A 72,089-nucleotide genomic window follows, 5' to 3' on the forward strand; every position below is an offset into this window, starting at 1 on the left:
AAATTCATTTACAGTCTCATTTGTTGAACAAGGTTAAGATTCCATTTCTTGAAGGAAGAATCTTGAATGTTGTAGGTGCACCAGTTTACAGACAATATATATATATATATATATATATAGTTAGTATTTGTATTGGTGTGAGAATTATAGCTTGACTTGAATGCAGGCAAAAATGGGCTTGAGGAGGTTACAGTTGGTGTTGTGGCAGTATTTGATGGTCATGGAGGTAATGAAGCGAGTGAGGTGGCTTCTAAACTTCTGTTGGATTACTTTTACATGCATGCTGTATTCATCTCGTACAAGCTAACGATGCATTACAAGGGAGTTTTACCTGTAACTGATGATGAAATAACGCATTTGAAAATATTAAAAGAAGCACTGTTGAGGGCAATCCATGACATTGATCTCAAATTTTCTCAGGCAAGTAGAACCTAATCACTTCTTAGTTCTTTGTGCTCTTTAAGCTGGTTTTCTTCATATATTCATCTATGTTCCATTTTGTACTTTCAGGAAGCTTTTCAAAAGAAGCTTCTCTCAGGATCCACAGCCACTGTAGCTCTTCTTGTTGATAGGCAGATTTTAATTGCCAATGTCGGTGACTCAAAGGCCCTTTTATGCACAGAGAAGATTGAATCTGGTCAGCAAACTTGTTCTCTGATATATATATATATGTATATATTTTTTTGCTCATGATATTAATTCTTTAATCAGATGCATCCAAAAGATAACTGACTGTAATTTAAGGTTTAGGTGAGTTGAGTCTAGTTGTATCCATTAGATATGTGCTAAAATAACAAAGAACACTTGTCTCTTAGTTCTTCTACTGAAGTATGACTTCGCTCAGCAGTTGTTCGCATATTAGACAATATGAAATCCACTACCAAATTTCCTTTATTGTTAACCTAATAGCTGGTTGTTTGCACGTGTCGATGACAGTGGCAGGTAATTTGACAACCAGTCCTTCAGCTACTGAACTGACAGAGGATCATCATCCAGATAGAGATGATGAAAGAGCTCGAATCGAAGCAGCTGGTGGTTACGTTGCTGTGTGGGGTGTGCCTCGAGTAAATGGTGTGCTCGCTATGTCTCGATCCATTGGTGATGTGTATCTAAAGAGGTGAGATTTCTAATCTTGAATGATAACCTTTTTTCTTTTCTTTCTTTTCTTCTACTTCTATTTTTTTTTTTTTTTTTCTTAGCAATCTTAAATTATGGCTGAATTTTCTCTTCTGTCTTTTTAGTTTTTTTGTTACTTGACTCCACTTTTTATAACAGTCAGAATCGGTATGAGCAATACACACACACACACAAAAGGTGAAAAAGAAGTCCCAATCTCTACCATGTCCAGAATTCGTTGTCAATTATTGATCTGTTTTCATGTTACATTTTCACCGATTATCATATTCATATATACTCGCAATTATTTAAGATGCAGCTTCTCCTTTCATTCTTTTGTGGTCAGATTTGGTGTTATACCTGTGCCTGAAGTGACCGGTTGGCAACCTCTAAATGCTGATAGTAGATTTTTGGTGGTGTCAACTGATGGTACTTTTGAGAGCTTGACAGCGCAAGATGTGTGTGATATTATGTATGATTCAGGTTCTTGCTCGGCCTCATCCTCATTGGCAGAATGCATAGTGAATACAGCATTTGAGAAAGGTAGCATGGATAATTTGTCAGTTATTGTAGTTCCGCTATGATTGGTTTTTCTGTGAACTTGTAAGAAAGAAACGTGATAATTAGATAGTTGGCTTTAGCAAAATTGTAGTCATATTCTTTGACGGTCATTATTTTATACTTGTTTTGTAGCATAGGCTCCATGTTCCTCCATTTACTTAAAGGTCTGTCCTAGCGAAAGAAGAACAGAAACCAAAGCAACAAAGGCAACCTCAGCTATATTTTAGTACAGCTTAGCAAATTATAGGACTTAACATCGCCAGATGTGCCCCAACCATTTGAGATTGCTCTGTCCTAATTTGAACACATATATACAGGACATGCACAACCACATTCAGGACCATATGCATTTCATGCTAATCTGAGAAAAAAGAAACACAAAATAATATATTTCCAATGGATGGTGTCCGGATTCCTCCTTGGTGATGATGACGAGTGTTGTACTCTTTCCCAGCATATGGTCCTGCTGACTAAAATTTATGATACCTACCCATAGAAGTAGACTTGTGAAAATTTTGAAACTGATGCTGGTAGAATGGATTTAAGGAAAGTGAAATAAGTATGGTACTATGCTGGGCTTTTTTTTTTTTTTTTTTTTTTTTTTAGTAGTTATAACTTTTGAGGAAGTGAGCAGAAAGTGAGCAGGAAGTGAGGAAGTTAACTATGCCACTGCGGCAGAGCTTAATTAGGGGTGGCAAGCAATGCTCAAGTACAGTTGGGGTTCCTTGTAGTTTTAACAACTCTTGCCAACAAGTGGTGATTAATGAAAATTGGATCACGATCCCTGAATATGGAACGGGGAATCCCGTGAAGCTTCATCATGGGTAGAAAATGTGCCTACTTTTTAAATCGATTGTGATGGTGGAGGCCCATCTATAAAGTTAACTGATAGGGTTGTAAATACATAGCAAGTCCTCGTGTAGTGGGTTGTCAGGATTAATCTAATTATTTATGCATGTATTGCTTATGGCTTATCTCAGTCTTAGATCTCCCACCCCAAGAGAGTACTTAATGAGTGTGAACATGATGGAGGAGAAGATTGACTATAGAGTGGATTTATTTTATGCATGTGTGTTTTAATTTTTCTGTTAGCATTATGTATTTCTTTTTCAATTAGGATTTTTTTTTCTTCTTTTCTTTGTTAAATTAGGAGGTACCTAGCCTATATAAAGTCATATAGTCTTTGTTATTTTTCAATCAAGTTTTGAAGTATCAATTAAAATTTAAGTTTTTCATAGTTATTTCTTTGTTTGCTTATTTGGGGCAATTATGGGTTTTCTATTCCCTATTTGTTATTTTCTCTTTTCTTAAATTCCCTTTTCCATCTTCAATTAATAGTTTCTACTACTATTATACGCTGTTAAAACAATCTTAGTTCTACTCAGCGTTAATTGATATTAGAGCTTAAATGTCTTCTTGGGGTGAATTTTTCATCAGCTTTCACGGCTGGTGGTCGTGGTCAGCGTGGACAGGTTTCGAATGAGGAAGTCCCTTACCATAAACACGATGTACAAGACGTGACGATTGAAGACTTGCAGAGGCAGGTTGCAAAGTTAACCCATCGTCTAGTGGTGCAAAACTTGGAAAGGGGTTGCGAGTTGGATGATTACGATTCAGATTTCAGCTTTGAGAACCCGTATCATAGTCCTGTTCTAGGTCGGGAACACCGATATGAAGACTTAGGCTTCAAAGTTGAGCTTCCAGAATTTTCTTGCACTCTACAAGCCAGAGGCTTCATTGATTGGCTACACGAAGTAGAACGAAACTTTGATTATAAGGAGGTTCCAGATCGCATGAAGGTGAAGCTTGTCGCCATCAAGCTAAAGGGTCATGCATTCGCTTGGTGGGAGCAATTGAAGCGATTACGGGATAGACGAGGCAAGCCAAAGATTTGTGTGATTAGGAGAAAATGGAGAAGAAGATGAAGGGGCACTTTTTACCCTTCGGATACACGCAAACATTGTTTCAACGGCTTCATATGCTAAGATAAGGTGCGGAATCTGTTGATGATTACGCTGAAGAGTTCTACCAATTGGTTGCTTGAAACGACTTGTCAGAGATCAAGGAGCAATTGGTGGTGCGATACTTGGGCTGTTTACGGCAGTACCTACAAGACGTCCTTAGTCTCCACTCCTTCTGGACGATTTCTAAAGCCTACCACCAACGTGCCTTGACTGTAGAAAAGCAGCAAACCAGAAGCAATACCAGATCTACACCAAGAGGAGATCAGAATACACGAGGAGTCCGTCCTTAAGAACCTCGTCATAATCCTCAACCTATGCAAGGCCAGAGTTCCAACTCCAACATCTACTGTTTCAGATGTGGGGAGTCCGGTCATCGAGTGACAAATTGTTGAAAGCCTACAAGCAAAACAGGTAAGAATTTCTTAATTGAAGATGAAATAGTAGAAGAATTAAACATCAGAGATCTTGTTTTTGATGATGGCAATGACGAAGAGATTTTCTATGCAGATGGGCGCGAGACTCTTATTGTCAGAAAAAGCTTGCTTGCTCTAAAAGATGACTCCGAAGAAGATTGGTTAAGAACCAATATTTTTCATACCACATGCACAATCGCGGAACAGGTTTGCAAGGTTATTATTGACAGTGGTAGTTGCAAGAATGTGGTGTCAGAGGATGCAGTTAAGAAGCTTCAGTTGAAGATTGATCGCCATCCAAAAGTCTTGGTTGAAAAAGGAATGTGAGGTAATAGTAGATAAGAGGTGTCTGATTTCTTTTTCAATTTGAAAGAAATATTTTAATATTGCATGGTGCGATGTAATATCTATGGATGCATGTCATTTATTACTAGGCAAGCCTTGGCAGTATGATCAGGCGTTGTCCATGATGGGCGGCGAAATAACTATACTTTGAGCATCAAGGGAAAAAAACGTGGTGTTAGCACCTCGACGAGGAGTCATCCTTATACCAGTAATTGAGAAGGGCGTTAATCACCTGTCAATGTCTCAGTTCCTGGAAGAAATAAAAGAAGAGGGCATTGTGTACGCATTGATGACATGTGAAAAGGTTTCCAGAGTAGATAATGATGTGTCAATGGAGTTACAAGAGGTGTTGACTGAGTTTGCTGAATCGACTTTGTGTTGGGGTCAAGCTTGCCGAATCAACCGGCTTATCGCCTCAGTCTGAAGGAATCTAAAGAGTTGCAACACCAAGTGATAAAATTGCTAAAAAGATGTTACATTCGAGAGAGCATGAGCCCATGTGCAGTTCCCGCTCTCTTAGTTTTGAAGAAGGATGGATCGTAGCACATGTGTCAATAGCAGAGCCATCAATCAAATCATGGTGAAGTATAGATTCCTGATTCCTTGTTTAGACGACATGCTAGATAAGTTAGCAGTTTCTAAGGTTTTTTCCAAAATTGACCTTACAAGTGGGTATCACCAGATCAGAATAAGGCCTGGAGAAAAGTGGAAAACGGCATTCAAAACGCATCATGGGTTGTATGAGTAGATCGTCATGCCTTTTAGGCTATCCAATGCACTTAGCACGTTCATGCGGTTCATGCATCAAGTGTTGCGGCCTTACATGGGGAAGTTCGTTATTGTGTACTTTGACTATATCCTCATTTATAGCCCCTCGCATGAGACACACCTAAAACATCTCAGAGAGGTTTTTGAGACACTACAAAAAGAGTGTTTATATGTCAATCGGAAAAAGTGTTCATTTCTTACTACTAACGTTACTTTTCTTGGTTTTCTTGTGTATACTGATGGTATTCATGCATTCTAAAGTGACAACAATTCTAGAGTGGCCAACACCAAGAGTATACATGATGTCTGGAGTTTCCAAAGATTGGTGTCATTCTACCGACAGTTCATCTGAAATTTTAGTGCATTGATTGCACCAATTACAGAGTGCTTAAAGGGTCAGAACTTCCAATGGACTGAAGAAGCCGATACAAGTTTTCAACTGGTGAAGTAGAAAATGACAGAAGCACCTGTTCTCACACTCCTAGACTTCGAGAAGATTTTCGAAGTCAACTGTGATGCATCTGGTGTTGGTGTTGACAGTTTCCTAAGCAAAGAGAGACGCCAGATCGCTTTTTTCAGTGAGAAGTTGTCAAGGTCAAAGAAAAACTATTCCACCTATGATTTGGAGTTCTACGCCATTGTGCAGTCTTTGAAACACTGTCGTCACTACCTGGTGCAAAAATAGTTCATCCTTATCACTAATCATGAGGCCCTCAAGTATATCAATGGCCAACAGAAGCTCAACCGCAGACATGCCAAATGGGTTGCCTACCTTCAAGAATTCACTTTTTCCTTACGACACCAATCTGGGACCTTGAATAAAGTTGCTGATGTGGTGATGACTTGAGTAGGCGGGCTGCACTTCTTACTACTATTTACCAAAGTTGTGGGTTTTAACACTTTCCAAGAGTTGTGTACGGCAAATCCTTCATTCGGGAAGATATTTGCTGAGTTGTCTGTAAGTACGCACAGTGATTATGTTATTCTTAATTGTTATCTGTTCCGTGGTTTACAACTATGCATTTCATATAGTTCATTGAGGAAACAAATAATACGAGAGTTGCATGGAGAAGGTCACTTTGGGAGAGAGAAAACTTTGACCTTGGTCTCATCATACTATTATTGGCCCAAGTTAACTAGTGATGTGGCACGTTACGTGGAACGATATTTTATTTGCCAAAGGTCCAAGAGAGCCCTCACAAACAAAATGACCCATTTTGTAGCTTGTCGAAAGATGATGGATGCAACCTGAATTGCTCACCTATATTTTTAGGATATTGTTCGCATGCATGGGGTTCCAAGATCTATTACATCGAACCGAGATACAAAATTCATCCGCCATTTTTGGAAGATTTTGTGGAAAATGATGGGGACTAAGCTTGATATCAGTAGTGCCTAACACCCCCAAACAGATGGTCAGACTGAGGTGGTGAGTCAGAGCTTGGGAAATCTTTTAAGAAGTTTAGCAGGAAATAAGCCGAAGCAATACATGCAGAGTTTGCTTACAATCGGTCCAAGAACAGAACGACTCAGCTGAACCCTTTTGAGATCGTGTATGGGTAGAATCCGTCAAGAGTGCTTGACTTGGCACCCATTCCTGTATTAGTAGATTGAGTATTAAGGCTGATGAGATGGTAGACTATCTCTGAGGAGTTCATGACCAGGTAAAGAAAGTGATAGAAGATAGCAATGCCACTTACAAAGCACTCTGACAGACATAGACACAAGGTAACTTTTACATGATCGTTTCCCCGTCAGTGAGTATAACAAGCTGCGAGAGAGAAAGATTGGGCCTTGTGAGATTTTACAAAAGATAATTCATACCGGCTACATCTTCCAAGTCATTTAAAGTCCTCTAATGTGTTCAACATAAAACACTTGACTCCATGTTTGGTTAATGCTGACAGATACGATTTGAACTCGAGGACGAGTTCTTTCCGACCCGGGGAGACTAATTGCAGGAGAAGATTGACTTTAGGGTGAATTTATTTTATTCATGTGTGTTTTAGTTTTCCTTTTCAAATAAGGATCGAGTTTTCCTTTTCCATTAGGATTGTGTATTTCTTTTCCAATTAGGATTTGTTTTCATTTTTCTTGTTAAATTAGAAGACACCTAGCCTATATAAAAGCATATAGTCTTTGTTATTTTTCAATCAAGTTTTGGAATATCAATTAAAATTGAAGTCTTTCAGAATTATTTTTCTGTTTGCTTATTTGAGGCAATCAGAAGTTTTATCTTCCCTATTTGTTATTTTCTCTTTTCTTGAATTCAATTTTCTATCTTCAATTAATAATTTCTGCTACTATCATCGCTATCAGAACAATTTTAATTCCTTGGTTCTTGTTTCCATCAAAATTATAGTTAAGTTTTATAACTTTTATTGAAAATTTATACAAAAAATTCTTCTTATTAATGTGTCATGCAACATTCACGAAGCGGGCGGTGAATGAAACACACTCCCAAATGAAATCAGTATGGTTTTCAGTTTCAGTTTAAAAGCTTATCGCCCAACCCTTAAAATGCGCCTCCACCCAACATCTCAACTGTCTTTCCCAACGACCCTATGTTCCATTTGTTTGGTGGGTTTGGATGGGTTAATGAGTTCGGACACTGGTTTTTCCACTCTCGATTCAGATCCTGAGACAGCAGAAATTGAACATGGAATGAGATGTGTATGGTCAAACGGCGTGAGTTTGAGTTAAAAAGTCCTACATTAAATCTGGGCCATTCAATATTTTATCAGCAAATATGCTGTAGTGAAGCTTCACATACTCTAATATGAATTTAGAGCTCTTTGCTCTTGGGTTGCCCCATTCTCTAATTCTACACCTATATTTGTATCGCATTGTAGGAAACGAAACTCTAGTTGTTTATCCTGAGAAATAAACAACTAGAGTTCCAAAGTGTATCGAACCTGTAGTATTGGAATGTAAAAAGTACATGAAAACTAGCTCAATTACCCATGACCCATAACAAGCCAGACTAGTAGAAAACTTGTATGTTACACCAACATATCCAAAGTTAGACATAACCAATGGAGGAGCAGTATACACGAGCTTGTGTGCTACACCGACATATAGAAAGTTATACATAAGTAATGCATAGAAAGTGACCCTTGAGGTAACTCAATCGGCTGAGGACCATGCTTCATGAAGCGGACGTCACTAGTTCAAATCTCTTTTCTGCCGTTCGGATTAAAAAAGTTACTAAGAAAAAATGTAACTCAGAGAGAGCGAGTGGTCAAATTTCATATATGCACGACATGGATGGAGCCATTTTTTGACAAGGTCTGGTTAGTAATATACATGGGTTAAAAAACAATTACATACATTATAAATTATCATTAAACTATAAAATCTATACATGCATAAAATGTATTAGCTGGTACTACCATGTAGATCTTTGATCAAGCGCTTCGGTTTGGGGCTGAAATTCACAGTATTTTTCAGAAGAGAAGCAAACGAAAAATCAAGATTTTTCAATACTTCCCTATGTATTGAGTCTTTTGATCAGTTAATTTTCCAAAAGGGTTCTGCAAAGTTTCCCAGTTCTGACTTTAAAATTTCTTTTCCATGCAATGAGAAGAGGAAGCTGACCGCTGGAATAAAAAAATTTAAGAAACTAGTCTAATTGGTGGTAGTAGATCTCCTGTATGTTGGCCCCTCTTATATGTTGGCCAAGGTTGGAATCCTCTGACTATTCTAGTGTTTTGGCAAGAGACAGTTCAAGTGCACGGATTTTTACCTGTACATTAACACAATGTAATCCTCATACTTAGCTGTCCTTACATCATTTCTTCTCATTATCCAAAAAAACAATAAAAATTTATATGTTTAATCAGCATAAGACAATAGGGAAGAATGGTACCTTGTCGAGAAAACAAAGAACCAGAAAAACTAGTGACCTTCCCGAAAATCATGCTTTAGGAGGAGGTTGGAAATAAGGGTGCCTTAAAGCTTCATCAACACTCAATCGATCCTCCTGGAATTCAAATTCATTTGAAACCCGCATCACATTTGGCTATGTTTCAAATTTACAAGGACATAGCATGTTTTAATCAACATAAATAATCAGATACAATGTTTTCTAGTAATTTACACGCAATATGTAATTCCCTCGTTATGTACCATGGCCCAAGGAGTTGGTGTAAAAGTCATACACCTAGACACTCTTGTCCCTCATAAAATGGAGTGTGTGTATATATATATATATAGAGAGAGAGAGAGAGAGAGAGAGAGAGAAACAACAATATTAGGTAACTCCTATGTGTAAATTCATAACAAAAATTGGCATTGCTGAGTTTTTTTTTCTGTAATATGATACATATGCAATTGTGGATGACGGAACAAATGGCATGCTCGAGTCCAAGGGGTCACCTGCACTTGGTGCAAGACATATTTCTTTTTAATTGATCATAAATTTCGAAAAAAAAAATACTCTTAAGCAGAACTCAGGTTCTACATTAACATTCTTATAAACTAAATTTTGATGACCAAGATACCAAACTTAGTTCGTACTACACTTTTCTGCATGAACTAATCGTTTTCAAGAAAAATACTTTCCTGGCAAAATCCAACAGTTAAATACCCATTCCAAATTTCATTCCAATTAAATGAACAGTAGCTGCCAATATATTTTGCGGAAATAAAGATGTACTAAAAAATTTAAAATAACGACCAAAAAATGAAGTCTTATTCTATTGATTTTATGATATTGTCAACAATCAAGGAAAACAAATCTGCCTCGCAACATTCAATACTACAATTGCACTGAAAACTTACTGGGTCCCAGAGTAACAGATGGCGCACTAAACGCAAAGCCCAAATATTTGGAAACCTGCAGACATTGTGAATATATATATATATACAATGAGCAAAACATTTGCAATAAGAACTATACAAATAATGCGATAACATCTATACTAATATCAACAAAATGCATAACAGCATAGACAAACCCTAGTTTAAGAGGATCTCTACTCTTTATTTGACGGGAGAAAAATTCTTCAGAGCATTTCCAGGAGGCTGGTGAAACTCCAACCTGAATCCAAACAGATGAAATTTTGTTACCAGATGCAGAGACTAGATTATACACACAGAGTATATGCTTCGAGTTGGGAAAACTTTTTAAGCACCATCTTTAGTATAAAGTACAGCATTCCTTGAAGTTATGACAAATTCAAAAGTTCAATATCTGGAAACCAACACAACCAGCAGAGGTCAATGCCAAACTCTCACCTAAAAGGATACTACATTGGCATCTGTTTGGACTATTATACTTCAAGCAAACCACTCAAATCATAAAATATCCTAAAGATATATTTCACGCACTTTTTTATGCCCACAACTCTGGATGTGAGTAGTCACTCTTATACATAAAATGGCACAGATGCCAATTCTAGTTCTAGAAAGGAACCAAAAGCAAGCAGAATTAGCTTAAAAGTGGTAAAACACAATCAGAAATCTCACACCCCCTCAAATGATCAAAGAATCAGCAAAGAAGAGAGGAATTGACTAATAGATATCAATGGCACTTCTAATCAACAAAGACTCCAAGCAAAACCAGTATAGAACAAGGAGCCTCAGCTTCCTCAAGTATCAGACAACTTAAAGACACAAAGTTACAGCAGCCAATGTATAACCGATATGTAACGTCATAGAACAACTTCAGTTATTTCCTGTAAAATGCCATTACTCCTGAGAAAAAGAAAAAGAAAAATCCTTTAACAGAAAATTAATATATCACTATATTCCCTCAATTTACATATCAAGGAAGTTGTTGGGGAAGGGTTATATGATATTTTCCTTTAATTCTTTCCAATATTGACTATAAACCAACTCGGAATGCTACCAAATGTTTGATATCCAATTTTATGCAGAATTATTAGACAGATTCTGTTAGAATTAATTAACTTCTTTATCCTATTATATGTAGTGGTATATTTATTTACCCTTCCAATTGTTCTAAACATGACTTATCCATGCTTAAATTTCTAAATTACATTATATAAGCAGATGCGAGTTCACATCAACAACATCAAGTTGTGCCAGGGACTATAGATACCATAATCTAGCTTGAGACCCAAAACTATGGTTACATCCACGAACTAAAGCATTAAAAATAGAATTAAGAACTAAGCATGTTACTCAACTATGCTGTTCTTAAAATAAAATCCATGTCTACAAAGTCTATCACCCATAAAGTGGAAAGTGAGCAAAAAATGAAGGAAAATAATGAAACAGTATATCTTCACACTAACAAACACAGGGAAACACTTAGCAATAAAAGATAATATTTTGTGCCGCTTGACACAAACCCACGGTAACAAGTAATAGAAGATGGTACACTTACTTGGTCCATCGATTGATGGTGTTTTGAGGAACTCCCAGAGATTAAGATACACAATTCCATCAATGATCTAAGTCTGTCATCATAAAAATAGCTTCATTATCAACCTCAGGAACTACCCAAAAGAACGCATCCAAATCATTCATTCTCCTCAGACAGTATAATTTTTCTCTCAATTAGAAACAATTCAAGGCCTAAGTTTCACTTTATAGAATATGATATTACTCTAGACCTAGTGATTTATTCATATTTAGATGCTCAGAAAAAGAAAGAAACGGAAAGAAAAAAATCCATATCTCCAAATAATGACATGCTTTTAAATTAATTTTAAATTTCCGTAATCAAATTTGCCACATCTAACATATTAGATCAGATAAACCTTTATCACACAATAAAGATAAAGCTCAAGCTTAAGTTATTTTTTCCTGATAAGCGTCTCAAGACTTTGTGTAGCTTTAGGTCTCTACTATGTTATTGATAGACATAGTTAATGTACAATCCTACTAAAGTGTTAGTTTATTGACTACATTCTGTTGACAAAATCACTACTATATTAGGGTGTTGCTATAACAAGGATGCCATAATTATTCAGACTCTTCAGAATATTCAAAGATTATTTCTCCAATATGGAAATGGCCTAATATGACAAGTTCAGTGTCACAAATATCAAGAAAGACAATTTTCGGAAGTCTAGGAAGATTCTGACGTGCTTATAGCTCAGCAAAGGCCGTTTCCATTGTGACCATCTGGACGCCCACCAGTGTTTGAAGAAGTGTCCGAATACCTCAATAGACACCAACCACAGGGAACTCATATTTGCACACATGTCTGGACAACAAACTGAAGGTTGCGAACAGTGACGACAGTATGCAACTGTCTGGACTCTAAGGCTATGCCGTCCGGACGCGATGACTAAAGATTAATGAAGAAACGCGTGAGACCGCGTGAAAAGAAGTCGGTTGCTACTTGTCATCCAGACGCCCACTGTCTTAGTCCGGACGCCGCCCAAAGAACTCCGAATCAGAATTGTATTAGGTCTTCTAAAGCCTATATATAAAGGTCTCTAGGCATGTATTCTTTAGTGAATTTGGAACTGAATTCATGTGTACTAAGAGAGAGTGTTTAGGCAAAAACAGAGATATTTGCTAGCTCTCTTAGGGTTTTTTTTATTGTGTGATTTGACCAACCCATTGAAGTCTAGTTTAGGGAGGAATCCCTAAGCTAAAAAAGTACATTAAAGACCTCTTCAAGTAGGAGACCTGGTTGGAAAGCGTTCACGTATAAGTACGTGTTAAAGTTAAAGGTATGACTATTGCATCAGAGGTATGTGAGTACGAGCGCTTTGTAATTAGCTTTGTCTTCTAAATATTGGATTTCCTAGGTTTGGCTGCCCCGGAGTGGTTTTTCTCTTAATAAGAATTTCCACTTCGTCAACAAAATATTTAAATTTCGCATTTAAATATTTTGTTGCATAATTGATCACATACACACGTTAAATTAGGAGTCTTTATTTTTCATAAAGGATTAACTCTTCTTATTATAAAAACACTCTCTCTACCATGCGATTAAGTAGGCAGATTAGCAAACAAGTCTAAATCCTATATGGTATCAGAGCCAGGTCAAGACTAACGTCTATGGTTATTCCAAATTCTAAAACCGACTCCTCCACCCAAACCTCACCCCCTCTTCTTATCCTTACCCCCTCTCCACAACACTAACACAAATTTAGAATGTGCATCATCACATCTCCGAGAAACTCACCCAAGAAAACTACATCTTGTGGCAGTTTCTCATGGTCTCCTTCTTAGAAGCACAAAATCTTTTCGGGTATGTTGATGGAACAACTCCACGACCTCCTCAGCTAATCCCATACATAACCTCTAGTCTTCTTATTTCAAATCCAGGTTATCAAACCTAGTATCATTAAGATCGAATGATATTTAGTGCCATCATCTCAATGCTGTCCGTAGAAGCTTTACCCCATGTAATTGGCCTCTCTACTTCCTGTGAGATATGGCTCACTTTGGAGACATTATTCTTTGCTCAATCTCAATCAAACATCCTATAGCTCAAGCAGCAGTTAGCCACCTTGAAGAAAGGAGCTCAAATGATCCCCGCTTACTTCCAGAAAGCGCAGGGATTTTCCCACTTATTAGCTGCCATTGGCAAGCCCATTGAAGCCTCGGAACTCTTAATGATCTCTAGGCTATATGTTATCTAATGAGTTACGGTTGGAGCAACACAAATCCGCAATTGATTTGAATATTCCTACTGCCAACACTGCCTACCGCCAAAGCCCATCCTATCCAAGGAACAACCGTGGCTACAACTTCGACTATCGCAACACCAATTTTTCCCGTGGCAGGGGTCGTGGCCGTGGTAGAGAACCACCTCAGCAATTCCCTTCATCTAGTCCTGGCCCTTCCCAACGCCCAACTTGTCGAGTATGTCACAAACAACGCCACACAGCAGCCACATGCTGGTTCCGTTTTGAGCAAGGCCATCAGGCTGACTCCTCTCCGCTGCATGCCAACATGGTTTTTGCCTCTTCTGCTTCTGACTCTTCATGGTATCCAGACACCGGTGCCAATGTCCATCTTACAAATGATCTTTCCAACCTCAACATGCATGCTGAGGACTACACTGGCATGGACCAAATCCGAGTAGGAAATGACCAAGGTTTGAATATCTTACACTCTGGTCGTGGTATCTTACCTACACCCTCACGTAATTTTCACTTATTCTCCCTCTTACATGTCCCTCAAATACAGAAAAATCTTATATCTGTCAATCAATTCACTCGTGACAATCAAGTTTTCAATGAATTTCATCCAAATGTTTTCTGTGTTAAGGACCTCCAAACCTGCCAACTGCTCCTCCAAGGCCCGAGTAAGCTCGGCCTCTATCCATGGCCCTCTTTTCATGCTCCTCCTTCCAAGTCTCTTGTTGCCTTCATAGGTGAAAAAGTCTCTTTGGATCAATGGCATCTCTGGTTGGGTCATCCAGCTTCTCCTATTATCAGCCGAGTCATTCAATCCAATAAATTGCCCCTGGTTTCCTCAAAGCTCTCCACCATCTATTCTCCATGTCAGCAGGGCAAGAGTCATCGTCTTCATTTCAACATAAGTACTTCCATTTCCAGTGCTCCCTTACAATTGTTGTTCCTTGATGTCTGGGGCCCAACCCCACTCATTTCTATAAACAACAATCGGTTTTATCTAAGTATTGTGGATGATTTTACTAAATACACTTGGTTTTATCCTCTTGAATTAAAGTCTGATGTGTGTGCAATTTTTCTCCGTTTCAAACAACTTGTTGAAAGTTATTTTGGTAATAAAATTCTTTCTGTCCAAAGTGACAGTGGTGGCGAATTTTGTCCCCTTCAAACTTCTCTAAATGCCATGGGAGTGTCCTATCGTTTAAGCTACCCACATACCCATCATCAAATGGGATCAGTAGAAAGAAAACACCGACATATCGTTGAAATCGGGCTTACACTTCTTGCAACTGCCAGTGTTCCCTTAACTCTTTGGGACTCGGCTTTTGAAACTGCTACATACCTAATCAATAGACTCCCTTCCAAAGTCACTAAGCAAAGGTCTCCTTATGAGTGTCTATTCCAAATTTTACCCGATTATAAGTTCCTAAAGATATTTGGCTGTGAATGTTGGCCATTCCTTCGTCCCTATAACTCCACTAAACTTGCCTTTAGATCCAAATCTTGTGTCTTTATCGGTTACAACAAAAACCATCCTGGGTAAAAGTGTCTTCACATTCCCTCCGGCAGAGTCTACATTGCCCGACATGTTGTTTTTAATGAAACCGACTTCCCATTCCTCACAGCCACTCCCAACAGCTCCTTTTCCCCTTCCCCAATCCCAAACTCCGTGTCTGTCCCCATTATGGCACCATCACATTCAGAAAACAATGATGCAACCAGCACTCCTCTCTTACAGCCATCTCCAACTCTCACAGAAACGGCCACTTATTCCTCATATCTCCATACTCAAATACCCTTAGCCTCTCCTACTGCATCCAAGCCAACCCTTCCACAAGCACATGGCATGACCACACGATCTCAGAATCAGATTTTCAAGCCTACCACATTTATGGATGGCAGAATCAGGAATCTACCTCCTCAAGCACTCACAGCTCTCCTACAAGGTCATGAAGTTGAACAAACCAGCTACACTCAAGCAAGCTACAATGCTGAATAGCGCAAGGCCATGAATGAAGAGTTTGATGCTCTCCTCCAAAATGGAACCTAGTCCATTGTCTGTCCTTCTCCAGCCATGAATATAGTTGGGTCCAAATGGGTCTTTTGGATTTAGAGAAAGGTTGATGGGAAAATTGAACGGTATTAAGGCTCGATTAGTGGCCAAAGGGTTCCATCAACAACCCGGGATCAATTTTTTAGAAACTTACAGCCCCGTAGTTAAGCCTATAACTATTCGAACGGAGCTATCCATTGCTGTTTTTGCAGGTTGGGCAATCCATCAAGTTGATGTAAGCAATGCTTTTCTCCATGGCAGTCTCCATGAAACCGTTTATATGGCTCAGCCTCTAGGTTTCCAGCACCCTTCATACCCCAAGGTTGTTTGCAAATTGAACAAAGCCATATATGGCTTAAAACAGGCCCCACGTGCCTGGTTTTTGCGCCTTAGTGCTCGACTTCTTGAACTCAAATTCACAAGCTCCAAGGTGGATTCATCTCTATTCATTTACAAAGCTCATGGAATTCTTATTTTTGTGTTGCTATATATAGATGACATAATCATCACAAGTTCAAGCACAAAAGCTATCTCTCAACTTATCTGAGATCTATACTCATCCTTTGCTCTCAAAGACCTTGGACCTCCATATTTCTTCTTAGGAGTTGAAGCTACTTGGAATTCAGATGGCCTACATCTATCTCAACAACAATACATCTATGATATTCTGAAGAAGACAAATATGGAACTTGCCAAGCCCGTCTCTACTCCAATGTCAGCATCTACAACTAAGCAAGTTTGATGGCTCCACAATTACAGACACTACACTCTATCGCAGCACCGTAGGATCACTCCAATACCTATCACTCACTCGACCAGACATTGCCTTTGTTGTTAACAAGGTATCTCAGTTTATGCAAGATCCAAGAGATCCTGGTCTCCTGTCAAGCGAATTCTGCGCTACTTGAAGGCTACTATTAACTACACTTTCCGCATCCACAAACTCTCATCACATCAGCTTATTCATTCACAGATTCTGATTGGGCTGGTTGCCCGGATGACAGAAGATCCACGTCTGGATATTGTATACTTCCTATGTACTAAGATTGCGCCCCTCTGTGCTTTTTAATGAGATTTTATTACTAATTAAAAAAAAATTTACTATGGTGAAGTGTCTATATGAGGTGTCCCCTGCGAGTTGTCCTATAGTGAGGTGCCCACATTCTAGAATCTTGTATATGGAAAAATTGTGAGCTAACTAGAGAGTAAGATTGTGAGCTTACATGGAAGAATCTTAGTTACATATCCAAGGCTTCATCTCTCGTCTCCCTAACTAGAGAGTAAGATTGTGAGCTTATATGGAAAAATTTTATCTACAGATCAGTTGACTGAAAAAAGAGAGGCCCTGAAGGGGTGGAGCTACTTGATATGGTTGCGCTTTGAATGCACAAATGGAAGTTTTGATCAGAATTCGAATATGTGAAGTTGGTGAAATCTTTCAGGTGAAGGAGCTAAGAAGCAGCGAAATGAAGGCTGGTAAAGCTTTGATGCAGAATATTCAGGATTTTGAAGAAAATGTTTAAGGGTCTAGGATCTCGAAATATCATCCTACAGATGCGATTATAACTACTTTGCTGAAAAGGATCATATAATACCGCCATAAATATGGAAAGATATGTCAGACAATTAAAGAGCATGCCTACACTATTCACAAAATAAAGTAACAATCATGCCTAAACATTTCTCAGCATTTCAACATAGTTAATTTTAGTATTACATGTGATGCAGCTATAGATAATTATGTTGATTACTGCAACATTGCTGTACTGCCTTGCACCTAGATCAGAGTCATCTCAATATCAGAAATCGCAATCTATCAAAATTTCATTTCAGGCATGCCAATGGTTGTTTCTAACAGATGCAATACTATCACTGAGAGCCATCCAAATTTTATTCTCAAGAAGAATTTGAATATTTAACAATCTTAAAGTCTTCTCAAGAGCAAAACTCACTTATATGCAAGCTCTTTTAAGCCTTCATCCCAACCCTTAAGATGCTGGTCTAAAAGAGCAAGTGTTAAATCACTTATCTGAAAAACATTCGGTGACCCTAAGATCAATTCTAACATCACAACACCAACGCTCCACATATCATACCTGTCAAATAAAGCAAGTAATGATGATTCTCAGTCCAACAATAGATATGATATGATATTAAATCCAAGAATGCTAACTTTTCATATTGATTATATTGAAGATTGGCATACTTCAACATTGTGCTTATTGGCTCGTGATAGAAACTCGCATTAAGCAAAGCTTCAGGTGGAGCATACTCATAAGTTTGTTCAGCTCTGAAGAAACCCAAAAATGAAGATATGCATCACGACAATAACTGAGATACTAAAACATAGAAACAGCAGAAGTAAAAAGCTTCAAAAGAGAAAAGAGATACCTAGAAGGTCCCATCGAACCATATAAATGCTTCATTGTGAATTCGTCTATTGCACTACCAAAGTCAATAATGCGCCTAATGAATTGGAGAAAAAGGCATTAAATCCATTTCACAACATGGATAAGGACAAAAACAACATAGGTTCAGCAACATTATTACACATCAAACAGGCACAAGCAGAATCATATTTCAAGCATTCGCAATAACCTTGCTTTGATGCTGCAAAGGTTAAACAGTCAACCTAATCATTTATTTCTTGTTGATGCAGAAAACGACCAGTGCACGTCTCTAAAGGTGTAAGACGCAACCTTACTATTCTTTTCTTAATTAATATTATTTTGGAAAGGAGGGGAGGGGGGACCATTGAATGTAAATATTGTCAAATTAGGAGGCAACCAAATATGGGTAACTAAAGCATGCAACAAACTTCAGAGCTTCTAAAGGGTCACAAAATAAAACATAGTTATAAGACAGCAACAGATTAAAATGTTATCATTGGGTATGTCATAAATTGCACAATAAGCATGATATTAAAATTATGCTTCCTCTAAATATGTACATATACAATATAAGATTGTCAAAGGGTATTCATGTTATTATTGTATCATTTTTCTCATATATATATTAAAAGCTACAATTGGCTTTTACACTTATTTTGTACAAACTCTAATCTCGACATAGTATTAGAGCCAGGTTCTTAGGGTTTAACAGTTCTTTCATTCTTTTTCTTTTTCTTTTTCTTTTTTTTTTTCTTTTTTGGGTAAGTCTGAGGTGGTGAAAGGAATGAGGATCAGAATACGGGTCGAGTCATTGCCTGGAGATACAAGTCACAAATCACATACGTCAGTGGCAGTTATCATCCCCCTTAGTATCACCTCCAACTTTCTTTTCAAGACTTTTGCTAAGTATGAGGTAAGACATCAACAGTTTATACATAATTCATTCGATAAATAAGGAGATACCTGCTCACCAATAATACATATCGATGCATGCGTACATACATATATATGTACATACATATGTACGCATTTATGATGACATCTATCACAAACATACATAAATATGCTGAAGTCAATAAAATTTTCAAATTACAAACAAAAGTTCATCAAAAGCATGTATACTTTGAGTCTCTAATAATGGTCAATGAGTAGAAGCTAATGACATTTAGAAACAACTTTCAACCGAAAAGAAAATTACAGGTTAAATACAATAACAGTAACATATACTCAACCGTACATTTTGGTGGTGAAATTCTTATCTCCACTTGGACTTCCTATTAGGCATCTCCCTGTCTCCTGATCTTCAAAGCATATAACCATGTTCTCTTTCAAATATAAAAGCATTTATTGTTAGCATATTCTGCCAAATAATAATCCCTTCAATTAGTAATGCAAAATCATGATAAAAGAAAATTTTAAAAGACAAGTGACCACAAAAGATGATTTTCATTTTATATAAATGTGTGTTAGTGTATTGCACCACTGAAATACAGGCTTCTAACAGGCATAAAAGACAAATTGAGACTGGAAGTAACTCCACAAATTTAAGAATGCATTTTATCAGAAAACCAAATTTTATGCCAGTTTGTTTTCTGGCTAATTCTTTTCTTAACCAAAGAAGAGGCTAATGCTGGACGATTATGATATAAAGAATTCGGATTGACCAACAGGAGGAAAAAAAAAAAAGACTAATGGAGCTTTGATCAACCAATTCCAGCCAACTGATTACTCTAATGATAACAATGTTAAATATATGGGAATACCTTCTATTCGAATGGGCTGTAAATCCCTTATTTTACAGCAACCAATTATAAGTGGACAAGTCATTAAAAACCACAAAATACAATAGACATAAAAACACCCAATCCTTTTTCAATAACCCCATTTTCAATCTCTCCCTCTACGACCCACTGCAAGTTTTCATGAAAATTCCTAGACTCAATGAATTGAGGCTGAAATGGTAAGTGCCACTGTGCGAAAAGAGTACACAGGTTATAGGGAACTTAGATGGAGAAAATTGATTTGGAACTGAAAGAGTACACAGAAAAAAAAGAAACGAGAGCAGCCACTACAAAAGAGAGAGAGGAGCTCTCGTGCAGGAAACTTTTCCTGCGCAAGAGAGCTCCTGCGCAAGCAGGAAAAAAGAAAAAAGAAAATCCAGTATTTTGGTATAAAATCCGGTGTTTTTATGTCTAATGTGTAGTGTGTGTTTAGATAATGTGTCAATATCTCATTGGAGGTTGTAAAAGTTGAGTTTTACAGCCCATCCTTATCAAAGGGGCTCTCTAAATATATTCATGTATCATAATATTATGTATGTCTGTATCATTTTACTCGATAATTGGCTCTAACATAAGGCGCTGATGTCCTCACCAGGTTTGATATCCCTGTGGGTGATATTGCGGTCATGACAGGACTTGATCCCCAACAACTGATCACATGAAAAAGTTTGTACTTTCAGGTATCTAAATGAGTGCGCAGTTAAAAAATAAAATAAAAATAAAAAATAAAAATAAAAAAGGAAAGAAAGAAAAGAAAAAGGCTAAAAATGGACCGATTTGGCATTACATAATCCAAACACAAACTTATGATGTAGAATGTAATCTGAAACCTGTATTGTAGACGTACCAACTGCCACATAAGACTGCGCATTTCCTCTTGTCCTGCTTCCGTAGTCTTCAACCAATGCCACCATTTTGAGGGACGCAATATTTGAACATGTTTTACTTGTTCAACCCTTTCTCCATCGGCATGATTATCTACATCTTCGACAGTATACATAAGCTTGGACAAGGACACACCCTCATGACGAAATACAAGCCATATTTCATTAGATCGAGACTCAAAAGACTCTACATATCTTGCAATATGGTTCAGACCTTCTTCTTTTGTAGCTCTTTTCAGTCTAAATTTGTTCGGAAGTACATTTTCAAAACTCCAAGGGTTTTGATGCACCATTGATTTGGTTGTTTCTAATAGGTCAGATAAACCCACGCCTGATTCTTCCACAACAGAATTTGATATTCCAGCTGATAACAAACCTCCAAGGCACTTGGAGGCATTTTGGAAAACCTCACCAAAATACTTCTCCCGTAGACCACTTAAGTAAACAGCAGGCCCTCTCTCCACCTAGTATGATGAGCAAAAATAGTCATTCATGCTATAATCCTAATACATAAAACATAAGAGGATAAAACTGTTGTAAAAAGGAAAAGACTCAAACTTGGATCTAAATGGAATTGTTGAGATCAAATTTTAGTTCACAAAAATTATTACCATTATACGTTTCAAAATGAACATGTTCTGATCAGAAGGACCAGCCTGACAATTTTCAGTCGATGAACTACAATTTGAGTTGAAACAACAATTAGATGAGATGTTTTTGTTTTTTCCAACATGGTTTGAACTGTTGCTTCCTTGGCGACAATCCCAATGAAAAGCCAACCACACTTCACCATAGGATCCACGGCCAAACCTCTTCTTTAGTGTGTACCTAACAGCCACGAAGGACAGAGTGTCTTAGGAGTCTCTTCTCAAAGAACACAAAGAAGAGTGTCAACTTCATGCATAACAGAGAAAATAACAAAAATAAAGAAATTGATTTTCTTCTCTCAATTTTGTTTACATACAATGAAACATTCCAGGCCATAAATGGCCCATAGTAACCTGGCACTACTTGAATGACGAATGCATCAGTAAGCAATAATAGCACACCATCACCAACACGGAGCCCATGTTTTGTCACATCATGCTATGCTCACATCCATGTAAGGAACATAGCCAACATATTTCTGAAATAATAGTCCAATAAAATGTTGATACATGACATTCTGAAAATTCAGTATCAGGTTATTTCCTTGTGGCTGCATTTACTTAAAATGTCTTGTTGAATTGCAATGTTATTTCTCCAGCATTGTCAGCTAAATTGGAACATTCCTCTTATGCGAGAAAACCACCTTTTTCACCTACATTTTTCTTTTCTTTTTGTCTGACACTGTTCAAAGTAACAGCTTTTCTTGAGGTTTTACGTTCAATTTGCATTGGCCCCAGGAGAAATACACAGAAGCTCATTAGAGCTCAGCCCATTAAAGCTGCTCTTGCATGTGAATATCGAGGTGTGTACTCATAATTTTGCGGCCAGATTCCTATAAGTGTTCACTCCGGCGCGAGAGGGAGCGTCTTGCGTGTTTCTCTGCGGGAGTGTAGGTCTTCTTTATTTTTGAGCATCTCTGGTTTTGTTTGGACGATTGGACGTCATGGGTTGAGGTTTTCGTTGAGGTCTAAAGCAGTGTTTGTGTGGGTTTACTCCTTTAGGCTCATAATAGTGGAAAAAGGGTATCTAAGCACAATCTTTATGGGGAGAGGAGCACTTTGGCTACTCTGAACGATTGACGATGTGGCTAGGGTGGAATTCAGCGGGGGTTTCGTTTGAAAGTTCAGGGATGCTCAAAGTGCCTACTTGGGTCAGCAGTAAAGTAATTTGATGTAGGACAGTCCGTCGGGCCCAAGTAATCATCAGACCCCGCCGAACCCAAAGTACCAACAGCCCCAGCCGACCCAAAATACCGCCGGGTTATTTTCTGATGTGTCGATTGCCAACAGGTTTAATGATCAAGAAGGAAAGAAGAGACTATTGACAAATTGTAATTTGTAAGATATTCTGCATAATTGTTGAGGATACTACAGTAAACTCACAACACAATCACACCAATTGACAGCAGACAACATCTACACAAATCAGCCGTGATTCAAGGAAGCTTCCCTCAACTGGACAATAGGATCTTCTCACCATATCAGGCCTCCTACAGCAAGCATATCTCCGGATCCTCTCATTAATCCTATTCCTCTCGATACACACCAACGGATATATTGCCTTCCAGGACAGGATACTACTTACCATATTCAACCTATGTAATTATAGAATGCCATATACACGGCACCTTGTATAAATCTATAAATACTGCATCAATACAGTACCTAAGCATCAAGTGCTAAGGCATTTTACCCTAATATTCTTTTACTTTACATGGTATCAAAGCCTCCCAATAGCCAACGCTTTTCCATGGCCACTTCCGCAGCGTTTGATTTCACCTCCTTGATGCCCAACATTACACAGCTTGGAAGCATTAAACTGGAAGGACCTAACTATCTCGGATGAGTTGCTCAATTCCAGCCCATTATGTGTGATTATGATCTCCAAGATTTACTTGATGGAATAGACCCTTGTCCTCCAAAACTCATCGCCAATGCAGCTGGTGATGCTCAAATCCCAAATCCAGCCTATGTTTCATGGCTGCACAGAGATCAACAATTACTAAATCTCATCATCTGTTCTCTTGCTCCTTCCTTGGTGCCGTCGATGTACGGTTTAAACACATCACGGCTTGCCTGGAGCAACCTGGCAACACGTTTTGCCGCACAATCCAGATCCAGAATTTCCCACCTCAAGCGTCAGTTGCAAAGCTTGCAGCAAGGGAATAAGACCTACACCGAATATCTCAATCAAGCCAAAGCTTGGGCTGATGAGCTCTCTGCCGTAGGTAACCCCGTTGATGATGACGACCTTATCTCACTCATCATTAATGGTATAAACCCTACTTTCAATTCTTTTGTTACTACTACCTTTACCCTACGTGATCGTGAGACCACTTTTCATGATTTACAATCTGAGTTGCTTAGCCACGAAATCCTCCTCTAGAATCAACAGCAAGCTCTCACTCTTGAAGCAGGTTCCTTTGCCCTTCATGCCCACAGATCCAAACAACCTTACAGTCCCAACACCTTCCAAAACAGCCCCAACACCTTCCGCAAACCCATATTTTTCCCCAAACCTCCTGGCCAAATCGGCACCCATCTCCACACAACCCATATCAAACCTCTTCTTTTTCCCCAAGGAATCCGCCTCAACCACAAACCCAAGTCTCCACTGACCACTCCCTCTTTAGTATTACCCCACCTCCACGCTAGTACTCCCCTTGTTAGATTTGTGGCAAGAGTAGTCATTGTGCCATGGATTGCTATCATCACATGGACTACGCCTACCAAGGTCGCCATCCACCCATGCAACTTGCTGCCATGACTGCTCAGACAAATGAAGAGTTTGCCAATCACAAATGGCTAGCCGATTCTGGTGCAAATACCCATGTCACAGCTGATTCTTCCCTTCTCACCGATCCTCAACCCTTAGATGGTCCAGACACTGTTGGAGTAGGCAATGGTGCAGGTTTGGATATTCAAAACACTGGTTCCACTCTTGTTAAATCTCATACTTCTTACTCTCCTAATTTTCTGCTCTCAAATATTCAGCATTGCCCCTCCACATCCGCCAATTTACTTTCCATTAATAAGTTCTGCAAAGATAATAAATGTTGGTTTGCACTAACTAATGTTGATTTCACTGTGAAGTACAATCTAACAGGAACGATTCTGCTCCACGGGCCCAGTAAAAATGGGTTGTACCCCATCCAGTTGCATCCTCAATCTATGAATAAAACTCGCGGGTTTACTGCTCTTCTTGGTGTAAAAACTATTGACATGGTTTGGCATCAACAACTAGGCCACCCGTCTGCTTCTGTTTTCCAGCACCTCCTTCGTCACCAACACCTTCCTCTAGTTGGTTCTATCAGTCCATCTATAGTGTGTGAGTCCTGTCAACTTGGCAAGTCCAAGCAGTTACCATTTTCCCCATCTATTAGGAGTTCTAGTAATCCCTTAGAAGTCGTTCACTCAAATGCATGGACCTCCCCCGTGCCATCTCTGAGTGGATGAAAAATATGTTGTGTTTGTTGATGAATACAACCAGTTCTCTTGACTGTATCCCTTAATCAATAAAAGTGAAGTTCTTTCCTGTTTTATTAAATTACTAGTTGAAAACTTATTTGAGACCAAAATCAAGTACCTCCAATCCGATAATGGTAGAGAATACACCTCTACTGCCTTCAAACAATTCTTAAGCCAACATGGCATCTTCCATCGTCTCACATGCCCTCACACCTCTCAGCAAAATGGTATTGCTGAGAGGAAGCAACATCATATCCTAGAAACCGGCTTAACCCTCCTTGCACAATCCAATCTACCCCCTAAGTACTGGGTTGATGCTTTTCTAACCTCTGTTTTCCTCATTAACCGATTACCCTCATCTGTTTTAAATAACCAATCTCCCTTTTCCAAATTATTCAAGAAAGAACCTGATTACACCCTGCTCCGCATCTTTGGTTGCCTATGCTATCCCCTTCTCCGCCCTTATGCAACTCACAAATTAACCTTTCGAAGCAAACCTTGCATCTTCCTCGGGCATGGCGCAAATCAACGCGGCTACCACTATCTTGAACCCAACTCTCAAAAAGTTACCTTTCCCGCAACGTCGTATTTGATGAATCTAAATTCCCTGCCAAGGGTACCATCCTCACACAAGGCACTTGCAGTATTACCACCCCTCCGGGTACACCAATCCTTTTTCAACCAGCCAACCTCTCCACTTACCCACCTTCCCCATCCCAGTCCACCACCCCACCTCCTTCTCCTGCCCCAATTATCACTAATTCTTATCCACTACTCCCTGACCCTACCCCTGCTTACCCACCTGCCTATCCTTCACTCCCCCACCTGCCTGCAACTCCGGTCCAAATCTCCTCAGCTCCTCCCAGTCCTCCTCCCCTGCCCCCCTCCGTTCCTATCCACCTTGCTGCCCCAATCAACCGACCTGTCACTCAATCCCAAACAGGGTCCTCCAAACCCCGATCCTTTCCTGATTTCACCTCATTCCTTCCCAGCAAACATCCTCTTCTTACCTATACCAGTGTCACCCTTCCCCCTGAACCCTCCAAACCCGAATGGGTTGCTGCCATGACAGCTGAATTCCAAGCTTTGTTATCCAACCAAACCTGGTCCTTACGTCCCCACCCTTTACACCACAATGTTGTCCGCAAAAAGCTTTTGGACTTGCTGGGGTGGTTAAGGGATTTGGTATTTCTTCCTTGAAGAAGTATGGTATTGTGCTTGTACTACAGGAAGGTCTTTTAGACAGGTTAGCTGCAACTGTTTCTTCATTTGTATTGTAGGTGGCCTAATACTTCATGTTTTATTTAATTTGGATACTATTGTTTTTACTTGAAAATATTTAATATTATATCTTACATTTTAGACATTCCATTGTTATAATAGTTTAATCATGCAAGGCTCGCTTAGTCGTCAAAGGCTTCGATCAATTTTGTGTTGAAAATAACAGACCTGTCCATATTGGGTCTTACCATATTACATTTTATTCTCTGATTTTATTCTGATTGTATTGCCTATTTTCTTTCCATATTAGTTCGTAGGGTTTCTCTATTTAAACAATGTAAACGCATGAGATCATCAAGTAATAAGAATAATTCTTCTTCCTCTACGTTTCAACATGGTATCAGAGCCAACCTAGGGTTTCATTCGTTTCTGGGTGATTGGGTTCTACGTTCGTTTCCTAATTTTCTCTGCCGCGCCTTCCCTTTGGGATTGTGCAACTAGATGTGGCTCACCATAATCTAGGTCGCACAACCCACAGAAGGTATTAACAGCGGATTATGGGCTGGTCCTCCGACAAAGCGGTGTTTTTTAGTGAACCCAACGTGAACACTGTTCCATCCCGAAGACTACTTGGTGTGTTTGATGGACCAATTGCAAACAAGGTGGCTTTCCTTGTTTTGTTCGGCGAGTGTTGGTTCATCTTGAAGTTTTTGAGACCTATCGGCGGATGTGAGCGGCGGCGCGTGTTGCTCTGGCTCTAGCATAGGAGTAGGGATAGGTAACGAACTCAAAAAATCCTCATCCTCTTCAATTTGACTCTACCCCTGAAGAGTAGGGATGGGCGAGAAGTAAGATTGTTGCTCAAAGAAAGTAACATCCATAGAGACAAAGAATTTTCTAGTAGAAGCACTCCGTCGACTTATGTCTTGATTGAACACACCTACTACTGCAGCATCATCCTCCGCTCTTACAGGTAATTCGGCCACTACTCTGAATGCATCTGCTACTCCACCTGATGATCCGTGGGTCTTTCACTCAGGTGCCTCTGATCATATGACTGGTATGTCTCCTTTATTTTTGTCATATAATCCTTGTTCAGCCAAAGACAAAGTTAGAATAGCTAATGGTTCTTTGTCGCCAGTATCGGGTAAATGATCTGTTTCTGTGACCCCTTCTATGACCTTGGCCTCTATTCTTCATGTCCCATCTTTTATCCATTGCACGTATTACCACTGAGCTGAATTGTCTTGTCATCTTTTACTCTTACTATTGCTTCTTTCAGGACCTAGCCACAGGGAAGATGATTGGCAATGGTAGTTTGAAGGATGGCCTTTACTATCTGGACTCTCAGCCCGACACACATGGTCGGCTCATACAGGCTTATCATACAGTTCGGGCGGATGACTCGGCAGCTAGAATCTGGCTCTGGCATCAACGTTTAGGGCATCCTTCGTTTTTAATTTTGCAATGCATGTTTCCTACATTATTTTTGCAAGTATCAATAAAAGTGATGCACCTTTTGTTCTTATTCATACTGATGTGTGAGGTCCTTCACGAGTGGTTTCTTTATCTGGTTATCGGTAGTTTGTGTCTTTTATTGATGATTTTTACCGAACCACATGGGTCTACTTGTTAAAGGACAAACGTAATGTGTTTTCTGTGTTTCAAATGTTTTATAAGATGGTTCAAACTCAATTCAATGCCACGATTAAAATTGTTCGCTCTGACAATGAGGGCAAATATATGTCTAGTAATCTCGAGGCCTATTTTTGCAAACACGGCATTATCCACCAAACCACGTGTGTTAATACTCCGCAGCAAAATGGTGTGGCTGAACGGAAAAATCGGCACCTGTTAGAGGTGACTCGTTCCCTTATGCTTGACACGCATGTTCCTAAATCTTATTGGGGGGACGCCTTACTCACTGCTACATATCTCATCAATAAGATGCCTTCTCGAGTTCTAGATTTCCAAACACCCCTTAAGGTGTTGTCCCCACTTCTCTCTACTGCAAAAGGTGTTTCTCCAAAAGTTTTTGGTTGTGTTTGCTTTGTCCATATTCACGGTCCTACTAGGAGTAAGTTAGACCCCAGATCCCTCAAATGTGTCTATGTTGGCTACTCTCCCACTCAAAAGGGGTACAAATGTTACCACCCTCCATCCAGAAAATACTTTGTCTCTATGGATGTTACTTTCTTTGAGCAACAATCCTACTTCTCGTCTACCCCTACTCCTCTTCAAGGGGAGAGTCAGATTGAAAAGGATGAGGATTTTTTTGAGTCTGTTACCTATCCCTACTCCTATGCCAGAGCCGGAGCAACAACATGTTACTAATGAGTCTCCAACTAAACCTACTGATCAGCCATGTGCACCACCTGTGGAAGAGTTGAGAGTTTACTCCAGACGCCAGAAAGCTAAGACCATTCCTGATGCTTCATGCCAAACATCTGATTCGGGCTCAGGTACTATTCCTTCAAGTACTACTCAGTCTACTTTTGATATGAATTCTGTAATACCTGTTGTTAATGATACAAGTCTGCCAGTTGCACAACGCAAAGGAGTTAGGTCATGTACACACCATCCAGTGTCTGATTTTGTTTCTTATCAACATCTCTCTTCACCATATCGTTCTTTTGTATCCAAATTGTCTTCTGTGTCTGTTCCTAGAAATCTACAGGAGGCACTTAATGATCCAAAATGGAGGATAGAGATGCATGAAGAAATGGAAGCTCTTCACAAGAACAAGACTTGGGATTTGGTCAAATTACCTAATGGAAAGAAGGCTGTTGGCTGCAAGTGGGTGTTCACTATCAAGTATAAGGCCAATGGTTCTGTGGAACGATACAAAGCTATACTTGTTGCAAAAGGCTTTACCCAGACCTATGGGATTGATTATGAGGAAACATTTGCACCTGTAGCAAAAATGAACTCAATTAGGGCTCTATTATCTATAGATGCAAACTTAAATTGGCCTCTACATCAATTTGATGTAAAAAAATGCATTTCTTCATGGAGACATAGAAGAAGAAGTTTACATGGAAATTCCCCCTGGATTGGAAGATTCGTCCTCAACAGGAAAAATGTGCAAACTAAAGAAGGCTTTGTATGGCCTGAAACAATCTCCAAGAGAATGGTTTGAGCGGTTTTCCCAAGCTATGCAGAGATTTGGTTACAAGCAAAGTTAAGCTAATCATACACTTTTCATCAAGCATTCCTCTCAAGGAAAGGTAACAGCTTTAATTGTGTATGTTGATGATATTGTCTTGACAGGCAATGATGATGGGGAGATGCAGAACTTAAAACATCGCCTTGCAAATGAGTTTCAAATAAAAGACTTGGGGACTTTGAAGTACTTTCTAGGCATTGAAGTAGCAAGGTCAAAGCATGGTATATTTATCTCCCAACGAAAATACATACTTGATCTTCTTAAAGAAACAGGAATGCTCGGGTGTAAAGCTACTGACAATCCAGTAGAGGTAAATGTTAAACTGGGAGAATGTGGCAAAAGCCCCTTGGTGGATAAGGGCAGATATCAGCGATTGGTTGGGCGATTGATTTATCTACCCCATACCCGTCTAGACATTACATATGTTGTTAGTGTGGTGAGTCAATTCATGCATTCTCCGCGAGAGCCTCACATGGAAGCTGTTTATCATATTCTTCGCCACTTAAAATCCTCACCGGATAAGGGACTGTTGTTTTCTCAACATGATCATTTGAAAATAGAAGCCTATACAGATGCAAATTGGGCTGGCTCGATTACTGATCGAAGGTCTACATCAGGTTATTGGACATTTATGGGAGGTAATTTGGTTACATGACAGAGCAAGAAACAGTCTGTGGTTGCCAGATCTAATGCAGAGGCAGAATTTAGAGCTATGGCTCAAGGAGTGTATGAAATATTATGGTTGAAAATACTTTTCACAGAGCTTGGGTTTGACTCCAAGGACTCAATGCGATTGTATTGTGACAACAAGGCAGCCATCAGTATTACTCATAATCCAATCCAACTTGACCAAACCAAACATGTTGAGATTGATTGACACTTCATTAAAGAAAAACTCAGAGAAGGTATCATCTACACACCATATGTGAAGACTGGAGAACAATTGGCGGGTATGTTGACAAAGGATGTTTCTAGTGGTACTCTTCATTCATCCTTATCCAAGCTGGGCATGCGAGACAGCTATGCCTCAGCTTGAGGGGGAGTGTTGAAAATAACGGACCTTTCCACATTGGATCTTACCATATTACATTTTATTCTCTGATTTTATTCTAATTGTATTGCCTATTTTCTTTCCATATTAGTTCGTAGGGTTTCTCTATTTATATGATGTAATCGCATGAGATCATCAAGTAATAAGAATAATTCTTCTTCCTCTACGTTTCAACACTTTGTGCTATTGACTATCATGACACTTTTAGTCCAGTCATTAAACCAGCTACAATCAAGTTACTTTTAGCTTTGGCCGCCCAGTTTGATTGGAAAATCAAACAATTGGATATCTCCAAAGCATTTCTTCATCGTTTCCTTCATGAGGATGTATACATGGAACAACCCCAAGGGTTTGTGGATCCTAAGTTCCCTAACTATGTGCGCAAATTGCACAAAGCTCTCTATGGTCTAAAACAAGCCCCTCGGGCATGGTTCACACGGCTCTCATACTTTATTAGAAATTGGTTTCTCTAGCTCTCAAGTTGATCCTTCCCTATTTGTTTATCACACTAACGATTCTCACATTTTCCTCTTAGTCTACATAGATGATATCATTGTCACAGGTAACAATGAGGCCACCATGCAGACTATTATTGCCAAACTCCAGGTTGGCTTTGCAATGAAGGACCTCGGCTCTCTCTCCTACTTCCTCGGCATCCAAACCATTCGGGACTCCACTGGCCCCCATCTCTGGCAATCCAAATACATTTAGGACCTCCTCAACCGTGCTGGAATGACAGACTCCAAGCCCTACCGCACACCCTGCACTGTTGGCTCCAAAATGTCAAAGTTCGCAGGGGAAGTGCTCCCCAACCCATCAAAATATCGCCACATCGTCGGTGCTCTCCAGTATGTCACACTCACTCGTCCGGACATCGCATACTCTGTCAATCAGCTCTGCCAGCACATGCATGCCCCTACTTCAGTCCACTGGACAGCCGCAAAGCTTGTCCTTCGTTACTTGAAAAGCACCGTAGACTCAAGCCTCTACTTCACCAAAGGCCCCTTCACACTCACTGGATTCTGCGACTCCTACTGGGCAGGAAATCCCGACGATCGGTGCTTCACAACCAGGTATGGTATGCTCTTTGGCCCAAACCTCATCTCATTGTCTGCCAAGAAGTAGTATGCCGTATCAAGATCCAGCATTGAAGCCGAGTATCGCGCCATGTCCCTCACACTACCGACCTCTACTAGCTCCACATGCTCTTCTGCGAATTACAGCTCTCATTACCTTCACCACCAATCATCTGGTGTAATAATTCAAGCGCCCTAGCCCTAGCATCCAACCCCATGTCGCATGCCCACACAAAACATATCTAAGTCAACGTCTACTTCATCCAGAAGAAGGTTACCAACAAGGACATTCAGCTTCGCTACCTCTCCACACTTGATCAAGTAGCTGACCTCTTCACCAAGGGCCTCACCGCCGATTGATTCTGCTTCTTGAGTGACAAACTTCCAATCCTTCCTCCCATCAATTTGCGGGAGGTGTTAAGGATACTACAGTAAACTCATACAACACAATCACACCGATTGACAGCAGACAACATCTACACAAATCAGCCATGATTCAAGGAAGCTTCCCTCAGCTAGACAACAAGATCTTCTCACCATATCAGACCTCCTACAGCTAGCATATCTCCGGATCCTCTCATTAATCCTATTCCTCTCGATACACACCAACGGCTATATTGCCTTCCAGGACAGGATACGACTTACCATATTCAACCTATGTAATTATAGAATGCCATATACACGGCACCCTGTATAAATCTATAAATACTATATCAATACAATACCTAAGCCTCAAGTGCTAAGGCATTTTACCCTAATATTCTTTTATTTTACAATAATAATCTGTCCTAAATTTCCTGATTCCTCGTCTAGAAGATTCTCATATTTAGATTTCCTTTGTCGTCAAGTATTATTTTAGTTATTATATTATTCCTAATATGACTTTCCTTTGGCACCAAGTATTTCCATAAATTTGGAATATCCTTTGGCACCAAGTATTTTCATATTTTGCTTCTTTGTTTTATTTCCATTCTTAGGAGGATTTTATTACCTTTCGTAGCCTTAGGGTTTTACTATAAGTTTGGAACAAATTGTATTGGAATAAATAGTTTTTGCCATCAACAATATTGTCAAGTTATTCTATCAACGTGTGTGTTGATTGTGTGTATTGAGAACACAGTTTCTCTTTTACATTTATCATTTCTTGCTACATCTATTGGTATCAGAGCCTTGACTATCCTAGTCTGATGGCAAATGATGGAAACGAAGGCAACCACTCTGACAACGAAAAACGTGGAGTGCAGGCCCTTTGGGCAGCTGTTGACGCCCATGATCAGTGCAACAGGAACCATAATCGCAACCAGAATAGCGCCAACAAAGAGGCACGTGGCCATTCAGGTGGAGATATTAGCCCTGAACGTCGACGAAGGCACCAAGCCTTCTAAGTGATATCTAGTGAGGAACAAGATGAAGGCTTCGAAGAGGAGGATGATGATGGTGGTCGAAGGAGGCAGGAAAACCCTCACAGCTTTCGAGTCAAGATTGACCTTCCTTGTTTCAATGGCCATCTCCACATTGAGAATTTCCTTGATTGGATTCTCTAGGTACAGAACTTCTTCAATTATATGCAGATTAAAGACACGCATTAGGTGAAGTTAGTGGCATACAAACTACGCGGTGGCGCTTCAGCATGGTGGGAGCAAACGCAGAGTAATCGACGGAGGCAAGGTAAGTAGTCGGTCTGTACTTGGCTCAAGATGAAGAGATTGATAAGTACTCGATTCCTACCCCCGAATTATGAGCAAATCCTTTACCAACAATGTCAAAATTGTTGACATGGAACTAGGCCTGTGACAGATTATACGGAAGAGTTCTGTCGATTGGATTCACGAAAAAACCTCTCAGAGGCGGAAGGGCAACAGGTTGCACGGTACGTCGGTGGGCTATGACTAACCATTCAAGATCAAGTCACCCTACATTCCACCTAGACACTATCAAAGGCGGTCAACCTTGCTATGAAAATAGAGATGCAGCTAGCACGTCAACCCACACGACCACCACCTTTCAGACAAATGGTGAAGACAACTAAATCCCATATACCGCCGAGCCAGCAACAAGCCCCACAAGTTTGGCAGTCACAAGGTGAGAGCAGCAGTACTTAAGCACCTAAGGGAGCTACCGTCCAACCTCAAGGAAAGAGCCGCAACCATAGCAACCCTTATGCACGGCCGATGCTCGGAAAGTGTTTTCGTTGTGGCCAACCGGGTCATTGTTCAAACAAGTGTCCAACCCAGAGGACAGTGAACATGGTGGAGCTGGCAAACAAAGAGGGAGAACCGTATGAAGAAACTGATGGGACTAAAGAGGAGGATCTGCTAACAGGTCTTGCTAACATCGACGGGACTGGTGGAGAATTCGCAGAAGGAGACGACAAGGAATTTGTTGATTGCATCGTCCAATGAGTCTTGCTAACACCGAAGCATGAGGATAGAACGCATGGGCACAACATCTTCAAGACTCATTGCACTATCAACCAAAAAGTGTGCAACTTGATAGTTGACAGTGGAAGTTGCGAAAACATCATCTCCAAAGCCCTTGTAGCCTCCTTGCAGTTGAAGACGAAGAGACACCCAAATCCCTACAAGATCAGTTGGATCAAGAAGGGAACCGAGACACGGGTAACTGATACATGTCGAATCCCCTTTTCAATTGGTAAATCTTATAGGGATGAGGTTATCTGCAATGTTGTGGAAATGGACGCCTATCACATACTATTGGGAAGATCGTGGCAGTATGACTTGGACGCCACATATAAGGGACGTGACAACACGTACTTATTCTGGTGGCACAGGATGAAGATCATATAAGTATCAACTGGAAGCAATAGCCTCTTCCCAAAGCAACTACATCAGGCGGGATGTCTTCTCTCACCGTCGGTGAAGGACAATTCATGGATGATGCGGAGGGAGCCGAAGAGTTCTTGACGTTGGTGGTCAAAGATGAGGAGGTGGTACAAACTACTCCAACCATCCCGACAACAATACATTAGTTGTTGGAAGAATTTGGGAATCTCATACCAGTCGAACTACCAACTAGGTTGCCCCTCTTGCGAGATATTTAGCACCACATCAATTTGGTGTCAGGTGCCAGTCTTCCCGATTTGCCACATTATCGTATGAGTCCCGACAAGCATAAAATTCTACAAGATCAAATGGAGGATCTTATCCGCAAAGGCTTACTTAAGGAGACCATGAGTCCATGCGCGGTACCTGCATTACCCATACCAAAGAAGGATGAAAGCTAGAGAATGTGCGTTGACAGCCGTGCCATCAACAAAATTACGGTTAAGTATCGTTTCCCCATTCTATGGCTGAACAACATGCTGGCTAGAGCAAAGGTCTTTTCTAAACTTGACCTTCACAGTGGCTACCACCAAATTAGGATCCAACTGGGAGATGAATGGAAGACGGCTTTCAAGACGAAGGAGTACGAGTTGTTGGTGATGCCATTCGGACTATCCAAGGGACCTAGCATCTTCAGGCGCAAGATGAACCGAGCCTTGAAACCATTTATCGATAAGTTTTTCGTTGTATATTTTGATGACATCCCTAGTTTACAGTCAAAGTATAGACGAGAACATGGAGCAATTGCGAGAAGTCTTGTTGGTATTGAGGATCAACAAGTTGTACGTCAATTTGAAGAAGTGTACTTTTCTCACGGACAAGATGTTCCTCGGCTTTGTTGTGCGGGCCGACGACATTCGTGTTGATGAGGAGAAGGTCCAAGCAATTTGAGCATGGCCAACCCTAACTACCGTCGGTCACGTCCGTAGCTTCCACGAGCTAGCAACCTTCTTCTGACGGTTCATCAAGAACTTTAGTAGCATTGTGGCTCCAATCACTGAGTGCATGAAGAAGGGGCAATTTCGATGGGGAGGAAAGCAAGAAACTAGTTTCGTCGTGATTAAAGAATGATTATCTTTGGCACCTTACTTGCGTTACCAAATTTTGATAAACTCTTCGAGGTGGATTGTGATGCGTCAATCAGGGGTATAGGAGTTGTGTTGTCACAAGGACGGCCCGTCGAGTTCTTCAGTTAGAAAATGAATGAGGCTCGGCATAAGTGGACTACTTATGAGCTGGAATTCTATGTCGTTATCCAGGCTTTGAAGCATTGGGAACATTATTTGATCCAACAGGAGTTTGTTTTGTATAGCGACCATCAAGCATTGAAATTTGTCAATATCCAAAGCAAGTTGAACCGAATGCACGCTCGGCAGATAACTTTCATGCAAAAGTTTACCTTTAGGATTAAGCACAAGTCGGGGCAGCAGAACAAAATTGAGCCGACGAGAAACTTTACTTGTGACGTTAAAGTCCAAGATCATAAGCTTTGAACACTTCAAAGATTTGTATGCTGAGGACACTGACTTTCAAGAAGTATGGGAGAAGTGTCTGTCCAAATAGCCGGCGGCAGACTATCACATTCAAGATGGGTATTTGTACTGATGAATCAACTGTGCATCCTCAAACCTCTCTACAGGAACAAATCTTGCGGGAACTACATGGTAGAGTAATCGAGCGTTACTACTAGCCACATGTAAGAAGTGATGTCAGCAAGTTTGTGCATAAGTGTCTCGTATGCCAAACGGAGAAGGGCCACGCGCAAAACACCGGGTTGTACACTCCCTTGTCAGTGCCCAACAACATATGGGAAGACTTGAGTATCGATTTCGTGCTCGGAATCTTGAGGACCTAACGAGGTATGGACTCTGTTTTCATAGTAGTGGATAGATTTTTCAAAATGACACACTTCATCCCTTGCAAGAAGACCTCTGATGCCTCCCACATAGCCCATCTCTTCTTGAGAGAAGTTGTCCGATTGCATGGCATACCCAAGTCCATCAAGGCGAACCGAGATGTCAAGTTCCTCAGTTACTTCTTGATAACCTTGTGGCGGAGGTTTGACACGTCACTCAAGTACAACAGCACATGTGACCTGCAAACCGACGGTCAGACAGAGGTGACCAACCAGACCCTCAGTAACATGCTCAGATGCGTCTCAGGAGACAAGCCGAAGCAATGGGCAACAGGTCTACGGGCAAATCGCCATTCGATATTGTCTACACCAAACCTCCTAAGCATGCTTTGGACTTGGTTTCGCTCCCGAAGCTCCCAGGTTTAAGCTTAGCAACCAAGAATATGGTAGAACAAGTTCAACAAATCCAAGAGGACGTACGCCTGAATTTTGAACAAGCAAATGATAAGTACAAGGGAACAACCAAACCAGCCCTAAAAAGAAAGAGACCCAACAAACCCGCGAGACCCTAAAAGCCCAAAAATTCAAAAGACCTAAGACCCACAAAAGGCACTCAACACTTGATCATATGAGCCTTGCCTTTCTGACGCTAGGAGGTTGCGTAATCATTGTCATAATTAATGGAGCTTTTCAAATTCAACACATCCGCCCTACCTTTGGTCTTTTGACGCGCAACCATTGTTTCCCAATGAAGTTCCTTTTCGCTTACACTGGCATCCAAGATAGCCAAAAGTAGAACCTCATCTACTTCACGATCCGCCGTCCAATCCAAAGGCATGTCAAGCGGATAAACACCCAAGGGGAAAGGGGATACACCATCCTCCTCATCCCAGATCTCATCACCCTGATCCCAAACAACCACCTCCCTAGATGGATTAAAACCTATCGGCCACTTCTGAGACTGGATCAGACCGTTCACCCTAAGGTTCTCATCCTTATCAGCGGTTGGAGTGACGTAACTACCCAAAAGAGGGAGCACCTACCGCCTCGTCTTCCTTTACAACCAAAGTATATGACGACGCGACCGACACTTTAGGCGAAGCTTGCCCTGACAAACTCGGGTTTAGAAATCCCCTCCGTAAGAAACCTCTCGCCGAAGAAGTTTTCTTAGAAGCAACCTTCACAGGAGCTGCCTCCATCAATAAGCTCTGTCCTCGAGCTCTGTAGAAGTTTAGACTCCTTTGGGCTCAAGGGTTCCCCCGGCTCTGACGCAAAAGAAACGCTCGAGAGAGGAAAATGAGTAGACACACCAGCAGTATCAACCCTCATCACCGCCACAGAATCAGCATATGACCCCTCATCCAAATGCATTGCTCGACCTTCCCTAGCCTTCCTATAAAAATGTTGGAACGGCTTTGAAACCAACGCCTCTGGAAAAAAGAGACGTAGCCGCTCTTCCAACTCAGCTGCCCCTAAATGAATGACACCAAAATCAGCCGACCCAAAAACAAAGCTTCCCGGGTCTGGAGAAAACTCTTCAGCCTTGAGAGAATCTTCAAAAGACACCAAAGGCAGCACCTCTGACCCTAACTCTCCTACCTGAACCGACGATCCACGCCTAGATCCATTGGCCTACTGAGAAAATCTGAAAAGGAGCTTAAAACCGTTACCAGACAACTTGTATGGGCTTCTTGCTGCCAGCCAAACAACCCATAAATCCTTTGGCTATGAAGCCTTTGGGCTTCAAACCCGACCCAACTAAACTACCCATAAATCCTCTGACCCAATCCAGCTCAAATCGACACAGCCTTAGAAGCATCTTCACTAAGCGAACAAGGAAACTACCCTTCGTCTCTATCGTCTTCACCGTTGCACCGGTGAAAGTAGCCGCCAACGAACCAGGGAGCCCAAGTTCATATTCGTAGCAGCTCAACGCCATTCGCATCTCCTCACCTCCATTCGCCAACACAGTCGGAAACAAATCGACATGAGTCACAGATAGCGTCGCTATCTTCTTCTTTGCTGCTATGCTGTAGATGGCCGCCGACGAACCAGAGACCCCTAGATCAAGCAAAATCATGAACATTGGCTTAAACCCCACAGACTTCTCATCAACTCTATCCATCGAATGAAGCACAGCCGCGTAGGAACGACCGGACGAAATATCCTCCTTTTGTTTCCCCACCGTGAAAGGCTCCTCGAAAACCAGCGACCGCTCCTTTGCTTCGAGAAAATCTAGCAACTAATGCAGCTCACCCATAACCGAGACCAACCCCAACCCTCACAGCCTTCAAGGAGCCAAATAGCCCCTTTTCGGCCACCCTCAGCATAGGCAACCACCTCTAGGTAACGGCCGGCCTTGTTCCCACCCCCTCAAACCATCAAAGCTTTCCCATCCTCTCGAAAATACTTGACGAAGTCCTTCACTCGATCTATCAATGCCTCTTCAACTATGGCCATCAACCACACAGAGAACTAGAGACCTAGAAAGATAAACCCACAAATGCCCTTCCTCCTCTCCAAGCGAAGCTCAGAAGCATCTGCTTTCGCTGAAAAGGAGAATCCTTTAGCTTCCGCAGAGAAGCAACGTTCCATCTCAGCCTAATCCCTATTCATACCCCAATCCAACTGTTGATAGCAAAAGATAATCCATCAGCGACGAGAGAATGACAGCAAAAGGGACATTTTATGGGATGGAATACGTAGTGAGCCTAAGTTTCACTTGGCGAATTGGAAGACTGTTTGCTCCTCAATTCCTAGAGGATTGGGTGTTAAAAATCTCATGTTGTTTAATAAAGCTTTACTGAGTAAAGGGCTCTAGAGATTTGTGCAATAAGATAATTTTCTATGGATACAAGTGATTATTAAGAAATATGAGATCCAGAGAAAGGGCTAGTGTTCAGAGGAAACTAGAGAGCGGCCTACAGGGTGGGCCTTTGGAGGAATATTAGGAACGGCTAGGGTAACTTCTCCAACTGTCTCCTACAAGGTTGGAAATGGGTCCTACATTCGTTTTTGGCAAGATGTTTGGTGCGGTGAAGCGGCTCTCCGGTCGTCATTCCCATAACTTTATTTTATAACTCGCGACAAAGAGGCCTTCTTGTCGAATTACTTGACTTCTCCGACAATAATATCCATTGGAATCCAATTAAATTAATACTCGTCATGCATGGAATTGTTCAAAAAAGTGCATTTGCATGTCATCATCATATTCCATTGATGAGGAGCATCTCAGATTGTGAGGGCATGATAATTACTGCTTCACACAAATGCTATTGTGATGATTAAATAATGTGTTAGTATTATTTTAGAGCTTTTTTTTTTATATAACAACAAGAAGGAAAGGGGGAAAGGACGATTACGCCAAAAAAACACAGAAAAACTGTTGAGCCACCCAACAATAAACCCCAATACAACCAGATCAAACCAGGTAATCAAAAATTAAAAGGGAATTTGTCAAATGAATGACATGAGCCTATGAATTCTTGACACAAACACCAAGAAAATTGGCCGCCAGTTAAGGCGATTTCACATGGCATACCAGAGATGGCACAAAAAGGGACATGAACCTCAAAAATTCCCTCAACCCTTCCTGAATCCCCACAAGGAAATGACAATAACCACCAGAAAGAAGTTGACGCGGGGGAGCACAGATCTGCATCTCAGAAAACAGTAAAACCATAAGCAGCACTTCAGGCAAAAGCCAACAAAAAAGCAACATCGGAAGACAGCAGGGTAGATCGTGGAGAACACGCTCAGCGGTGTGGGAGACACGCGGGGGCACGGAGGGAGGCGATGGAGAGTGAAAAGGCCGAGGGTGACAGTTGTGAAGCACGTTGGCGGTGAAGGCAGACAGATATGGCTTGAAAGACCCAAGATTTGGACCCCAAATTTTATGAGGGAGCGACGGTCGGAGAAAGTGGTGCAAGGAGCAGACGCCGATATATTGGGGGACAAGAGCCATAAAAAGGACATAGATAGATCGCCAAAGACGATGAATAAGGCCTCAGAGAGGCTAGTTGGTGGAGACTTCATGAAGCAGAGGAGGAGGGAAGTACAGAGGTTCTTCCCTCCTCAAGCACAGTAGTTGTCTGGGAGTTTTTTTCTTTCGTGAACCTCAAGTCAGAGAGAGAGAGAGAGAGACTTTTTCATAGGAATGACTATCATTTTAGACATTAATTAAATATAATATAGGTGCATTGAATGCAGATTTATACATGTAAGTACTTTAAGATAATGTCTTTTTCTTTTTTGATAGGTATAATTTTAAAATAATTTCATGATGTCAAAGCGACATTTTAACATATAAGCTTGATAAGGCTAAAGGTCATTAAGCAGGAAAAATAAATGTACCTTGAGTCCGGCATTGCATACTCAAATGATCCATAATTTGAACCAGTATCATGGAGAGGAATTGATTCAAGCAGAGCAAGGAAACTAGCAAAGCCTTCAGGATTTATGCATTGATCTTTAGCTCCATCAATAGTCATACCAAGGTACAAGCACAAGTTCTGGTCATTATACTGATATAGAGGTCCACCTAATATCAAAATTAGAACAATGCAAAGGTTGCTCATTGTTAACAGATTGATGCTACTAACAAACATGAAAGACAAATGCCTATAATTTTTTCATAAGTAATAAAAATTTTATAAAAAAAACGTAAGGCACCCCTAAGTACATAGGAAGTATACACAGAAACTACCAAAGTAGCCTAGAACAAGAAAGAAAACCTAACAACCCTCAAAAACCCAAGCCCTCAAATCCAAAGCCTTCGGGAGACCCTAGCCCTATACCATGTTCGCCTTGCCGTTTCTAAGCCGGGAGGACGCGCTAGAATCACCGTAGTTGATGGAGCTTACCAGATTCAAAACTTTCATCCTACCTTTGGTCTTTGGACGCCCTACCTTTACTCCCCGATGGAAGTCCTCTTCAATGGCTTCCGACATTGCCAAGGACAGATCCATATCCTCATCACTATCCAACTCCCAATTCAAGGCCAATTCGGGAGGTAAAACACCCAAAGGGAAAGGAGAGTCGCCATCCCCCCCATCCCATATCTCGTCGCCCTGCTCCCACGCAACCACCTCCTAGACGAACCAAAACCAACTGGCCACTTGTGAGATTGGGTCAAACCATTCACCCTGAAATCCTCTCCCTTAATGGTGGTGGGAGAACCCGAAGTCGACACACCTTCCTTAACAACCGAAGTCGGCGCAGACACAACCGACACTTTATGTGAGAGATTAACTTGCACAACCAGGCTCAAATTGAGATACCCCCGCGAAGAAAACCCCTCACCGGAGAGGGAGACGGACATACCTATATCCTTTATGGAAACTGCCACACCAGTGGAATCCTGCACTGGAAGCGCAACAGCTACTTTCTTGGCTGGATCACTGATAGGTGGAAGCAAAGAAAGAACCCCGGCACTTGAGCAACTGACCTCAAAGCTTCCATAGAATCGGCAAAAAAATTCTCATCCAAAGGCACTTTTCTAGCTTCCCTAGCCTTCTGGTAATACTTTTGGAACGGCTTAGAGTCCGACAACACAGGAGAAGAGGAACACAACCTCTTTCCCAACTCAGTCACCCCAGAAGAAGACTGTGAGGAGGTAATGCAAGACTGAGATGCTTGCAGAGGCAGCACGTCGAAGAAGGACTAAAGAACCGAACAAGCAACAACCGAAGAAGAGGCACTCAAAGAAAAAGACCCAACAACATTACTTACTGGTGCCGGAGAGGTCCCCTCAAACCTAGTAGAAGCTACCAAAGGCGCCGAAGACAGCACCTCTGGTTACCGAGCCGGCGAGAGGGGGGGGGGGGAAAGTGAACCTAGAATTAATAGGACTCACAAACTTCTGAAAAGACCCCAACTGCCGAATTGCAGAGTCCCCGGAGACGGACAAGAAAGCCACCGAAGACGTCTCAGGCTGAGCAGGAAAGGAACCAGGTTCCGAACCGACAGAGGAGCCCAGAAAACCAGGATCAAAGTCCACTGAAGAAGACCCAAGGTCTGCAGAAATTTTCTTCACAATGGCCTTAGTCCCAGCCCGGTTGCCACGTTTGGGCTTCAGCCCCAGCCCAGCACACTTGAACCCGGAGAAGCTGAAACCCGGTCCAAAGCAACTCTAGAAGCCTCTTCCATGAACGAGAAAGCCCTAGCTTCTTCTTCTTCCTAGCCTCGCCACCACCATGAAAGCAGACTGGATTCCTCTTCTTCTCCGTCAACCCGGGTGGTTACTCCTCCAAAGCATAGCAATTCACCGCCATTCTCCCATCTTCGACCACCCTACACCACACCTCCGGAAGCAGATCCAACCCACGCAGCTCTAACTCCGAAACCCGTAGCCCAGGATGCTTGACATGAAAAACAGCTTCCCCTTGAACCACTTCCACAAAGGATAGAGAAACCCCACCCAGACGATTGGATGAAACACCCCCCTTCTATATCCCCTCCGATGTAGACGCCTCAGAAACCAACGACCGAGCCTTTGATCCGAGAAAAGTAAGTATCTTCCACAACTCACCGACAACCCGAGAACAGCCCCATCCTTCACGGCCTTCAGGGAGCCAAATAACCCCTTGACGACCACCCTTAGCGAAGGCAGTGACCTCAAGGTAACAACCAGCCTTATTACTACCCCCACAAACTATCAAGGCTTTCACATTTTTGCGGTAGGACTAGACAAAATCCTTCTTCACTAGTTCCTTCAACGCCTTCTCTACTATGGCCAACAACCACGCAGAACACTGGAGACTCAGGAAAATAAAACCAGAAAACCCCTTCCTCCTTTCCTCCAAGCGAATCTCAGACACATTTGCCTTCTTAGAAAAAGTAGAAAGCTTTGGCTTCCTCAAAGAATCGACGCTCCATCTCTGCTTAAATTGAGAAGCCTCAAAAAGAAACACCATGGCGACATACTCATGAGACCACCCATCAGAGAAGATGAAAGAGCTTCGATGAAAGCTCTAGCCCGATAATGAAAACGAAGACAAAAACTGACCCCAGAAAAGCACCGATGAAGCCTCCAATGATAGCACCTTTGAAAGAAACAAAGCCCCAGCGTGACACGCCACAACGTGCCACCGCTAGGGTGGAGAGAGAGGAAGAGAGGCGAGAGAGTGAAGAGAGGCCGTCAAAGCCCTAGGTTGAGGAAAATTAGAGTATAAATATCAGAATGCAGCAAATAATTCTGATTCCTAATCTTGGAATGTGCACAAAAAGCAAGGATTGATCATTGGCATAATCCCCTTCTGAACTTCCCAAATATGAGGCAGCAGAAGTATTCTTGACCACAAAGTCAGGAAACAAGATCTTTCAGAGGAGAATTACCACACCACAAATCATCCCAAAACCAGACCCGCTTCCCATACCTAACCACAAATTTAATGACCATGAAACAGATCCCAACCACCTCTAATGCCTCTAATTATCCACATACTAATTCTTGAAGCACCATACGTTATTCTAATAGTAAGATTATGCATGACTGAATCTAAATCTCGCTGATAAATTAATATTGCAGGAAAGGGAGAGCAATTATTCAAACAGGAGACTAATACGCTTTTATCTAAAAATAAATATAGAGAAACTTAACAGGCTTTTAATCCGACTAATTGAAAGCAATCACAGGACCATAGGTTTCTTGCCAAGAAGTGATACATGGCGATCAAGCAATACCATGGATTAAAGACCCTCATGACACCTTCACTTACCAAACTGTTGATCAAGGACCTCAGGTAGAGCCTGAGGTAGGTCATGCACATAGTCTGCCTGGTCATCCTTTCGAGCTTGCAATCGGTAATCCATGTGTTCATCAAGGTTCTCGGACAAATGAAAACAGCCAAAATTGTCATGTTTTTTCTCGACCTAGACCAAGAAATGCAATCAATATCATTCATTCAAACCTTTCCCTGTACTGATGGTACAAGCCACAAATTAAATTAACAATGGTCACATATGAACCCAAAATTCTTACTTTCAACCGCAACAATTTCTATATAAATTAAAAAACTAACATTGATGACCTTCACTAGGAAGACAATTTACTTTTCTTTTGATAAGTAAAGTATATTGAAAAAGCGCAAAGGGGCGCAACCCATAGTACACAGGACGTATACATGAATTATAACATCAGTCTACCAAAACATTATTGGTGGCTTAAGAACAACAACCGTCCACTCAAAATAATCAAATTGCTACACCCATTCAGTCAAATTAATCAGTTATGCAAGCTATATTTCATAAATATGCATCAGCAATTGTACAAATTTCAGAAAGATAGTAGTTAGTATTTCAAATTGTAATTTTGCGTATGAGAGGGACCTTTTCCTTCTGAGTGACGAAAAAAGAAATAATTTTTTGATAAGTAATAAAACCAATCTTACCGAAAGCGTAAGGCGCCCCTAGCTACATAGGAAGTATACAAAAAGAACTACCTAGCTAGAAAGGGCAAAACAAAAAAAAGAAATTATTAATACTATTAGAGGATAGAAAAATTGCAAAAGGACATCAGTTAATTGCCAAGACACATGGTAGATGATCCCGAGATTAATGACCCCTCAATACCAAGGCCATGATCATTAGTTAAAACCAACTTACAGTTTGTTATATACAAGGAATCTGTCCCAGGTTAATTTGAAATGTTTAAACATATACACAAGCAACAATGAGAAAAAATAATAATTTATTTCCTTATGAGGCAATAAATGATATCAAGGCAGAATTTAGAAAGTGAATAGATCAAGAAAAAGGAAAACAAAAATTCTATGCTTTCGTACGTACCAATAACCTCTCAAACTTCGCCATAACCGGATGACTATGGTCCAAATCCACTAGGTCAGAAGTGATGTCATCAGCTGATCAGGTTAACAAAAGTAATGATGAGTACGACAGTAGATAAACAATCATCACAATTACCATATTTACAGAGATAAAAATGTAATATAGACAACTGAGAAATCACTCAATATAACCCTCAGTAATCAATTCATCATATTAATTTCTTGACATGGTATGCAAGATTTTAGACTACCACTTGTCACCATGGACACAACAGAAGTAAATATTTCGAACAGGCATGTGTTCATAACAAAACACCAAGAGACTATCACAAACGCATCTAAAGGACAGGTGTGCCCAAGTCAAACACATGCCAACATGCCTAACATAGACAAGACTCAGGCACAAGTAATCACAAACTGGACAAGATGTAATTGAAATGATTGAAGTTATAATGACAGACAAAGACAGAAAGCAATACAGTGGTTTTCTCCTTTTACTTTTTTTTTTTTTATATAACTAATGTATATTCAACCAAAGCCAAGAGGGGGGCAACCCTAATACACAGGAAGTATATTAGAGAACCCCTACATTATAGAAAAACAAGAATATAATTCCAAAAAAAAAAAAGAAAAAAAGAAACAGGCAAATTATTCCACCCCATTCTCCATGTATAAAGAGATTGTAACATCCCCTTCTTCATCTCTAACAATCCATTCTCACGATCTTCAAAGCTCATTGCGTTTCATTCTTTCTAAAGACACCATATTAAACATAAAGGAGCCAGCCTCCATATTTTCAAAGCATTACGGTTTCCCAATTATCCCCTCTAACTTCCCAACAACTCGCTCACCCTTTAAGGCATAACCCAAGCAACGCCAAACAACTGAAGAAGCACATTCCACAACTTTGTTGCGACCTCACAATGAAGGGGTTAATGATCTATAGACTCTCCACATTTCTTACACATACAGTACCACTCCACCACAATACGTCATTTTGCTAATGATGGAGAACGACCTGTCATTCTGGTTTGTTCTGTGTTGTGTTTAGCTCTTGCAAAAATGACAGGTTGTTCAATATTTCGCCAAACGACATGTAACCCTAAAATTGCAGGTCGTTTAGCAAAAAAACAAAAGATTGTAGCAAATGTTGATTGTAGTTTGCTTAGTTTTCTTTTTTGATTGAATTGTGGTATTATGGTTGAGTTTTAGTATCTCCTTTTACTGATTTTTGTTATTTCACTTGAGCCCGTATGTTGTGTGTTGGAGCAATTTATTTGGTTGAATGTCTATTTAAAAATGTCAGAGACAAATCAAACTGGAGAAATTCACAAGAAAGGGGTAGAGTCAGGTGACCTCCCATGTTGTAAATCCAACTCTCCAAATCACATCTGTGAAATTGGATGGGCTCAACTATCTTGCTTGGTCACAATTTGCTCTTTTGTATAATAAGAGCAGAGGGAAAATGGGACACTTGAATGGAAAAATTCGAAAACCAAAGTCAAATGACTCGACTTATGACAAATGTGAAGAAAAAAATTCTACCATTATGTCACGGTTGTTGCACTCAATGCAACCAAAAATCAATCAGGAATACTTGTTTCTTCATACAGGAAAAGAAGTTTGGGATGCAGCTACTTAGACATATTCAAAAATGTGGAATGTAACACAAATTTATGACTTGAAGCGATGGATACATGGAGCATCCCAAGGTGAGTGGTTATTAGCTACTTATTTTCATAAACTCCGTGATTTGTGGAAGGATTGGATCATTAGCAAAATTTGCAGACCAAGGGTTTAGTAGATGTTGTCAAATAAGATGATCGAAGAGGAACGTGTTCATGACTTCTTAGGTGGTTTGAACTCAGAGTATGATCCTGTGCGAGTTCAGATTTTGGGAAAGAAACCTCTTCCATCACTGCAGGAAGTATTTTCAGATGTCCATAATGAGGAGAGTCATCACAACACAATGCTTCATCCTGGTCCTTTCCTTTCAAAATCCAAATAATATTCTGAACAAACTTAATCTGCTCTAAGAAGTGCATCGCAACGCAATTTGAAAGGTGATTTCAGGAGTCAAGACAGTGGCAAAGTAGCTGATGTGACCTCAGATGATAAGGACAAATTATTTTGTGACCACTATAATAGGTCGCGGAAGGCTCAGGAGACTTGCTGGAGACTCCATGGCCATCCTACCCGAGGTCGTGGGGATCACACAAGCGAAGAAAGCAGGCCTCAAGTCAATCATGCTTCCATGGTAGAGACAAATGTTTCCACACCAGATACAAATCCTCCTCCTGCTGATACAAGGGGCCTTAGTAAAGAATTGGTAGAAACGCTTCATCGACTTATGTCTCAATTGGACACACCTAACAATGCATCCTCTTCCTTCGCTCATATAGGTAAGTTAGCCACTACTCTAAACGCATCCGCTACTCACTCTAATTATCCTCGAGTCATTGACTCTGGTGCCTTTGATCATATGACTGGTATGTCCCCTTTATTTTCGTCATATAACCCTTGTTCAGTTAGAGAAAAAGTTAGAATGGCTATTGGTTCTCTGTTGTTAGTGTTGGGTAAAGGATCTGCTTCTATTACACCCTCTATGACCTTGTCTTCTGCCCTTTATGTACTTGATTTTGCTAATAATTTTTTATCCATTGCACATTTTACCCTTGAGTTGAATTGTCAAGTCATTTTTTACTCTCATTATTCCTTCTTTCCAGACCTTGTCACAAGGAGGTCGATTGGTAGTGGTAGCTTGAGGGATGGCTTGTACTATTCTGGACTCTCATCTCAAGACACAAGGTTAGCTCACACAGGCTTATCATATTGTTGATGACTCTGCAACAAGAATTTGGCTTTGGCATCAGCAATTAAGGCATCCTTCTTTTTTATTGCTGCAATGCATGTTCCTTCTTTATTTTTACATAATTATGTTTCTAAGTTTCAATGTGAAACTTGTGAACTTTTCAAACTCCATTGTGTAACCCTTTTCTCCTAGTCTCAATAAAGTGAGAAGCCACGTCCCTTCTTGAGCATAACAGAATCTATACGTTGTTTTGTCCTTGCGTCTGGTTCTAGTTTTGTCCTAAGCCATTGACACTGCATCCGAGCTCGACGTAGCACCAGAACCATGAGTTCCACCAAGATTAGCTGGAATGAATGGAGTTTTAGCAACCCAAGCAGACTGAATGGAGGGCATTCCAACGCAAGGATCACCATGAAAAGTCAAAGGAAACTGTTTCCTGGTGAAGTGTGTTTCCATGGCCGCTACTGGTTTTGTCCTAAAATTCTGACCATCCGCCATTAACGCTGTATCCGAGCTCAACTTAGCACCATAGCCAAGAGCTCCACCAAGAATTGCAAGAGTGAATGGAGTTTCAACAGCCAATGTTGTCTAAGTGAAGGGCTTGCCAACTCAGGGATCTCCATGAAATGCCGGAGGAAACTATTTCACGGTGAGGTATGGTTCCAACAGAAAACGCAGCATCTGATCCTGACTCAGGTAATACTACTTATATTTCTGATATGAATTTTGTAATACCTATTGTCAATGATATAAGTCTTCTCATTGCACAACGCAAAGGAGTCATGTCATGCACACACCATCTCATATTTCATTTTGTTTCCTATCAACATCTTTCACCATAATATTGTTCTTTTGTGTCCAAATTGTCATATGTATCTATCCTTAGAAATCTACAGGAAACACTTAGTGATCCGAAGTGGAGGACAGCAATGCAAAAGGAGATGAAAGCTCTTCGCAAAACAAGACTTGGGATCTTGTTAAATATATATATATATATATACACACACGATGTAATCAAACCCTAGGCTCTGATACCATGTTGTAGGGTTTGACTAGGAAGAAAATAAAGAAAGAAGAGGCTATGTTTTCTACAATATATATATATATATATATAGTAAAATCTATAAATCCCAACATATTCTTTTCACCCTAACAAACTCTTCTAACATCCCTCAACCACATAGTGAAAACTGTGAACCCAGCCTAACAAACATCCTAAAATTTCACAAAATGACCACTGCATTTTTCCCTTGATACAGAGCAAGGGAAAATGATGGGAATAATGACTTCTAAAGTTTTGAGTTAAAGATGTGGCTGTGTTCTAAAACAACACTGAATTTCTGCTGTCCATGCCTATGCAATCTACAATCTATAGGAAAGTTTCAAAGCAGAGAGAGAGTCACCTGAGCATCCATAACTGAACTTCTGAAGTCCTGTTGCAGTGAAATATATATCTCCCTCTCCAATACACCTTTCCTTCAGCAAATGTTGAGAAAAAACAGTAGATCCCAAAGGAACCACAACAGCTGCCAGATTATCCAGACTGCCCTTTTCAAAGGCAGCGTTTACTATGCAATCAGCTAGCGAGTACAAGCATGCAGCGGAAAGTTCTGATCTCAGCGTACCATGACTCTGTATTTCCCACAGCAAATCACAAACATCCTGCAGGCTCAACTTCTCAAAAACGCCATCAGATGCAGCCACCAGATAGCTATCATTCATGGCCAGAGGTTGCCAATCTGTCACCTCTGGTGCAGATATAACACCATAACTGATAATATTTCAAAGAAATACTAAATCAGAATTTCAATAAATAGTTTTTTTCTGCAAAGTCAAATGAGGATGTTAGATAATTAAAAGAAATGAAATGTAAGTTAACAGGCCTTCATTATGAGCTCTTTTGGAAGTCACGACGGGGTCAATTGAGGAAGGAAATACCAATGCGTATTTGTTTCAACATAAAATGTGTTTTAGAAAACATTTTTACATTTTTTGTATTTGGTGCAACTAAAAACCTTAGTTAACAGAAAAATATTTCCCTGGTCAATGGAAGACTAAGCAAAACAAAAGCATAAAACATTTTCCATCTATTAAAGCTTCTCTCTCTAAAGGCCATTTCAGGTATGCTAGGCCAACCCACTATCAGCTACCACAGCGACCGTTCAACCTTCCTGCTCTGGCCATCGCTAGCTCCTCTCTCAATGCCACAGCCATCTTCCTCACCAACCATGCCACCAACCCCGACCACCTCTTCAAAAACCCCATCGACAATCCATGAAACCCCGTACCATCACCATCTTCATCATCAGCTTCTAAATCCTCAACGTCACCAGCATCATGTTGCAGGGCTGATCCACGTCGCAACCTCCTTGCCAATCTTTCTGGAAACGACTAGAAAAGGATGTGAACTGCCATGCATTAAACACATTCTTCATACCAGTTGGCAATGTCTCCCACTTTGCTGTCGAGTTATTGTGTTCAGCTGTAATTGGGGTTTTTGGTTCTTTTTTTTTCTTTTTCTTTTTTTCTTTGTTTTTTTGAGATTATGAGCACATGGTCATGTTGGTTAATGATTTTCACTGTCAGTCATCCAAATAATTAAAAAATAATAATAATGATTTCAAAATCATTTTCTGGGTTTCAGCAAATAACAGAAAATTACTAATTATTCCAACAACAACAAAAAAAAAAATTGTTTTCAATTTTCCAAGAAAATGTTTTGAGTAAAAACAAATGGACTCCAAATCTACATATTTTTCGCTTTTTGTGAACCTGACCTTTTAAAGGACACATCACCAATTGCTCGGGAGATCGCGAGCTGACCATTTACTCTGGGCACCCCACCCAACTCAAGAACATAGCCACCAGCAGTTTCAACGCGAATCCTTTCATCATCTCTGTCTGGATGATGATCTCTGGTCAATTCCTTAACATAAAAATGTGCCAATCCATTGGAGCAAGCCGCTTTGAAGTTGTCATCATCTCTTACACGTGAAATAGAACCGCTGCGTCCTTTCTGCCTATATAACCTTATTAAGGTTGCTGTGATCCCCAAATACCATCAACTGAATAACCTTTACTATGTTTTTGATAAAATGATATGGCACGGTAATCATTCAAGAATACCATGCCATAAAGAACAACAGAAAAACATTGTCTAACATAGTAAAAACATCCCATGGTAAGAACATGTGCATTAAAACAGTGAATTTAGCCAAGAGCCTTCTAACCTTTAGCCTCTGCAGGAGACTGGAATTTTTCAGAGCACAGAAAAGCCTTTGAATCTCCAATGTTGGCAACTAGAATTTGACCATCTGCTATCAGTATGACTGTGGCTGTAGAACCGGAATCAAGATTCCTTCTAGACGCTTCCTTCATGGCTCAAGTGAATTGATGTCAACATAAGAGCAAAAGGAAGAAAATAGTACACAATAACTCTGAAGCAAGCAAAGAAACATTAATGGAACTTGCCTTAGAAAACGTCCCATCAATATCATGGATTGCCCTCAACAATGCTTCTTTCAAAATTCCTAAGTGAAGAGAATCATCAAAATTCACTGGCCATGAATACTTAAACCTAGAAAAGCATTCAAAATTTAGAAATACATATCAACATTCCCCCAGATTAAAATTATATGGTTAGAGAAACACGTAAGCAGTACCATTAACAATAGCAGAGGGCTGTACCAAACAAAAGTTTCATGATTTAAATACTAAAATCCTCTATAAATATTCTTTTGATAAGTAAAAAAAAAAAATATATATATATATATATATATATATATATATATATATATATATATATATATATATATATAGAGAGAGAGAGAGAGAGAGAGAGAGAGAGAGAGAGAGGATTTTAGTATTTAAATCATGAAACTTTTGATTAAACGGGATAACTGGCTCAAAACACAACTGCCTTATGATTAGCAAAATTAAGAGTGTGTACACGTGACCAGTATATCCCTTAGATAATGTTGAACGCTGCAATATTGTATTAATAGTAAAAAAAGGCTTTCTTGCAAAATAATCCTTCAAGTTTTACATACAAAATGATGTGAAAATTCTTTTTATCAGCACACATGTAACACACGACACACCACCGTGCATTTGGTTTTCTTTTTTCATGTTAAGATTTTTTCCTGTTGTTTAAATATACATATAGGCTTATTGCTTAAACTTCTCTTAAATGTTAACAACTCTATCAAAACCACAATGGTAGAAGTAGAACAATCCATGAGCCATGCAATAATAAAAAACAATGAAATTGACATGAATGTATGAGTAATACACAAGAGCACCTCACAAGATCCAAGTCATGCTGACCTAGTGGTTCTTTCATCCCAATTAAGCACTCGAAAAAAAATGTCGTGTTCTCTCTTATCCATAAATCTTGCGGCCCATTTCTTCAAAAATGTTGCATCCAGAAGGAAATAAGTATGCAAAACGAAATACTCCAATAACAGTTTCGAAGCCATGTCACTAGCATCAGCACCATTATGACCATCAAAAACTGCCACCATTCCAACCGTAACCTCCTTAACCCCTACTTTACCTGCTCCAACATCAAACAGAAGCCGAGTTTACAATGAACGATTAAAAATAAAAGGTAAACTATTACCCATGTGTCATTTATCCACAGATTTTAACTTAATCCAATTCGGAATTATTTGAGAGTTTTAAGCCTTGTTTGGCAAACAACACAAAAATTTCCCATTTTATTTTTACATTTTCCAATAACAATCAACATCAAAACATTCCAACCTTTTTCACTTTTTATACCACATCAATAATTTTTTATTACTATTCAAATTAAAAAATCCACTACAATACAAAAAAATTTTACTTTTCTATACAAATTCTTTTTACTTTATATCACATCTATCACTTTTTACTAACTTCAAAATTAACAATTCATTATCCTATTCTGCATAGTGATTTGCCAAACAAGGCCTTAGTGTTAGTAAATGCATATAAAATGACTAAATTTCCATCTACAGGTATGCATATTTTACAATTTTTTTAACTATAAAACTATTCTAACTGAACATTATTTGAAAATCAATACACAAGGATCATTTCGAGAAGAGTATTGATATTTAGTAGACTGCTTACAATTACCATACAACTGGAATAATATGGCATTGAAAATCAACCATTGATTTTTATTTTTTTTTACAAAGCCCTTGTTAATCCAAAGACTGATTTTCACTGCCATATCATTCTTATTGGCAAATGTATAACCCTTGTATGGCAAATATATAGCAGTCTACTAAATTGCATTTCACTTTTTAGAATGGGGTTGATGAATTTTTTTAAGTTAGGAAAAAATACACTTCACCGCCAAAGTATCACCACTTTGGCATTTTAGCCTCCAAAATTTAAAAAGTGACTCAAACTATAACGACACACCCCTAATGACACAATATTGTCCACTTTTGGCTCCCCCAAACCAGACTTCTAATGACGTCACACATTCTAATACTCCTTTCACATAAGCACACTTAACTGCGGAGTTCTGATAGGTTTATGGCTATCGCGTCTTTCAAATGCGTTGTGCCAAAAAGAATGTGAACATACATATAAGCACATCCTCATTCCCATACCCAGGCGATGTGAGACGTCACAACACCTTTTCTTGGGATCCAGCATTCCCGCTGGCGACCCTTATTGGATTACCTCATTCTTAGCATCCCAGTTAGTGCCCATTGGCGATCATCATGGGTTTATGCATGCTCCCACCATCTCAGGCTGGGCAATAGCTCTGATAACATTTGTAATGACCCACTCCTAACGACACAATATTGTCCATTTTTTGCTCTTCCGAACTAGACTTCTCAGAAGGTCAGCTATCCTAGTACTACTCTCACATAAGCATACTTAACAGCGGAGTTCTAATAGGTTCATTGCCATCACGGCTTTAAAACATGTTGTTCCAAGAAATATGCGAACATACAAATAAGTACATCTCATTTCCATACCTAGGCGATGTGGGACGTCACATGAACCCCACAAAGAACCAAACTAAACAATTTAACCCATCCGTCATTAGGGGTGATTCAGCCACTCCAAAAGGCCAAATAAAGGTGGCCAAAACTACCTCCAAAAGGCCAAATGGGAGTGTCCAAAACCACCCCCTAGGTAGTTGAGGGTGGTCGACCCACTCCCTTTGGTCAAATGGGGTGACCGGCCACCCCATTTGGCCATCCCCCAAGTTGACCATAGGGGCCTTTGGCCAACCACCCCCTTCTGGCCAAATGTGGTTCGACCAACTCCAAATTTTTTTCTTTTTGTTTTTCTTTTTATTTTGCAATTTTTCTTCTTTTCTTTTTTTGATTTTATTTTTTTAACACTTCCCTTCTGGACATTTTGGGAGGTTATGAGCTACATTGGAGACTCAAACTTAACATATAGGTTAAATTGTTACGGTTTGATAGTTTGTGGGTTCACCGTCACTCTTCAAACTCTGGAGGCTAAAATGTCGAGTATTGATACTTTTCCCTTTTGTCATTTAACATTTTTTTTTTCTTCCAATTAATATGCATTTCTGAGAAAACCCTAAGAGTGTGTGCGCGTGGTGGTACCAGGAAAGGGGATGCGAATGTCGAGAGCACAGAGGATGCGGTCTTCCTGGGCCTTTCGGCGACCCTGAAGCATGGCAGATTGGCAACGCGCCATGGTGGTGGTGGTGGTGGTCCGGGAATCGGGACCGTAGTTGGAGAGCTTCCAGCGGGGGCATTTCGGGGACTGAAAAACTGCCGGAGCACCACCTTCTTTGTATACCGTCAAGCACGTCGACGACTCGCCGTATGAGCGCGTGTTTGCAGACACCAGAAATGCTAGTAGAAATAGCTGAAATTTGAATGCTTGAAACATCTGCTACTGTTGCATGAGAAATGAACACCGCGATCCTTCTGCAGTGAATAAAGAAATGTTCAGAAATTTCTTACAAGCCTATGAGCCACAATCGAGAAGCGATAAGAACATATGCTACTTTAAGTGCTGATTTGTAGAAAAATTGTGTCATAAAGAATTCTGTAACTCTCAAATTACAGCAAATACGAAAACATGCCATGCTTTTTTTTTTTTTTTTTTTTGTAGCCAATGTTAAAATATTTATTCCCTAATTATTTTTTACCTAACTTCTTACAACTAAATTTTTAATTTATCATTAAATTTATAGGACCCAATATATGTTTCACAAACCCAATGATAAATTTTTAAATAAAATAAATAAAAAATTTAGATGAGTATGGAATGGATTTGTATCGTTTTTCTATTTCTTTAGACAGAAATTTCTTATAAGTTAAGTTGAATGAACTTTTACAATCCAACATTCAAAAAAAGTTACATGTGTCCTGCCTCTAAAAAGGTTAGATGCGTTTTCAAGTATGTGAGAAATATATAATTTTTTAATAATATATGTTTCTCACATTTTTTTAATAATATAAATAAAAAAAATATAATTTTCACATATTTAAACGACGGATGATATTTTTTAGAGACTAGGTTGTTGGAAATTGTTAAAAAAAAAATGTCTTTTTTCTTTTATTTAATTGGAAACATGAAACTTATTAATTTGATCAATATATAAAATGATGTTTCGCCTAGTTCGTTAGAATCTTTATATTCTATATTTTCTATATTTTTAGTAAATATAAAATAAATTTACGAATAAATGTGCTATTATATTTTACTTCCTCAATTTTTAAATCCTAAAATTTAAATCTTATGTTTTTTTTGTGAATTTTAATTGCATCATTTTCGTGTGTTTTATGGTTCAATTTAAAAATGTTGTCAAAGCCATGTCCGCATTTTGCCACATTGGATTAAACTAATAAATTTTTATTTTATTAAAAATTAATTTAAAAACAATTAAAACACAAATACTTAAAAAGGATGACGGGTAACCCCTCTATCCTCAAAGGGCGGGTGGTTAAGGTACCCCAGCATTCCCCATGGAGAAGCCACCACTCCAACCGTTGGAGGTGGCCCGAACAACCACTCCAATTAAATGGGGTGGTCGTGTGAGCCACCCCCAGCAATGAGGATGGTCACGCGAAGTCACTTCCATTGATGGGGTCGCTACAGCAAACACCTCATTGATGGGTGTTGTAATGCCCAAAAAAAAGAATAAACATTAAAAATTTCAAAAGCAATGAGGATGGTCACGCGAAGCCACTTCCATTGATGGGGTCGCTACAGCAGACACCCCATTGATGGGTGTTGTAACGCCCAAAAAAAAGAATAAGCATTAAAAATTTCAAATGTCCATTGATGGGTGTTGTAACGCCCAAAAAAAAGAATAAGTACTAAAAATTCCAAATGTTTGTGTGTGTGTGTGTGTGTGTGTGTGTGTGTGTGTGACTTATAATGTTAGTGCAGTTACTGAAGCTTGAAACGATGATGGTTTTAGTTAAGATAAAATCATCATTTCTTAACTTTGATATTTTTAGTGATTCATGAACCCAGAACGTATTATAGAAGCTTAGAATTAATTTAGAACTAATAAACTAGTTAGTTAGCCAAGTTAGTTGAGATTCAAAATCTAGTTAGAAGAGATAAGAGATATTTAGAAAAATTAATGATGATTTTCTATCCTAATGAATCCTTCACTGAACACTTGTTTCCTCCCTAACCGTGGATTGTGTTTGCTTATGTGAATCTCGACCATTCAAGTTCTCTATAGATGAGAAGGCAAGCTTCGGTCATTTTCAGAAAAATCAACCGAACTCCTCTTTTGTGTGGAATTACTGCAACCTTCACTGTCATTTGTTAGAACAGAAAATCAGAAAAGAGACCATCCTTCTCTTACCTTTTCAGTTATTAAGACATGGAAAGGAGTCCAGAAAATATACACCTTCTCCCTTCCTTGTAATGCGCTTCGGTCTGTAGCAAAATAAAAGCAGAGCATAAGCTCTCTGTTTTACTTCCCTTTTCCCTTTACTGTTTGGATTTCTATAGAACAAAAAATACACTTAGTATCTTGTTCCTTCACTAAGCAAACTTCTTAGAGAAACCAAAAAATCGTTTTCCCTTCCTCTGTTGCAAGTCACGGTGTAGAAGTCGAAAACAAAATCAAATAGTTGCTGAAACTCTCTCTCGGTAAAGATAGCCACTCTTCACTTTTTCAATTTTGTTTTCCTTATATATAGGCTCACTGTTTCTTTTGGTGCTGTGTGTTTTTGTGATAAAACTATAATGCGTGTGGGTGTTTATGAGGTGAACGTGTGTGTTGTGTAGTGTTGCATGTGAGTTATAAAGTAGGTGGGTGTTTGTGAAAAGGACATGCGTGTTTGTCTAAAGGGTGTGTGTGATGCTGATAAAGACGTGGTGAAAGGGACTTTTGTGTGTATTACAAAAGATGTTTTGATAAAAGTGTGTATGTGTGTTGGCAATGAATGAGTGAGTGAAAGTGTACATATATGTGTTGTTTGGTTAAATTGTAATTGTAGCGCCCCAGATTTTAAGTAATTAAATAAAATGTCTTAAATTAGAATTTAAGACTGAATAAAATGGACTAGTCTAGAATTGACGTTTGAACCACAAGACTTGATGCTCGAACGGCTTAATATTGTTGGAAACAATATTCACATCGATCAGTTAATAAAATACGTGGCTTAAACACAGTATTTTAATCCCCGATAAATAATAAGAAATACATAGATATTTATGAAAATAAATATTCATTGGTCTTATTATTTATAAACTATGATTTTATAAATAAAGAATAATATTATTAAACTCTAATAATATTACGGGGCTATTTTATAGACTGACTGAATTAGTCAGTGAACTAATTGGCATAATAATATTGATAAATAATATTATTGTGTAATATTCACTGTGTGTATTATTATTGTGCAATATATATATATTTGGTATATATATTTTATGATGCTATAATATTATTGAGATAATAATATTATCAATGAAACGAACTAGACTCAAAACGGATATAGATTATAATTTTAATGAATTATACATAATGGTAAAGACTCAGTGTAAAAATATCAACAGAAAAAATATCTAGAGATATTTTTTATGGAAGATATTTTGTAAAAACTTAACTGCTAAGTTTTGTGCAAAATATTAGTGGATATTTCACTAAAACTTAATGATTACAAAAATAATATCTTATATTTTTATAAAATAAACCCCCCCCCCTCTCTCTCATCAAATCCCACGCACCTCTCTTCCTGATCTCTTCTTTTTCTTCTTTCTTTCTTCTCTGTTCTTCATTCCTTCTTCTTTCTTCTTCTACCCGAGGGGCAGGGAGAGACGAGAGAGATTAGAGAGATTGAGGGTGAGAGAGAGAGAGATTCACGGATGAGGGAGAGAGATCAGAGACGAGATGAGACAAAGAGAGAGGGAGAGTCAGAGATTGGGAGAGAGAGAACCGGCGAGCCCGGAACCCAGGGAACGCCGGCGACTCGATTTCCGGCCGATGCTACCAGTGGGTTGACTCCAGTGGTGCCTAGGACGCGAAACCTGACGAACCCAAGAGCTTGGACCCGCGACCCGTGAGCCAAACCCAACGAATCTGGGAGAACCCGTGTGACTCGATCCTTCTGGAAGTCCGATCCTCCGTTTCCGACGGTCCCAGTAGAGGTTTCCGGTGAGCCCGTGACCCGTGTGTGTGCAACCCAGCCGAACCCCGAAGCCCTATGACCCAGAACCCAAACCCGTGACCCGTTGAACCCGAGAGAAGACCCGGTTTTTATGGGTGTTTTTCGGCGACTGACAGTGGCGTTTTCCGGTGGATTTGTTGAGGAAAATCTCCAAGGTATAAATCCTATAATTTTGTGGATTGGTTTGATTATTATGGAATTAGGGTTTGATGATTTTTGGGGGTTTATTATTGATTGGTTAGGGGATTTTGTATTGATTAATGATGGGGTATTTTTGGATGTTGATCTCCCTGTTTTGTGACCTCTATTCCAGTCGGCAGTGTGTGTGTTGGGCTTATTGTGATTTTGGCCGGATGGGTATTTTGTAGTGTTTTTCTCCCTGCTTTGCTTAGCCAACCGAAACTATGATACTATTGAATTGGGTGTTGTGGATTTGAGTTTCGGTATTTATTAGTGATAATTGATGTTCTTGATTTGGAGGATTGTGATGTGGAACTGTGTTGTTTGGCCTTTGGTGATTCGGTCACGTATATTGGATATATTTTGGAATGGTGTATGGGTTGATTTGTAATTGTTGGACTTGTGATTTTTCCTGTTGATGATTATGAGCTGAGTATAGATTTAGTTTGAGTATTTTGGATGGAAATTCTCTGTTTTGATTTGGAATAATCAAATGGGTATTATGATTTGTCCCTTGTTTTAGGTATGTCCTGATTCTTGGTTGATGTTTAGTTGAGACTTGTTGAACCGATTGGGTGTGACTACGGTTTGTTGGCAGTGAGTGTATATTTCCCCTGTTTTATGGTTGGACCGATTCACTGTTGTTGGCTATAGCGTGTACTGTTTTGAGGTTCCCTATTCCGGTTGTGCTGTGAAACTGTTTATGGGTTCTTTGGCCGACTATGTATTGTTTTGGTTAGCCGTGAGTACATAATTCTGGAGTTTTTGGTGTTCACTGTTGATGGACCTGTTTTACTATACTAGAATCATTTTGAGTGTTGGATGATTAGAGGATTTTTGACCAATTGCTAAGATTATAGGATTGTGAGCTTTAGGGTTGGCCATGTTCATGTTTTAAGTGTTAGTATTTTCTGCTTGTGGTGATTTGTGGAATCTTGGCTGTGGGTGTAACTTTTGGACATGTTAGTTAATGGTGTTTACGGTTTAGCATGGATTTCCCCTATCTTGCAAGGAATTATGATTTAATAATTTTGGCCATGTATTATGTTTTAGGATTCATTGATTGGTCTATGTTCTAAATTAGGTATGCTGTTTTGTGGTGATTTCTTTAATAGGTATTTTACTGGTTAAGTTGTTATGTGGTTTAAATATGAAAACATGTTCATATGTTGAGTTCTCGTTAACTATAATTATGTTCAAACATCTTTTCTGTTTGGTTGTGTATTATGGTTAAAAGCTTTTGAAGTTGACAATGTGATATTAATATTTTACTAGAAATATGCATAGGTTTTTTATGATTGATTGATCTATGCTTTAAAAATTAAGTTTGGTATTTTGATTGTGTTCCTTTTTATGATAAGAATATAAATTATGGTATTAATGTTTGGAAATTAACAAGTTGAATTACAGTCATGATGATTGCTTCTATGTATGTATATATGAATGATTAGGATTCATGTTTAGGCATGAATTTCTAAAAGGAATGTTATTGACCTTGTGTGCACATGTATATATATTTGATGCAGATGATGATCTGAGACTGAATAAAAAGGGTTGTAAGTATAAATTACTTACTGAGGGTAGTACTGGATTTCAATAGTGTTGTGTTTATGTTTTATTTTAATTGGATGCTTGTGAATGACCATTGCATACAGTTAATAATTAACCTATAAATATTGGGAGGGACGTCTCCCAAAGGTTCAGGATGGGAAATGTGCCTGAAACTGAAAACACAATAATTCATATTGATTGGGACAGCTTTCAAAGTGCTAGTAGAGTGACGTGGAACGTACTCTGCTAGTGCGAAAATAAGTGAATTAAAATGTAATATAGAGGGGATGGCCTCGAGAAAGACGTTGACCGGGGGGACGACCCTTATAAGAGAGGAGTGCAATGACTATATTGAACTGTTAAACTTTGCATAGAAAACTGTCATGTCAGCATTATGTTATCTCTGTTCCTTAAATAACGCATAAATCATAATGTTATTGAGTGACAGTTAGTTCACTTATGGAACTATGGGATTGTGGTTGTAACCACCTTCTCATAGATGTTTGCGCAGGTTCTGAAGAGTATGGATTGGATTATCTGCTAGCTTAAGAGATTTAAAGCTATGTAGTTAGGATTTTAGTGCTTTGTACCTATTAATGTTTGTATTATTTTGTACATAGCATGTTTAGGAATTTACTTGTATTTAGTAAAGTTTTCAAGTATGCTTTAGTGTCATGTGTGACACATGTTTCTTTGTAATTAGTGTAAAGAACCTTTAATGTATTTCTAGAGGATTTCAGTAAAAGCTCTGAATGTATTGTAAGGGAATTGTCCCTGACATGTAAAGAAAGAAAAAAGATATTCTGATTTTTCGCTGCCAGATTTATCTTCTCTGAATGGTTAATGATACGTAATTATCCAGATATAATTACTTACATTTTTTTTGTAAAAAGCGAGTCATTACAGTTATAGGGAGAAGCATGATTATTTTATTAGGGAAGATATTTAGGTATGGTGAAAGACTAAGGATGACAAAAATAATGTTAGTTTGTGATTGGCAGCATTCTGTTGGACAAAATCACTTCTTTGTAATGATGCTTATTAAACACGGATGTTGTTATTTTCAGAGTCTACATTTTAGTTATATGCTTCAAGAAGACTTTGTGCAAAAATCAAGACAGTGAAGTTCAAGTCCCTTGCATCCGTCCGGACGACGTGATATTTCGTCTGGACTCTCATCTATCAAGCATCATCCGTTCGAACGACGAGAACTTTTTGTACGTACTCCAATCTGTGTCCAGAAGCTTCGAACTGTTCCAAGTTGCATCCATCCGGACATTTCAGCAACACGTATGGACGCCCTTCAGTGTTCGACTAGTAAAAGGATTTCTTTCCAAAACACAAATATGGGAAGACAGCTGCAAACCATTCGGACGTCAGGTCTACACCGTCCGGACACTATCCTTGATAAGGCAAGTCGTGCAGAAGATGTTCAATCGTCCGGACGTTAGTCTACATTGTCCGGATGCTCAGACCTTATTATGAAAATTGCGTGCAGCATAAGTGCAGCCGTCTAGACACTAAGGCAACCCCGTCCAGACACGGCCCTATTTAGGAAAGAATAATTAGTGAATTTGGAAATCCGGTTGCATAGTTGTTCGTCCGGACGCCCTCAGCTACCGTCTGGACGCCACCTAGAGAAAACTTAATCAGTGTCGATTTAGGTCTTCTGTAGCCTATAAATAGAGGCCCTTAGGCATGTAAATTGCAAGAATTCGGTAGTGAATTCCATAGTGCTTAGAGAGTATATTTTAGGAGTTGTTGTGCTGATCCGCTCACTCTCAAGCCCTTGCCGTTGTGTGTTGCTGCTATGTTGAAATTGAAGTCTATCTTAGGGAGGAGCCCTAAGGTAAAAGATTCCATTGAAGACCCCTTTAAGTAGGAGACTTAGTTGGAAAGCGTTCACATTGGGTTTCATGTCAGAGTATAAGAATGATCGTTGCATCGGGGTATGTGAATGTTACTTTCTATGTACTAACTTTGTCTTCTGAATAGTGAAAATCCTGGGTTTGGCTGACCTGGAGTTGTTTTTCTCTTAACTGAGTTTCCACTTCGTCAACAACATATTTGTCTCTTAACCGTGAAGTGTGTGGGTGTTTATGAGGTGAACGTGTGTGTTGTGTAGTGCTACATGTGAGTTATGAAGTAGGTGAGTGTTTGCGAAAAGGACATGTGTGTGTGTCTAAAGGGTGTGTGTGATGGTGATAAAGACGTGGTGAAAGGGATTTTGTGTGTATTACAAAAGATGTTTTGATAAAAGTGTGTGTGTGTGTGTGTTCGCAGTGAGTGAGTGAGTGAGAGTGAGAGTGTACATATATGGGTGAGTTTACAAAAGTATAGGTTACTAAATATAGTAATTAAATTATATATATATATATATATTGTGTTGTTTGGTTAAATTGTAATAGTAAAAAGCACGTTTATTTTATTAGGGAAGATACTTAGGTATGGTGAAAGACTAAGGATGACAAAAATAGTAAAAAGGAAATTATTAAAAATGTGCACTGATTTACTATTCCATTAATAAATATTGCATTGTAGCGAGCACTTGTGTGTGTGGAAATTTCCTGTGAAGCAAAGGACTGTAAGTATAAAATACTTACTAAGGTTAGAACTGATTTCAATAGTATTATGTTTATATTTTATTTTAATTGGATGCGTGTGAATGATTATTGCATACTGTGAATAATAAATTTATTAATATTGGGAGGAAGTCTCTCAAAGGTTCAGGATGAGAATGTTGCCTGAACCGAAAACAATAATAATTAATATTGGGAGAAACGTCTCTCAAAGTGCTAGGAGAGTGACGTGAAACATACTCTGCTAGTGCGGAAATATGCTAATAAAAAGTAACGTAGGAGGAACGTCTTCTAAATAGTCGCTAATCAAGTAACGGCTCAAAACGAGTGGAGTGGAATGACTATATTGACTGTTTAACACTTTGCATACAAAATTGTAATCTCATCATTATGTTATCTCTCTCCTTAAATAAAGCATAATACATTATATTTTTGAATGACAGTTAGCTCACTTATATAAATATGGTGAAAAATGAAAATGACTTCTAAAATAAACAACAAGTGTGTGCGCACAATGTGTTAACAAAATAATGCGGAAAATAAATAACACAAAATTTTTGTTAACGAAGTGGAAACTCAAGATGAGAAAAACCACTCCGGGGCAGCCAAACCCAGGATATCCACTATTTAGAAGACAAGACTAGATACAAGATAGTAACACTCACATACCCCTGATGCAGTGGTCGTACCTTGCTCTCTAACGTGTAACCCAACACGAACGCCTCCCAACCAGGTCTCCTACCTGAAGGGGTCTTCAATGGAATCCTTTACCTTAGGGCCAACCCTTAGGATAGACTTCAGTTTAAGCGCAGCAACAACACAACAATGGCTCTAGAGAGAACAAATCAGCTCAATAGCCTCACAAAATAACTCTCTAAGCTCTAGTAGAATTCAATACCGAATTCTTGCAGTTCTCAAGCACAGGGGCCTCTATTTATAGGCTGAGGACTCAAATGAGCGTCTGGCTTGATAAAGCTGGGTACCGTCCGGACGGTGGACATGGTTCGTTCGGATGAACAACTGTGCGACCAAAATTTTGAGATTTTCACTGAAAATCTTTCCTGTTTGAGAGCCACGTCCAGACGGTGAGGCATTGTCGTCCGGACGGTCGCACGTCCATTGCAAGAAGTTTCCTTACTAAGGCTTCGCGCATCCGGACCATGGGGGATGGCCATCCGGACGGTTGATCTTCTACACGCAATTTCCATATCTATTGAACGTACGTCCGGACCATGGCAGACTGACGTCCGGACGGTTGAGTTTGAATTGCGAACTTGCCTTAAGGAGTAGCGCGTCCGGACTGGAATCCACGTCGTCCGGACGGTTGCAACAATCTTCCCATATTTGCTTTTGGAAAGAAAATATGAAGCTCGATCACTGAGAGTCATCCGGACGGGCTGCTGAGTCGTCCGAACGGATGCAAGCTGGAACAGAAGCTTCTCGATACAGATGAGTGTCTGGACGAAAATCCACTTCGTCCGGACGGATGATGCTTTGGTTTGTCGGGCGTCCGGACGGTAAGACACGTCGTCCGGACGGTTGGCAGGGAACCGACTTCTCTGACTTGCAAACAGTGCAGAATCTTCCGAAACACTTCTGAATAGCGGAATCCCTATTAAAAAGCATCTTTACATACAAGTGATTTTGACCAAACAGAATGTAGCCAATCACAGCCTAACATATGGGGTTGTGGTAATAATCACCATCTCATAGATGATTGTGCAGGAACCGAGACTGACGAGTACCAGGATTATCAGGATCTTTGTGATGATTCTGATTACATAGATGAGACTATCTAGTGTCTCCCATTTTGTGATGGTCTTACTGAATAGTCTATCTTTTATGATAATGTTAGGACTTATTTTATGCATTCCCTAAATGACTTGTGTTTTATTTTATGGTTTGTAATATGACAATAATTATATAGAATTCATGCCATATGTGTCACTTATGTTATCGCTTTTGTGTGTATTTATCTGTAAGATACTTTAATTATTTTAATGCATCTTGAGGTATTTCAGTCAAAGCTCTAAATGTATTGTAAAGGAATTATCCATGATGTTAGATGGCTCAACTACCCTTCACTTTCTTTCTTTCTTTCTTTTTTTCTACATTTTTAATTTATTTTTTAAGATATAAACAATTATTATTTTAATCTTTATGTGACAAAAAATATTGACGTAGCTTAACGAGTATCAATTATTTGAACATAAAACACAAGAGAACCCAATTGAAAATTGTAAAAATTTAAGGTTGTAAAACACGAAATTAAAAATCGAGAGAGGATCTATAATGACACGTTTACGTAAGGATTTACTTTATATATATCCTTTATTTCTTTCTAAATAAAAACATTAATAAACAACTCAAAATAATAAATACTCCTCAAAACAAATGGTACTTTGAATGAAGGAGAATCTACTTGCTAGGCTTGCACCCCAAGTTTTTTATCCCCAAGTAAACAAAATTTTAAAACATATTTTATGAGCTCATAATTGTTTATGTTCATTTTATATTTTGTATGTGATTACTTTTTGTTTCATATCTTTTAGGGAAAAATTACAATTTCTAAGTTAATTCATGATATTTGTGTTGGGAATTAGTTTGCAAAAACATGTTTGCGCAGTGAAAAATAAAATTCTCAAGCAAATAATGGACTTTATGAAGAACAGATGAAGAACTATGCTATTTTAAAATAAATTGCAAAACATAGAATGCTTACTTGAAAAGTTTGGCCACTCTTTCGCTTTATGGGCAAGATTAAGCTCATTGCTCATCGACGAATAACATGTGATGAGATCTTCAGATCTTCCCACCAATGACTAATGATAACCAAGAGAGTGGGCTCTCAACTTTCTATTCAAAACTTAAAATTATCCTCGGGAGTTGACTCAAAAATATTAGTTCTTAATAAAAACTAAAGAATTGTAACAGTTTCTTATCCTTTGATGAGCTACAGTCATATCTACATATAGGCTCTGAATACTAAAAGAAATGAATATTTAAACAATGTGGGACAAGTTATAGCAGAAGTTCTAGTCGAACTAGAACTCCTCTAATGGTGGAAGGCAAGGGTTAGGAAAACCCTAGCCTTCCACCACTTGTAATTGACGCATGGAGCTAGGGAATAATTCCCTAGCCCATGCGTCAACTTCAATGCCTATGGAATTGGGTTTTATTCCAAAGCTCAATCTCCCTCTTGCATCTCTCATGCACAATTTCTTTTTAACCTATATTTTTAATTAAATAAAAATAATCATCTCAATAAATAAAAAGCCTTGAAAATTTAAAATGACTTCTAATATAAACAAGTGTGTGCAACAAAATATCAACAAACGAAATTAAAGGAGACAGATATTTTGTTGATGAAGTGGAAACTCAGTCAAGAGAAAAACCATTCTAGGGCAGCCAAACCTAGGATATCCACTATTCAAAAGACAAGACTAGTTACAAAGTAGTAGCACTCACATACCCCTGATGCAGTGGTCGTACCTTGAACTCTAACGTGTAACCCAACACGAACGCCTTCCAACCAGGTCTCTTACCTGAGGGGGTCTTCAATGGAATCCTTTACCTTAGGGCCAACCCTTAAGATAGACTTCAATTCAGTGCAACAACAACACACACATCAATGGCTTAAGAGAGACTAACTTAGCACAATAAGTCTAAAATATAACTCTCTAAGTACTAAGGAATTCAATATCGAATTCTTGCAGTTCTCAAGTCTAGGGACCTCTATTTATAGGCTGCAGTTCAAATGAGCATCTGGCTTGAAAAACCTAGGCGTCGTCTGGACGGTAGACATAAAGCGTCTGGACGGACAACTATGTGATCGGCTTTCCAAAATTCTTTCCTGATTTGAGCCGCGTCCGGACGGTGTTGCCCTATCGTCCGGACGGTCGCACTTCAGCTGCACGCACTTTCCATATCAAGGCTTCGCGCGTCCGGACCAAGGGAATGGTCGTCCGGATGGTTGATCAGATGCACGCAATTTTCTTATAAGTAGCTCGCGAGTCCGGACCATGAAGGCTATCGTTCGGACGTCTGAATTTTGATTGCGCAACTTGCCTTATGGATGAGCGCGTTCGGACGGGAATTCACATCGTCTGGACGATTGCAGCGATCTTCCCATATATGTGTTTTGGAAAGAAATCCCATAGCTGGTCGAACACTGAGTGGCGTCCTGACGTGCTGCTGAAACGTCCGGACGGATGCAAGCTGGAGCAGTTCGAAGCTTCTCAACATAGAGGAAGGTCCGGACGAAAAGTTCTCGTAGTTTGGATGGATGATGCTTTGGACAGATGAGAGTCCGGACGGTATATAACATCGTCTGGACAGCTGTAAGGGATCCAAATTCTCTGACTTATAGACTGTAATGCCCCGCCTTTTACAAAAAGACTTAAGTGAAATTTTTTTTCAATTTACACGTGACATTTCTATAATATCATCAGAGTTAAGATTTGGCAGCGGAATGTAATATATCAAATTGGCTTGGAATAACATAACAGAGCTTCTAACTAGAATACTTCTAGACATTTATATAGAAAATACTTAGAACAAATACACGGATACATATGTCCATAGTGACAGAATACATGGAAATTATTAGCAATCTTGTCAACATAAAATGTTATAAACACAATAAACTATAAACAAAATGCAAACTATACATCCTTAGCTTTAAAACCTCTTGCGCTCTAATCTTCATTTGTAAAACCTGCACCATTGTACATATATATAGAAATAAAAACACAAAACAACCTAAGTGAGTCCACTGTTTCCAATAATATAATGAATGCTGATTTATTTAATAAATCCCACACAATGCAGATATGACTTTATAATCACGTGTATATGCAATATATGATCCATGGTAGCTAATCACAATCATATATTAAATATATACATAATCATAAAACAGTAATATGACAGTTTTGTATACAAAGTTTAATTATCATCTTTTGCACTCCTCTCATAATGGAACCTACGGTCCGTATTAGCGAGTTGTGGGAACCTACGGTCCCGAGAACCTACGGTCTCCTCACTTAAAGCTTAATTAATCTTGGGCTAGGAACCTAAGGTCCCAGCTGGCCTGTAAACCTACGGTTACAGCATTCCATTATTATCTTTACGGGAACCTAAGGTCCCACTGGCCTGTAAACCTACGGTTACATACCAGCTTTGTTATTAAACAGTTTAATTAAAATATAAAACATGTAAATTCATATGCACAAACAATTTAAATAAAGCAGTAAACACAATATTATGGAAAAATCCACCAGCTTCGTCCTCAGCAAGTATAGAGATACTTACTGTCCTTTGGTGCAGTTCTCAGTTCATCATCTGCAATAAACATATTTACGTGCAGAAACTGTCATTATTGCTATCACATAGAATCGTTCTAAGTCAAAGTAGACTTAACATATTTATTATGTTTAACTATCATATATTTTAATTTCCAACAACAACATCAAAACCCTAGAGAACTCAAATCATTTAAACACCTAATAACTAAAACCAACGCATAGAGAAATTGGTCTAATCTCATCTAACACAATTGGCCAAAAATCATCAATCAAACCAACATCAATATGACACGCACATAATCAAATCCTCACCAAAACAGAGTGGACGGAATAGGGGAGATCATCCCCAAAACAGTGGTACTTGGCCATTAAGAAAATCACCCAGAAACACAACACACACCCAACTGACCGAAGCACTGCAAAACAGGGAACGCAACCATACACACCAAACACACTCACGGGTTAGAACAGAAACAACACCAAAATACCCATAATCGACCGAACTCCACTCAACCAGGAAATCAACCAACATCAAAGAGGATTCCAACAACTCATAAACCCATAACAATTTGAACTAGAATTACAAGAATTCATCAGAATTTACCTAGCGAATTTTCTGTGAAAATCCACCAGAAATTCAACGAAGGATCGCCGGAAATCATGTTCTTAGCTCACCGGAAAAATCGCCACTGGATGTCGCCGGATTTCCGGCCAGAACCGCCGGAAATCACCCCCAGCTCAACCGGCCAACAATCCACCGGACGTCGCGTCTCAGTTCGCCGGAATTCGGGTCTGGGTCCGTCGGGTCCTCTGGCTCCACCGGAAGTTCGGCCTCTGGTCGGGTCTCCTCGTGGGTTTTTGGGTCACACGGGTTCTCTTCCTCTCGGCGATCTCCCTCTCTCTCTGTTTCACTCTCTCACGGGTCTCTCGGTTTCCCTCTCTCTCACCCTCTCTGTTTCAGAAAAGAAGAGAAGGAAAAGGAGATAGGGAGAAGGAAGGGGAAACCGGGTCTCTCTCTCTCTCTCTCCCTTTGTTTCCCTCTATCTCGCCATCTCTCACTCTCTCACTCAGTCTCCTTTGTCTCTCAGATTAAAGAGAGTAAGGAAGGAAAGAAGGAGAAAGAAGAAGAAAGAAAGAAGGAAGAAGAACTGGGTTCTTTCCCTTTTTACTCATATTCGAACAGAAGAAGAATAACAGAATGAAAGAGAAAGGGAAATTAGAAGATGAGGTGCGAGAATTACCGAGAAGTTACTGGTCAATTTATAGACTTGAGAAACTTGACCTTCAAGTTTATTTAACTAAAGTTAAATCTCTTAATCTTAGTTAATAACATATTTACATTTAACCAAGGTTAAGTTTTATCCTAGTTAGATTAACCTAAGTTAATCTTTAAAAATATATATATAGTTAACCTATGGTTAACTTTTATCTAGTTAAATTAACTAGAGTTACTTTTTAATAAAAACTAATTATTATAAATCATAGGTATTTTTATATAAGGTCTTTCTCATTTAATAACTCACTAGGGTATAATTTTAAACCTGTTTTGAATCTAGTTCGTTTCATAAATAATGTTAATTTTTGAATAACATTATTACACCGATAATATTATTACATTGAATAATCTTAGGCTAAAATAATATTATGTACAATAAATATTTCATAATAATATTATATATACATCAATAATATTGTTCTACAAAATATTCTCAGATAATAATATTAAGAATATTATTATCCCAACTGATTTTACCAGATATTTAAGTTTGTCTATTAATCAATTAAACACAGGTGGCGTATAAATAGAGAATTATCAGAATAATGTCGTTCGAGCAACTAAAAGTGTGAATTAATCGCCATAGATCTTAAATTCTATTTAAAATGCTCTGTCTTAAAATCTGGGGTATTACATAGACTGTGCAAAATCTTCTAGAAGAACTCTGAATAGCTGAATCCCTGTTTAAATGCATCATTACATAGAAGTGATTTTGCCCAACAGAATGTAGCCAATTACAAACTAACAAACCTGATCTGGTTAAATTAAATCTGCTTGATGAGGGACTTAAAGGAAAAATAAAAACTAGCCAAAATAGCTCCGACTCTTCTAGTCACTATTTAATTGCAATTAATTCTACTAAACAATTGTAATTGCACTGTAGTTTATATTTTTTTTTATTAAAACAATTAATCCTTTAAACTTACTTAATTTTGACTTTTGATTCTCCATGAAATCTTCTATAGCAGAATTAAACCCAAGATACTGTTATTTAATTCTCTACCTCTTTTTCCTTTATTCCCCATATTTTATATATTATTTTCGTACTCGTGAAAGACTTATTACATGTACTAATGTGGTCTTTTTAAAGCAAAAATATATCAATAATAAATTACCTCTCACAATAGAATGAATCTTTGTAGGACAGGGTCTATGTGAGGGTGTCGAACCTCAAGGACTGTTGGTTGTTATTAAGTTATTGAAATTTACTCTAATCTAATTTAGAAAAGATAATTGATTTTTGGTTTTATAATTGAAACTAAATAAAAAACATAAAAGTAAAGATAAGATAGTCTGGAGAAGATGTAGGAAATTGATTACACCACTAACCACATAATAATGGTAAGTTGCATATAACATGGTAATTTCACTTACATGAATGATAAAACTCGTGTGTGTTTGTCAAGCATCCAACGATGTCATCAAGAAATTTCTTTTATTAAGAAATAAGAATAACCCATCTTTGGTTGGCATGGATCGTCCACCTAAACACTAAGATGCGGTACAACCTAGCTTCCCTATGTATGAACTATCAACTTTCTTAATGAACATATATATAATCAATGGAATAGTATAACTCATCTTTGGTTGGCACAGACCGTCTACCTAAATTACACTAAACTAGGGTGTAGTACGATCTATCTTCCCTAGGTATGGCCTCTCTAACCCTCTTGATCATATGTCAATTAATACCGTTGTAAAACCATCCTTCACATAATCTCAGAAAATATGAATGTTGAGTTCAATAGAAATAAATAACTTTCTAAGACAAGATAAGATGTTTATTAAAATTGAATATAAACATTAAAGCACAATTCTCAATATTAAACAACCATCATTCATGTTCATAGAATTCTCAATGAAAAATACAATTACACCAAAATTACTTGGAAATGGCTACATCAATACCCTACTGATGAATTAGCCGTTCATGGAGTTGCTGGAGATCGTCTTTGTCGAAGAGAAATCCATCCCAAGAAGCTGGTGGAACTTTGAATCATTGTTCTCCCTAAAACTAGCCACTAATCCTATTGATTTTTTCTATGTATTGTGGCTTCCCCTTAAAGAATGAATTAGAGGTCTATTTATATGGATTAGGAGAGCCCTAGAAGCCCTAAAATCCTAAGAAAATCGGAGGTCAGTCTCCTAGCCTAAGTAGGAGACTGAAAATCCAATCCAAGAAGGAAAATGATTCAAAATTCATCAAGATTTGCTATTCTTTATTACGGGGTAATTTTGGCATAGTAAACGTTCGAATTAGGAAAAACCTATTTCAGACGTAGTTGTTGATTTTTGTATTAGCTTTCCAATGCTGCTAATTTCATCGCAATCCTATAATTGAGAGAAAGTTATGATTAAAATACAAAGACGTGCTCATTTTGGATTCTTTGAAAAAATAACAGATTTTTCCGACTTCTCTTTTCTTCAATTCAAACTTGATTTGGAGTTGGATCTTTCCAAAAGTGAGTTAGCCGACTTCAATATTCTTGCAGACTTTGTTCTAATCCTGGAATTTGATGGATTTTGAGTGTTTTTCCTTCTAAAACTGTAAAATACAAGAAATATAAAAACAACACAAAACATCAAACTATAACAAAACTAAGAGATTAACATATGTGAATTAAGGGGTTTGAATATACAATATTCAATACTTATCATGTACTTTGTGTTAGTATTTTTATTGGCTACATTTTGGTTAAAACAAAAACACTTTTTGTAATGGTTACATTTTAACAGGATAGTTGGTTTTCAAATTGGAATCTTCATATATTCAGACATCTACTGTTCACAAGCTTTTAG

The 72,089-nt window shown here is 39.2% G+C and overlaps 2 protein-coding genes across 8 annotated transcripts in view; one reads left to right on the plus strand and one right to left on the minus strand.

The window, feature by feature from the left end:
• The window catches only part of LOC133883109 (probable protein phosphatase 2C 51), a 7,700-nt gene extending 1,535 nt beyond the window's left edge, over positions 1-6,165 (plus strand). For 2 of the 3 annotated variants that reach the window (XM_062322320.1, XM_062322321.1), the window contains 7 exons: positions 167-424; positions 515-637; positions 937-1,117; positions 1,463-1,659; positions 3,115-4,052; positions 4,149-4,382; positions 4,489-6,165. In XM_062322320.1, coding sequence (XP_062178304.1) covers positions 167-424; positions 515-637; positions 937-1,117; positions 1,463-1,659; positions 3,115-3,602 — 1,247 coding nt within the window. In that variant the 3' untranslated portion in view covers positions 3,603-4,052; positions 4,149-4,382; positions 4,489-6,165. Of the gene's footprint in view, positions 1-166; positions 425-514; positions 638-936; positions 1,118-1,462; positions 1,794-3,114; positions 4,053-4,148; positions 4,383-4,488 lie in introns of those variants that run through there. The other variant, XM_062322322.1, reaches the window with a different exon arrangement.
• A 2,222-nt stretch (positions 6,166-8,387) lies between these two features.
• Positions 8,388-54,776, minus strand: LOC133851268 (probable inactive protein kinase At3g63330). 5 transcript variants are annotated; one of them, XM_062287602.1, is made up of 21 exons: positions 54,352-54,775; positions 52,094-52,322; positions 51,235-51,344; positions 50,998-51,135; positions 50,545-50,809; positions 49,171-49,538; positions 44,957-45,030; positions 43,888-44,041; positions 40,523-40,709; positions 21,454-21,670; positions 20,806-21,306; positions 20,551-20,608; positions 19,415-19,502; positions 18,179-18,253; positions 17,994-18,077; positions 17,740-17,883; positions 11,520-11,592; positions 10,126-10,208; positions 9,950-10,004; positions 9,036-9,149; positions 8,388-8,912 (listed from the first exon to the last, which is right to left on the minus strand). In XM_062287602.1, exons 1-20 carry the CDS (start codon positions 54,641-54,643, stop codon positions 9,084-9,086), a joined length of 3,261 nt encoding a protein of 1,086 aa, XP_062143586.1. In that variant the 5' UTR covers positions 54,644-54,775; the 3' UTR covers positions 8,388-8,912; positions 9,036-9,083. The 5 variants fall into 5 exon arrangements, 4 of the variants coding, with proteins under 4 accessions (XP_062143586.1, XP_062143585.1, XP_062143587.1 ...); XM_062287601.1 differs by having other exon boundaries at positions 50,998-51,139; positions 51,239-51,344; positions 54,352-54,774; XM_062287603.1 differs by lacking the exon at positions 54,352-54,775 and having other exon boundaries at positions 50,998-51,139; positions 51,239-51,297; positions 52,094-52,242.
• Between the last annotated feature and the right edge of the window lie 17,313 nt (positions 54,777-72,089).

The sequence above is a fragment of the Alnus glutinosa genome, chromosome 12, assembly GCF_958979055.1.
Source record: "Alnus glutinosa chromosome 12, dhAlnGlut1.1, whole genome shotgun sequence".
In the NCBI taxonomy this organism is placed as follows: domain Eukaryota; kingdom Viridiplantae; phylum Streptophyta; class Magnoliopsida; order Fagales; family Betulaceae; genus Alnus; species Alnus glutinosa.

Coding starts and splice junctions, on each gene's coding strand:
- LOC133851268 (XM_062287602.1), bottom strand. CDS start 54,643: ATGTTTCAAGCATTCAAATTTCAGCTATTTCTACTAGCATTTCTGGTG. Junction 45,031..49,170: donor GTTCAGTTATGGATGCTCAG/GTGACTCTCTCT, acceptor TAACCTGATCAG/CTGATGACATCACTTCTGAC. Junction 18,254..19,414: donor AAGAATTTCACCACCAAAAT/GTACGGTTGAGT, acceptor CCAATTCATTAG/GCGCATTATTGACTTTGGTA.